At 43.7% G+C, this 71,205-nt stretch overlaps 2 protein-coding genes across 5 annotated transcripts; both read right to left on the bottom strand.

Moving 5' to 3' along the window:
* Positions 1-36,666: 36,666 nt before the first annotated feature.
* Positions 36,667-46,454, bottom strand: NOLC1 (nucleolar and coiled-body phosphoprotein 1). 2 transcript variants are annotated; one of them, XM_049645597.1, is made up of 13 exons: positions 46,254-46,454; positions 43,796-43,851; positions 43,544-43,683; positions 43,314-43,441; positions 42,496-42,661; positions 40,873-40,997; positions 40,618-40,753; positions 40,165-40,293; positions 39,861-39,971; positions 39,137-39,775; positions 38,878-38,984; positions 38,610-38,702; positions 36,667-38,433 (listed from the first exon to the last, which is right to left on the bottom strand). In XM_049645597.1, the coding sequence occupies exons 1-13, from the start codon at positions 46,371-46,373 to the stop codon at positions 38,275-38,277; spliced, it is 2,109 nt and encodes a 702-aa protein (XP_049501554.1). In that variant the 5' UTR covers positions 46,374-46,454; the 3' UTR covers positions 36,667-38,274. The 2 variants fall into 2 exon arrangements, with proteins under 2 accessions (XP_049501554.1, XP_049501553.1); XM_049645596.1 differs by having other exon boundaries at positions 43,544-43,686; positions 46,254-46,453.
* Positions 46,455-47,868: 1,414 nt separating this feature from the next.
* Positions 47,869-62,621, bottom strand: PPRC1 (PPARG related coactivator 1). Of its 3 annotated transcripts, none has more exons than XM_049645589.1 (14): positions 62,408-62,621; positions 58,472-58,660; positions 57,781-57,927; positions 57,559-57,660; positions 54,543-57,444; positions 54,163-54,216; positions 53,271-53,328; positions 52,422-52,492; positions 50,747-51,470; positions 49,403-49,567; positions 49,221-49,287; positions 48,981-49,102; positions 48,580-48,731; positions 47,869-48,293 (listed from the first exon to the last, which is right to left on the bottom strand). In XM_049645589.1, the coding sequence occupies exons 1-14, from the start codon at positions 62,558-62,560 to the stop codon at positions 48,190-48,192; spliced, it is 5,010 nt and encodes a 1,669-aa protein (XP_049501546.1). In that variant the 5' UTR covers positions 62,561-62,621; the 3' UTR covers positions 47,869-48,189. The 3 variants fall into 3 exon arrangements, with proteins under 3 accessions (XP_049501546.1, XP_049501547.1, XP_049501548.1); XM_049645590.1 differs by having other exon boundaries at positions 57,568-57,660; positions 62,408-62,620; XM_049645591.1 differs by lacking the exons at positions 50,747-51,470; positions 52,422-52,492 and having other exon boundaries at positions 47,870-48,293; positions 62,408-62,620.
* Between the last annotated feature and the right edge of the window lie 8,584 nt (positions 62,622-71,205).

Here is a 71,205-nt window from a genome sequence, read left to right as displayed (position 1 = left end):
GATAAACTATACAGACAGTCTAGAAAAAGGTTCATGTGTCTATGGATATCTAGTTTACAATAAAAGTGGCATTTTAAAATCAGAATGGGTTTGGGGCACCTGGGTGGCTCAGTCAGTTAAGTGACTGACTTCGGCTCAGGTCATGATCTCACATCTTTTGGGTTCGAGCCCTGCATTGGGCTCTGTGCTGACAGCTCAGAGTCTGGAGCAGCCTTCAGATTCTGTCTCCCTCTCTCTGCCCCTTCCCCACTTGCACTCTCTCTCTCTCTCAAAAATAAATAGACTTTAAAAAAATGTTTTAAAGCAAAATGGGTTAATATATGATGATGGGACTTGACTTTTTATTTAAAAAGTTGAGTCCTAGGGGCGCCTGGGTGGCTCAGTCGGTTGAGCGTCCGACTTCAGCTCAGGTCACGATCTCACAGTTCGTGAGTTCGAGCCCCACGTCAGGCTCTGGGCTGATGGCTCAGAGCCTGGAGCCTGTTTCCGATTCTGTGTCTCCCTCTCTCTCTGCCCCTCCCCCATTCATGCTCTGTCTCTCTCTGTCTCAAAAATAAATAAACATTAAAAAAAATTTTTTTAATAAAAAAAAAAAGTTGAGTCCTATTCCATCCCATTTACAAGTGTGAATTCAGGAAATACTAGAAGTAAATATATTAGAAAAATTATATGTGATTTTATTTATTTTTTTGAAGTTTATTTATTTTCAGAGAGAGAGAGAGAGACAGAGCGGGAGAGAGAATCCCAAGCAGGCTCCACTCCGTCAGCACAGAGCCCAACTTGGGACTTGATCCCACCAACCATGAGATCATGACCTGAGCTGAAGCCAAGAGTGGGTCATTTAACTGACTGAGTCACCCAGGCACTCCTGAGTCATATGTGATTTTATAAATAAATCCAGGGGTGGGGGACACCTGGGTGGCTCAGTCGGTTAAGTGTCCAACTTCAGCTCAGGTCATGATCTCACAGTTCATGGGTTCGAGCCCCTTGATGGGCTCTGTGCTGACAGCTCAGAGCCTGGAGCCTGCTTCGGATTCTGTGTCTCTCCTTCTCTCTGCCCCTCCCCCAGTTGTGCTCTGTCTCTCTCTCTCAAAAATAAACATTTTCAAAAAATTGACTACTATATTAAAATCATAATCAGTTAATCCAATCAATCAATCTGGGGTAGGCATGACATTCCTAAGCAAGAAGTAAATCCAAAAGCAATAAAGAAAAGTATTGATGTATTTTGCTACATAAAAATTTTTTTAAATAATTTTTTTAAATTTTTTATTTTAGAAAGAGAGAGAGAGAGGGAGAGCAGGTACACTAGTGGGAGAGAGGGGCAGAGGGACAGAGAGAGAAAACCTTAAGAAGGCTCCACGCCCAGTGCAGAGCCAGATGTGAAGCTCGATCCCACCACTCTGGGACCTTTTACCTGAGCCGAAATTAAGAGTTGGACATTCAATTGACTGAGCCACCCAGGGTCCCCCCAAATTTAAAAATTCTTTAGAGTTAAAAATAACATAAGGGCAACAGGGTGGCTCAGTTGGTTGAGCCTCTGACTCTTGATTTCAGCTCAGGTCATGACCTCATGGTGGGTGGGATAGAGACCCACATCAGCATCTCAGCATCTGACCACATGGAGCCTGCTTGGGATTCTCTCTCCCTCTCTCTGCTCCTCCCCCACCTGCACCCTCTCTCTCACTCTCTCTCCCAAAATAAAAAAAAAAATAAACACACACAAGAATTTTTAAGTTTAAAAACAACATAAACAGTATATCTGTCCATGTGGGTACTCAGTAATTTGTCTTGCATAGTTTCCCATAGGATAGATTTTACTGATTGCATCCCCATAGTATCATTGAATATGATTTTCTTTTTTTTTTTTTTTTTTATTGACATTTTTTTTTTTTTTTTTTTGGGACAGAGAGAGACAGAGCATGAACGGGGGAGGGGCAGAGAGAGAGGGAGACACAGAATCGGAAACAGGCTCCAGGCTCCGAGCCATCAGCCCAGAGCCTGATGCGGGGCTCGAACTCACGGACCGCAAGATCGTGACCTGGCTGAAGTCGGACGCTTAACCGACTGCGCCACCCAGGCGCCCCTGAATATGATTTTCTTTACCTTGTATTTGCTTTATTATTTTTTAGAAGTTTATTTATTTATTTTTGAGAGAGGGAGCAAGCACAAGTAGGGGAGGGGCAGAGAGAGAGGGAGACACAGAATATGAAGCAGGCTCCAGGCTCCGAGCTGTCAGCACAGAGCCCGACGCCAGGCTCAAACCCATAAACTGTGGGATCATGACCTGAACTGAAGTTGGATGCTCAACTGACTGAGCCACCCAGGCGCCCCTATCTTGCATTTGCTTTACATTGATAGTTACATCTAAAGCCTTGACCAGATTCAGATTTGATTTTTTTTTAAAGCCAGACTACTTTACCAATGATGTTGCATACTTCTATCACAAGGAACATTATCTTCTTGTCTCTTTTTTTTTTAAGTTTATATATTTATTTTGAGAGAGAGAGAATGAGTAGGGGTGGGGTAGAGAGAGAGAGGGGGACAGAGGATCCGAAGTGGGCTCTGTGCTGAGAGCACGATGTGGGGCTCTAACTCACAAACTGTGAGACCATGACCTGAGCTGAAGTCAGCCGCTCGACCGACTGAGCCACCAGATGCCTCTTGTCTCTCCCCCCCTCCCTCTGTTTTTGCAGTGTTTTCAGTTCTTTTTTTTTTTTAAGTTTTTTTTATTAAAAAACATTTTTTTAGGGATGCCCAGGTGACTCAGTCAGTTAAGCGTCCAAATTTGGCTCAGGTCATGATCTCGCAGTTTGTGAGTTTGAGCCCCACATGGGGCTCTGTGCTGACAGCTCAGAACCTGGAGACAACTTCAGATTCTGTGTCTCCCTCTCTCTCTGCCCCTCCCCTGCTCACGCTCTCTTTCTCTCTCAAAAATAAATAAACATTGTATGGAAACCAATTTGACAATAAATTTCATATATTGGAAAAAATGAATGAATGAATGAATGAATGAATGAATAAATAAATAAATAAATAAACATTAAAAAATATTTATTTTGGGGGCGCCTGGGTGGCTCAGTCGGTTAAGCAGCCGTCTTCGGCTCAGGTCATGATCTCTCAGTCCGTGGGTTCGAGCCCCGCGTCGGGCTCTGTGCTGACGGCTCAGACCCTGGAGCCTGTTTCGGATTCTGTGTCTCCCTCTCTCTGACCCTCCCCTGTTCATGCTCTGTCTCTCCCTGTCTCAAAAATAAATAAAACGTTAAAAAATTTTTATTTATTTATTTTAATTTTTTTAACGTTTATTTATTTCTGAGACAGAGAGAGAGACACAGCATGAACGGGGGAGGGGCAGAGAGAGAGAGGGAGACACAGAATCGGAAGCAAGCTCCAGGCTCTGAGCCATCAGCCCAGAGCCCGACGCGGGGCTCGAACTCGCGGGGCTCGAACTCGCCGGGCTCGAACTCGCCGGGCTCGAACTCGCGGGGCTCGAACTCGCCGGGCTCGAACTCGCCGGGCTCGAACTCGCCGGGCTCGAACTCGCGGACCGCGAGATCGTGACCTGAGCCGAAGTCAGACGCTTAACCGACTGAGCCACCCAGGCACCCCCCCAAAAAATTTATTTTTGATGGGGCACCTGGGTGGCTCAGTCGGTTAAGCGTCTGACTTCGGCTCAGGTCATGATCTCACAGTTTGTGAGTTCGAGCCCCATATCAGGCTCTGTGCTGACAGCTCAGAGCCTGGAGTCTGCTTCAGATTCTGTGTCTCCCTTTCTCTCTAACCCTCCCCCGCTGGCGTTCTCTCTCTCTCCCCAAAATAAATAAACATGAAAAAAAATTTTTTTAAGTATTATTTTTGAGAAAGGGAGAAAGAGAGTGAGTGGGGGAGGGGCAGAAAGAGAAGGAGACACAGAATCAAGAGCAGGCTCCAGGCTGACAGCACAGAGCCCACACAGGGCTTGAACCCACAAACTCTGAGATCATGACCTGAGCCTAAGTCAGACACTTAACCAACTGAGCCACCCAGGTGCCCCTGCAATGTTATCAGTTCTTGATGGTCTTTTCCTAGATCCATTAATTCATTAGGGGTTACCAGCTGGTGATGTTTAATTTCTACTGTTTTACTTTCTAGAAATTATTTCTACTCTGTTTATTACTTCTATTAGGAGAAACTTCCTTTTATCACCTATTCAGTTCACTGAGATTTTCAATTTATATAGGAAAAGCATAGCAAATGTTTTTTTTCTTTTACCAGTTTTCAAAATAATGAGCTGATTTCCTACCAGCCTTCAAAGGTCACCAATAAAATGGGTTTTTTAGTATCATTATGAATAATGTATCTAATCCTATTTGATATTTCAATTCATTTGAGCTATTACTCTTTTTTTTTTTTTCAACGTTTTTTATTTTATTTTTGGGACAGAGAGAGACAGAGCATGAACTGGGGAGGGGCAGAGAGAGAGGGAGACACAGAATCGGAAACAGGCTCCAGGCTCTGAGCCATCAGCCCAGAGCCTGATGCGGGGCTCGAACTCACGGACCGCGAGATCGTGACCTGGCTGAAGTCGGACGCTTAACCGACTGCGCCACCCAGGCGCCCCGAGCTATTACTCTTAATGACGTTCAAATGGCACAACTTTTGGCCAGTGTGAGTTTATGTTGGCTTCTGAGTCCTATTGACACACAGTTGTCTTTGTTGACTTCTTTGCTCCCTGATATGACAAGATATTTTAAGCTCATCTTCTACAATTCCTGCCCAAAACTGGAATCAGCCGTCACCGAAGAGTCCAGTATATTTTTAACAAGAAATAATAATTAAAAACAATAATCTGGGTGCTTGTTGGTCCTGGATTTTTTCATGGGACTTAGGTCTTTTCAGGTGACAGAGCTAGAAAATATAATTTAAAAAAAAAAAAGATAAGAGATGCCTGCGTGGGTCATTGGTTAAGCGTCTGACTCTTGATCTCTTGACATCATCAATCTTACATAACTATCTCCTTATTTTTATTTTAGAGAGAGAGAGAGAGAGAGAGAGAGAGACAGCATGGACTTGGGATAGAGGCAGAGGGAGAGAGAATCTCCCCTTTTTTCAGTAAAAGTTTTGAAAAAAGAAAACTTGGTATTTTTACTTAATGCTTCATGAGACAGAGTTTTTAATTTTTTTATTTTTATTTATTTATTTCCACATTTATTTATAATTTAACTCCAAGTTAGTTAACATACAGTGTAATAATGTTTTCAGGACTGGAACTTAGTGATTAATCACTTACATATAACACCCGGTGCTCATCCCAGCAAGTGTCCTCGTTAATGCCCATCACCTATTTAGCCCATCCCCCCACCAAACACCCCTCCAGCAACACTCACTTTGTTCTCTGTATTTAAGAGCCTCTTATGGTTTATCTTCCTCTTTGTTTTTATATTATTTTTGCTCCCCTTCCCTTATGTTCATCTGTTTTGGATCTTAAAAAAATTTTTTAACATTTATTTATTTTTGAGAGACAGAGAGAGACAGAGCATAAGCAGGGGAGGGGCAGAGAAAGAAGGAGACAGAATCTGAAGCAGGCTCCAGGCTCTGAGTAAACTGTCAGCACAGAGCCCAATGGGGGGCTCGAACCCCGAACCGTGAGATCATGACCTGAGCCGAAGTCAGATGTTCAACCGACTGAGCCACCCAGGTGCCCTGTTTTGTATCTTAAAATCCACATGAGTGAAGTCATATGACATTTGTCTTTCTCTAACTGATTTATTTTACTAAGCATAATACACTCTAGTTCCATCCATGTTGTTGCAAATGGCAAGATTTCATTCTTTTTGAGCACTGAGTAACATTCCAGTGTGTGTGTGTGTGTGTGTGTGTGTGTGTGTGTGTACACACATCTTCTTATCCATTCATCAGTCAGTGGACATTTGGGCTCTTTCCATAATTTGGCTATTGTCAATAGTGCTGCTATAAACATTGGGGTGCATGTGCCCCTTTGAGTCAGCAATCCTGTATCCTTTGATCCAAAGTAGTGAAATTGCTGAATTGTAGGGTAATTCTGTTTTTTTTTTTAATTTTTAAATATTTACTCATTTTTGAGAGACAGACTGTGAGTGGGGGAAGGGCAGAGAGAGAGGGAGACACAGAATCTGAAGCAGGCTCCAGGCTCTGAGCTGTCAGCACAGAACCTGATTCAGGGCTTGAACCCATGAACCATGAGATCATGACCTGAGCTGAAGTCAGATGCTTAACTGACTGAGCCACCCAGGCGCCCCTCTATTTTTAATTTTTTGAGGAACGTTGGACTCTGATATGTGCTACAATATGAATAAACCTTGAAGACAGTGTTCTAAGTGAAATAAGCCAGTCACAAAAAGACAAATATTGTATGATTCCACCTATATGAGGTACCTAGAGTAGTGAAAATAATAGAGACAGAAGCTAGAATGGAGGTTGCCAGAGACTAGGGGTGAGGGTAGGGATGAGAAGTTACTGTTTAATGGGTATACAGTTTCAGTTTTATGAGATAAAGAGTTCTGGAGAACTCTTTATGAATGGAATTATGAATGGTAGTGATGGTTGCACAATATGAATGTCCTTAATACCGCTGAACTGTACACTTAAAAATGGTTAAGATGGGGGCGCCTGGGTGGCTCGGTGGGTTAAGCGGCCAACTTCGGCTCAGGTCATGATCTCGCGGTCTGTGAGTTCGAGCCCCGCGTCGGGCTCTGTGCTGACAGCTCAGAGCCTGGAGCCTGTTTCAGATTCTGTGTCTCCCTCTCCCTGATCCTCCCCCGTTCATGCTCTGTCTCTCTGTGTCTCAAAAATAAATAAATGTTAAAAAAAAAATTAAAAATGGTTAAGGTGGTAAATCTCATCGTGTGTACTTTACAAGAAAAATTGGAAAAAAATATAGAGCAATACATAGAATAGTTATTAACATTTTATTAACATTTTGAAACACAAACACATTAGATCTTTTATAATAGGAAAAAATGAAAATTATTAATGAAAAAAATGGAGAAATTAAGGCATTCCCAGATAAACAAAAGCTGAAGTCCTACAAGTAGAACTTCTTGTCTACAAGTAGACAAAGAAATACCTTATAAGAAATTTCAAACTGAAGGCCACCTGGGTGGCTCATTCGGTTAAGTGACCGGCTCTTGATTTTGGCTCAGGTCATGATCTCGTGGTTTGTGAGTTCAAGCCCCACATTGGCCTCTGTGCTGACAGTGCAGAGCCTGCTTGGAATTCTCTCTCCCCCACCCCTCTCTGCCCCTCCTGTGTGTGCCCCCTCTCTCTCTCAAAATAAGTAAAACAAACTTAAAAAAAAAAAAAAAAAGAAAGAAGGGGCGCCTGGGTGGCTCAGTCGGTTAAGCGTTCGACTTCAGCCAGGTCACGATCTCGCGGTCCGTGAGTTCGAGCCCCGCGTCAGGCTCTGGGCTGATGGCTCAGATCCTGGAGCCTGCTTCCGGTTCTGTGTCTCCTTCTCTCTCTGCCCCTCCCCCCTTCATGCTCTGTCTCTCTCTGTCTCAAAATAAATAAATGTTAAAAAAAAAAAAAAATTAAAAAAAAAAAAAAGAAATTTCAGACTGAAATAAAAGTACACTAGAAATACAGAGAAATAAAGAACAATAGTAATTCTAACTACATATAGGTAAATATAAAATTCAGTATTGTCTTTTTGATTTGTAACTTTTTTTTCCTAGACAATTTAAAAGACAAATGCATAAGACAATAATTATAAATCTATGTTAATGGGCACACAATGCATACCAATGTCAGCACAAAGCCTGCTTTGGATCCTCTCTCTCCCCCTCCCTCTGACCATCCCCCTCTCGCTCTCTCTCTCTCTCTCTCTCTCTCAAAAAATAAATAAAAACAGTAAAATAACAATACTAATAAAGGCTTTAAAAAAAGAAAAACATTATGCTAAGTTAAAGAAGTCAAAAACAAAAGACTACATTAAATTTATATAAAATTCTATTTATTTGAGTCCTTTCTCTTTTTTCTTGATAAGTCTGGCTAGACGTTTATCAATTTTATTTTATTTTTTTTTTCCAGAGAATCAGCTCCTGGCTTTACTGACCTGTTCTATTATGTTTTTAGCTTCTGTATCATTTCTTTCTGCTCTAATTTTATATGAAATTCTAAAACACACACACACACACAAAATCAGTGGAGAAAGTAGGTCAGTGGTTGCACAGAGCTAATGTTAGGTAAGGGGATTGATTACAGTGGGGTAAAGGTAACTTTTCACGGTGATGGAGCTATTTTATATCTTAGTTGTGGTGATAGTTAAATGACTATATACAATTGCCAAAACTTATTAAATTGCACAGTTAAAATGGATGAATCTTATTTTACAAAAATTATGCCAAATTTACAAATAAATGTGGGGAGAATCTAAAGACAAACCAAAAACCAGAAAAAAAAAAAACAAAACACACACACACACACACACACACACACACACAAAAAAAAAAAAGGTAAGAGGCAACTTAGTAAGAACTGAATAGCTCTCCAAGATCCAATCCTAGTATTTGGTATGCTAGTATTTGTACAAGGGGGGAATGTCTGTCTGTGTCTGTAATTGCATTGAATACCTCTTGAAGTCTAAGGAAAGAATTATCAAGAGGGCTGTCTATGGGACAGTGAACTGAGTGGTTAGCAGAAGTGGTGGGCCTTTTTACTTTTTTGGAATTTTTCCTGGGTGTATATATTACCTGGTGGAGAAATAAATAGCTAAAATAGAGGCACCTGAATGGCTTACTAGGTAGAGCCTGTGACTCTTGATCTCAGAGTCATGAGCCCTGTGTTGAGCATAGAGCTTACTTAAAAAACAAACAAACAGGGGCACTTGGGCGGCTCAGTCAGTTAAGCGGCCGACTTCCAATCAGGTCATGATCTCACGGTTTGTGGGTTCGAGCCCCCTCTTGGGCTCTGTGCTGACAGCTCAGAGCCTGGAGCCTGCTTGGGATTCTGTGTCTCCCTCTCTCTCTGACCCTCCCCCACTCACACTCTGTCTCTGTCTCTCAAAAAATAATAAATAAACGTTAAAAAAATTAAACAAACAAAAACAGGTATAAAAATAAACTGAATTTAGACTCAGAATTTTTTAGAGAGAAATATGACTATTTTTTTTAATGTTTATTTTAAGAGAGACAGAGCTAGAAAGCGGGAAACACAGAATCTGAAGCAGGCTCTAGGCTCTAAGCTGTCAGCACAGAGTCTGACTCATGAGCTGTGAGATCATGACCTGAGCTGAAGTCGGATGCTCATCCGACTGAGCCACCTAGGTGCCCCAAAATATGACTATGTTTTAAAAACATAATTTATTGTCAAGTTAGCTCACATACAGTGTATACAGTGTGCTCTTGGTTTTTGGAGTAGATTCCTGTGATTCATCACTTACATACAACACCCGGTGCTCATCCCAACAAGTGCGCTCCCCAAAGCCCATCACCCATTTCCCCTCCCCTGCCATCAACCCTCATTTGAAGTGGGTCATACCAGTTATATGAGCATATTGATATTTTTAAAATACAATTGTAACAACAACAACAACTAACATTTACTGAGTCTTGCTTTGTGCCAGGCATTGGCTGAGAATTTAATGACAACTTGGAGCGCTTGGGTGGCTCCGTTGGTTAAGTGTCTGACTTCGGCTCAGGTCACGATCTCGAGGTTTGTGAGTTCAAGCCCAGTGTTGAGCTCTGTGCTGACTGCTCAGAGCCTGGAGCCTGCTTTGGATTCTGTGTCTCCCTCTCCCTCTGCCCCTTCCCCCGCTCATGCCCAGTCTCTCTCTCTCTTAAAAATACATAAACATTAAAAAAAATTTTTTAAAAGAACTCAATGACAACTTGAGGCATACAGAGCTAAGTAATGTGTCTGAGATAATACAGCCAATAAGAAGCTTTGAATGTCTGAAGGATACCTGGATCCTTACACCATGGAAGAGAATAAGATGGAGTAAGTACGTGCTTCTTGTGGGAGCAAAGCAGGTGTGACAAGAAAGAAAGTTTACTATACTGGTCCACAAAGGGCCTTGGTCTGAAAGGCTGAGCGGAAACAACTAGCATCCCTCAGAGGATGGGTCCAGTGGCTCAAGATCTAAGGGTCATGTTGTGGAAGTTACATCTCAATCATAATTCTCCATGTTGAATCAAAGATAAATAAGCCAGGCAGGCAGGACATTAAGGGTTTTCAGTACGAGCCAGGAAAATCTGAAGTGTGGGGGCAACACCTTGATCTCATATGCTTGGCCACCTACCAGGGATGTAGATCTAATGTGTGCCTTTCAGCATCTGGAAGATCCAGGATGGATGAGAGGCATTCAGGGAAAAGAGGAAAAGTGGGGAAATAGTTGGGGGGTATAAGTAGTGTAGGTTCTGTGACAGAGAAATCTCCCCCATGTCGTCCTATACGTGGCTTCAGAGACAAGATGGACACAAGAGGACAACTACTGAAAGTAACAGGGTGTTGCTTGATTAACCCTGAGGTCTGGCTATCTCCAGATTGTTTGATTGGGAGCTTAAGCCATTGCAAGCCAGGGTCTGCCTCCTGACACTTCACCTAATCGATTGGACCTTTTCCTGGGATCATTTCCAAACCTGTATTTCCACTGCTTCTTTGAGACCTCACTTTTTTGATTCCTCTGTGGAAATCAACCAACACCCTCCAATTTCTCCCCTGCATATCTGAGAGCCTGGAAAAATGTCAGTTCTGTCCCCAAGACAGGGATATAGTACATTAGTACTATCTGGATTAGTGCATTGAGTAGCTACTTCCAAACACCTTAGAACTTGAGTCGATAGCTGGACTATCAGTTGGTATGAGCCTGAGTCTTGGGTGTTTTTTTCTAAACTGTGTCATCCTGCCTCCCCCAACTTATTAGAACTTTTCTGAGAGCCAGCACCATGTCTGTCCCACCATCCAAACTATCAAAACCTCAAGGTTCTACCTCCAAATACATTCATTTCTCTGTCTACTATATCCAACCTGATCTAAGGCAGGAAACTGATAACACACTCAAATCGGGCAATTCTAGGAAAGTTTAATAAAGGAACTATTAAACTAATAAACTGGTGTCCAGAAATACAAGTGGTAGCCACTTTTTCCCTAAAAGAAATGGGAGAAGAAAGCCATTGAGGGCTGACAGGAGCTGTGACCTGTCATCAATGGCTACTGGTGCCCACAGCAACATGCAGATGAGAATGCTCCCACCCTCTGATCTCTCGACAAGTTCAACCAGAAGCCAGAGAGCCTAGTAACCAGTTAATCAGTCAACATAGGTCCACTTCCTGGATTACAGAGTAGGATAGAGAAGAATAGAGTGAATCTGGAAGGGTAAACAGAACATCCCTTTTAACCTGGACTCCTGCAGTAATCCTAACCTGTAGCCTGATTTCTTCACAGGTGTCAAAGCAGTCTTTTTTTTTTTTTTTTTTTAACGTGATGAAATATATGTAAGATTAAAACTGCCATTTTAACTTTTAAAGTTTAGTTCAGTGGCATTAGTTACATTAACAATGTTCTGTAACCATCACCATTATCTATTTCCAAAACTTTTTTATAACCGCAAACAGAAACTACACCCATTAAGCAATAATTTCCCATTCCTCTCACCCCTAAGCCCCTCATAACTTCTAATGTAATTTCCATCTCTGGGAATTCACCAATGTCAGATATTTCATGTAAGTGGAATCATACAATATTTATCCTTTTATGTCTGGCTTCTTTCAATTAGCATAATGTTTATAGGTTTATCCATAGTATATCATGCATCAGAGCTTTTCTTTTCTATGGTTGATTAATATTATATTCCATTGCATGCATATACCACATTTTGTTTCTCCATTCATCTGTTGATGGGCACTTTAGCTGTTTCAACCTTTTGACTATTGTGGATAATGCTACAATGAACATTAGCATACATGTATTTGCTTAAGTCCCTATTTCCAATTATTCTGGGTATATATGTAAGAGTGAAATTTCTGAGTCATATAGTAATTCTATGTTTAACTTTTTGAGGAACCCCAATGCAGACTTAAAAATATAGATTGATACCATTTCCCTCCTTAAAACCCTGTAATGCTTCTCAGTTTAAACTTATTATAAAGTGACAATAGGGGTACCTGTATGGCTCAGTCGGTTGAGCGTCCAACTTTGGCTCAGGTCATGATTTCCTGGTTTGTGGGTTCGAGCCCCAACCAAGTTCACTGCATCAGCACAGAGCCTGCTTCAAATCCTCTGACTCTCCCTTTCTCTGCCCCTCCCCTGCTCATGCTCTTTATCTCTCCCTCTCTCAAATATAAATAAACATTAAAAACATTATTAAAAAAATAAAGTTACAATAATCAAGGCAGTGTGGTACTGGCCTAAGGACAGACATAGCATAAATTGAGAGCCAGACATAAACCCATACATTTATGGGCAAGAGGAGGCATACTTCTGTCTGCCAGCTCTTTTCACTGACCTTTACTCCCCTAAGATTACCATTGATGAGGCCAGAGATGTCCTCTTCTGAATCTGAGAGTGTGGAAGAGGGCACAGCAGCTGGCAGGGAGAAGAGAGAGGAGCTACTGATAAATAAAACCTGAACAATTTTGCTTAAAAAAAATAGAAAAATATGAATCAATAAAAACAGATCCAAAAGTAATAATGGTGACGGAACCAAAAAAGGACATAAAAGCAGTGATTATAAAAATGCTAAGTTCAAAAAGGTAGGGGAAAACATGGCCACAATGATTTTAAAAAAGAAAGATATATCTGAAAGGGAAAATACACTGGATGGAATAAATGCAGATGCTGAAGAAAAGATTAGTAATCTGAAGAAACATAATAGAAATTAACCAAGATAAAGTACAAAGACAAAAAAGAATGAAAAAGTGAACAGAGCACCACTTATGTATGGAATATTACACAGACTGGTATAGGTATAGTATCCCATAAGGATCCCATAAGGAAAGAAGATGGGCGAGGAGAAGTTTAGAAAAAATATTTGAAGACAAAATGGCCAGAGAATCCAAATTTGCTGAAAGTTACAAACCTACAGATTCAAGAAACTCAATGAATCCTAAGTTTAATAAACCTAAGGAAAACCACACCAAGTCACTTTGTAATGAAAATGCTAAAACCAGTGATAAAGAGAAAATATTAAAAGCAGCCCGAGAAAAAAGACATATTACTTACAGAAAAAAAAAAAAAAACAGAATAACAATAAACTTCTTATCAGAAACTATGAAAACCAAAAGACAGAAGAAAAATATCTTTAGAGTACTGAAAGACAAAAATCTGTTACCTAAAATCTTCACCCAGCAAAATTATTATTTGAAGGTGAAGGCACAATTCCTTAAAGTGTTAAATATAGAATAACCATATGACTCAGCAATTCCCTCTTTGGTATAAACTCCAAAGAACTGAAAACAGATTCAAATAGGTACTTCTAGGCAAATAGCCTTTTGGCAATAGCCAAAAGGCCAAAACAACCCAAATATCCATCAACAGATGAATAGTAAACAAAATGTGCCATAAACATATAATGAGATATTATTCAGCCATACAAAGGAATAAATTTCTTTCTCTTTTTTTTTTTTTTTGTAGTTTTAAAATTTTTTTTTCTTTTTTAAGGAATGAGGTTCTGATACCTGCTACAACAGGGATGAACCTCGTAAACATTATGCTAAGTGGAAGAAGCCAGACACAAAAGGATAAATATTGTATGATTCCACTTAGATGAAATACCTAAAATTGGCAAATTCATTGAGACACAAAGTTGATTAGAGGTTACTAAGGACCAAGAGCAGAGGGTAATGGAGAGTTATTACTTAATAGGTAGAATTTCTGTTTGGGGTCATGAACAAGCTTTGGAGATAGTGGTGATGGTTGTAAAACCACTGTGAATATGATTCATGCCACTGAATTGTACACTTAAAACTGTTAAAATGGAATACTTTGTGTTATGTATATTTTACCACAGTAACAAAATGAAGGCAAAAGGAACTTTTTTTTTTTTTTAATTTTTTTTTCAACGTTTTTTATTTATTTTTGAGACAGAGAGAGACACAGCATGAACGGGGGAGGGGCAGAGAGAGAGGGAGACACAGAGTCGGAAACAGGCTCCAGGCTCCGAGCCATCAGCCCAGAGCCTGATGCGGGGCTCGAACTCACGGACCGCGAGATCGTGACCTGGCTGAAGCCGGACGCTTAGCCGACTGCGCCACCCAGGCGCCCCCAAAAGGAACTATTTTTTTAGATAAACAAAAGATGAGAAAAGTCATCACTCAATCTTGATGAAAGAGAAAATTCATGCTCTACAAGAAATGTTAAAGGAAGTTCTCCAGGGAGAAGGAAACGATACCATGTGGAAATTTGGACCTACACAACAGAATGTAGAGTGCCAGAAGTAGTAGATATACTGGTAAATGTAAAAGACATTGCTTTAATCTTTAATCTTTTCAAAAGACAATTGGCTCTAGAAAGCAAAACTGACAACAATGGGGTTTAGAGCATACAAAAGCAAAATGATGACCACAATAGGACAAAGGATGAGAGGGAAAAAATGAATATACATGTCTGTACTGTTCTTCTACTACATATGTAGTGATGTCTATTAGTTGAAGGTAGAAGATAATTAAAATGCATTTTATAGATTCCAGAGCAATAACTAAAGAAATAACGGTATAACTAATACACCAATAATGGAGACAAAATGGAATTATGAAAAATAGTCAATCCAAAGGAAAGCAGGGAGACAAGAACAAAGCAACAGAGGATATGGGACAATATGAATTTTTTTTTTTTTTTTTTCTGAAGAGAAAGAGAGAGAGTGCAAAAAGGGAGGGGGCAGAGGTCGGGGAGAGAGAGAGAGAGAGAGAGAAGGAGGGAAGGAGGGAGGGAGGGAGGGAATCTTAAGCAGGCCCCACGCTCAGCACGGATCACAATTTGGGGCTTGATCCCATGACCCTGGGATCATGACCTGAGCCGAAATCAAGAGTTCAACGCTCAACCTACTGAGCCACCTAGGCACTCCGTTTGGCTTTTTAGTTGTGCTTTCTTTTATTATACTTCTAGTGATTACTGCAGAGATTATAATATGCACCACTCACTACACAAGCTTATCTCTATTTCCCCTACTTTGCTATTCAATCCTAGCAGTTTGATGTATATCCTGCTACATCTTTTCTCCTTACTGTATTCATTTTAACAGCTGGGTCATATTCCATTGTATGTATAATATATTATCTTAAGATTGTATTTTTAAGTAATCTCTGCACTCAACAAGAGGTTTGAACTTGCAACTCTGAAATCAAGAGTCACATGTTCAGGGTGCCTGGGAGGCTCAGTCAGTTAAGCATCTGACTCTTGATTTTTGGATCAGGTCATGATCTCACAGTTCATGAATTCGAGCCCCACATCAGTCTCTGTGCTGGCAGGGCAGAGCCTGCTTGGGATTCTTTCTCTCTCTCCCTCTCTGTCTCTCCCTCCCCTGCTTGCGCTCTCTTTCTCTCTCTCAAAATAAATAAATAAACATCTAGAAAATTTTTAAAGAAAAAAAAAAGTCACATGTTCTACCGAATGAGCCAGCCAGGAGCCCCTGTAATATTGCTGAAATAAACCACAATTCAAAAATTTTTGAAACATGACTTTTGGCATTTACTAAGACATCTGCATACAGAAAGAAGTGAGAGGAGCTTCTACCAGTTAGAATCCGGGTGGTATTTCACCTCAGTTCTTAACACATTGGTTTTATGGGTTCTCTTATACAGGAGTCAACTCAAGACCTGCTGCCTTCCCAATTTTTGCAGAAACCATTTTGGAATCTACAGGCAAAGAATGCCCTTGTCCACACAAGTAAACAAATTTCAAAATATTGAAAAGGTTGTATCTACTTTGAAAATGGCAGGGGGTACTAATACTAATTAAGATAAAATATATGTTTGAAAAATGCTCCAAATACACATTTTGAAAACAAGTGGAGTCACAGTAAGCAAGGCAAAGTATACATCTGAAAGGAGATTCAAATATTTATTTGAAAACAAAGGGAGTAGTAGTCGTACTGTACTCAGAGTGTTTAACCTTTTGGATATGTGACTTAGAGTTCCTTTGATTAAGGAACTGGTAGATTTCCCTCACCAGAGACTGATATAGCCATAGGTTCCCCACCATCCACTTATGAGTCACATTTAGAACAACACCCAAATCTCCAAGCTTTGATTCCATGATCTCCCTCTATTGTTATTTCTCTAAGGGTCCTTACAGGTGGGGGTGGAGATATTTATTATTGAGACCATCAGAACAGCTGCCAACAGCTCTGCAAGCCATCAGCTTTCATTTCTACTGCTATTGAGGTCTGCTGGCGATTGCTCTGCTGGCTGCTGTCACCCTGTTGCCCACATTGCTGCCAATTAATCATGATGGAGCTTAGGCTGCTGCTGACCTTTTCTTTTCTTCAGTGTCATGGCTGCCTGCCTGGCCACTACCTCAGCAGCTGCCGTTGCAGCCAACCATTAGTGCTCAAAGTTCTCTGGACAAAGGGATCATTCCTCTTTCACAACCAGAGGGGATTCTCACAGCAGAGATGTCGAGCTCCTAAGACTCAGGTCATTCCTTGACACTATAGATCCCTCCTTCACTGAACAGACTTTCTGAGAGACTATCAGAAAGTGGTCAGGATTCCTGACCATCAGAGACCCAAAAAGTTTAGAAACACCACTAAAGAGACATATCATCAAGGACATCTTGAATCATAAAATAAAAATACTATTATCCAGGGGCACCTGGGTGGCTCAGTCAATTGCATGTCCAACTCCTTTTTTTTTTTTTTTAGCTTATTTATTTTAGAGAGACACAGAAATCAGGGGAGGGGCAGAGAGAGAAGGAACCCCAAACAGGCTCCACACTGCCAACACGGAATCTGACACAAGGCTCAAACTCACGAATCATGGGATCAAGCCCCATGTCAGGCTTCACACTGAGCATGGAACCTGCTCAATTCTCTCTCTCCTTTTGCCCCTCTCCCCCACCTGAGCGCTCTCTCTCTCTCTCTCTCTCAAAAAAAAAAAAAAAAACAAAAAAAACAAAACTATTATCTATGTTTCCAGACTTTGTGGATATTCTGTATACAGACTAGAACAACTGCTCTCAACAAAATCCAGGTATGCTGTTTGGTCCAGCCCACTCCAGCAGATTCTAGCTAATGGTCTATCTTTCAAGGTTTCCAATGATTCTGACATTTTCAGAAACCCTTAGGCCATATGGTAGCACACATTTTTAATTCTATTTTTTTTTATTGTTTATTTATTTTTGAGACAGAGAGAGAGAGCATGAACGGGGGAGGGTCAGAGAGAGGGAGACACAATCTGAAACAGGCTCCAGGCTCTGAACTGTCAGCACAGAGCCCGACGCAGGGCTCGAACTCATGGACTGCGAGATCATGACCCGAGCTGAAGTCGGCCGCTCAACCTACTGAGCCACCCAGGCGTCCCACACATTTTGAATTCTAAATATGGGCCAAGTTCCAGTTTTTGCCTCACATGGACTCCTAGGCCTCCTCCATACCTGTTTCAGTATCTGTCAATACATGACCCTTTAAAGTGCTATAGTATTGGGGTGCCTGGGTGGCTCAGTCGGTTAAGCGTCCAACTTCGGCTCAGGTCATGATCTTACAGTTGCTGAGTTCAGCCCCGCACAGGACTCTGCGCTGACAGCTAGGAACCTGGAGCCTGCTTCGGATTCTGTGTCTGCTTCTCTCTCTAACCCTCTCCCACTCATGCTCTGTCTCTCTCTCTCAAAACTAAATAATAAACATTAAAAATTTTTTACAAATTAAAAAATTAAAAAAATGAAGCGCTATAGTATTGTTGAGAGCTGGTCTGCAGTAAGCACACTCTAGGGGGCAGTGTTGTATCGCTTCACTCCAGCCTCATAGTGTCTCCTCTTTAACCCAGCCAAAATATTATTGTATTATTATTATACACATAAGTAAACTAATACTAATTAACAATAAAGATTGTTTTAAAGATTGGCTTGAAAACCCTTCAGAAGCATTAAACACTGGAAATATTACAATGTTCCTTCCTATCCCTGTATAAAAAATAAAAATAAAAATAATATCAATGCTAAATTAAGTGTAAGAAATTCCAGCAAAGTTGATTTTTCTCGACGATTTGCTCAATGCCATTTTAGAATACCAACTCTCAAGGGGCGCCTGGGTGGCGCAGTCGGTTAAGCGTCCGACTTCAGCCAGGTCACGATCTCGCGGTCCGTGAGTTCGAGCCCCGCGTCAGGCTCTGGGCTGATGGCTCGGAGCCTGGAGCCTGTTTCCGATTCTGTGTCTCCCTCTCTCTCTGCCCCTCCCCCGTTCATGCTCTGTCTCTCTCTGTCCCAAAAATAAATAAAAAACGTTGAAAAAAAAATTTTTTTTAAAAAAAAAAAGAATACCAACTCTCAAGGGGTGTCCAACTGGCTCAGTCAGCAGAGCATGCGACTCTCGATCTCAGGGTTGTGGGTTCAAGCCCCATATTGGGTGTAGAGATTATTTAAAATAAAATCTTTTAAAAATGGAATTTCAAGAAAGATTTTTTTTTAATTTTTCTACTCTTACTCTGTTGGTATGCTAAGTAAGTACTTAGTGTCCCCTCTGTAAGTGTTGACTCTTGTAAATGTATAATTTTCCACTTGTGTAATTCTCTAGAATACCTCTCCCTAAAAATAGAATTATTCAAAGGGCATAACATTTAAAATTTCAAAAAATATTGCCAAATTGTCCTCCTTGAGAAGTGCACCAATTTGGGGGCGCCTGGGTGGCTCAGTCAGTTAAGTGTCCGACTTTGGCTCAGGTCATAATCTCACGGTTTGTGGGTTTGAGCCCCACATCAGGCTCTATGCTGACAGCTCAGAGCTTGGAGCCTGCTTCAGATTCTGTGTCTCCCTCTCTCTCTGCCCCTCCCCTGCTTGCGCTCTCTCTCAAAACTAAATATTTAAAAAAAAAAAGTGCACCAATTTGTACATTTACCAACGATACGTAAAAATGCCTATTTCCTCACTCCCTTACTGGATTTCATTAATCTTCTATGTCTTTGCCAAATATTAGATAAACATGACCTCTGTCATATGTGTCAATTTATATTATTTAAGTATTAGTGTAGTTGACCTTCTTTCTATATTGTCTACTTTAATCTCATTTTCTGCAATCTATTCATGTCTTTCACCCAATTTTTTATAGGGTTGTTTTATTTTCTTTTTAAGATGTCTTTGTGTAATAGGGAAATTGCTCTTAGTCATATTTTGCACATATTCTTCTCATATGTCTTCTTCTCTCTTTTGAGTTTTTTCCCCCTAGAAAGATGTGCTACATTTTTCTGTAGTAAAATCTTTTTCCTTCTCATGGCTTATGGGTTTGCTTAGAAAGGTTTTTTGCCATTCTAATATTATGAAAAGTATTTCATGTTTTATATCTAAACCGTAGCTCCATCTGAGGTGGTTTTGAGGGGTGTTTTGGGAGGTAATCCTTTTTTTTTTTCTTTTTTGGGTGAAAAAAAGTGAGGTGGTCCTTCGTACTTCACTGGTAGTTCTGTAAGATGGTGCAGCCACTTTGAAAAACAGTCTGGCAGTTCCTCAGTATGTTAAACAGAGAGTTACGATATGACCCAGCAATCTCACTCCTAAATATATTACCATGAGAAACGAAAACTTAACAATCTGATATGATCCAGCTACAGCACATCACTGCATAAATTATGAGGAATTACAAGAAAAAGAAAATATTCATTATCTTAACTGTGGTAATGGTTTCACAGGTGTAAACATTTGTCAAACCTCATAAATTACACCTAAAATACATGCAGTTCAAGGTGCCTGGGTGGTTCAGTCAGTTGGGCACCCAACTTCGGCTCAGGTCATGATCTCATGGTTCATGAGTTTGAGCCCCACATCAGGCTCCATGCTGACAGCCAGGAGCCTGGAGCTTGCTTCTGACTCTTTTTCTCCCTCTCCTTCTCTGCCCCTCCCCCACTTGTGCTCTGTCTCTGTCTCTCAAAAACAAATAAGCATTAAAAAAAAATTTTAAATATGTGCAGTTCATTTTATGTCAATTATACCTTAATAAAACTGTGGGGAAAAGATAACTAAAGCAAAGTGATAAGAATGTATTTTTGGTTTTATAATGTGTTGAAGTAAAATGTATGACAACAATAACAAAGAATGGAGTGTGAAAAATGGAAGGCTTTTATGTTACACATAAAGTGTTATATTGTTTAAAGGTAGACAGTGATCAGTTAAAGATGCATACTATATTGCTAGAACGCACATAAAAGTACAATGCAGAGCTATAACAAATAAGCCAATAGTGGAAGATAAAATGGAATAACAAAAAGAAGAAAAACAGATGCAGAAAACAGAAAATACAGTCAAATAATAGATTTTAACCTAATAATTCCATTAAATATAAATGGTCTAAACACTTCAGTTAAAAAGCAGATATTATCAGACTAGATTTTAAAAAACAAGGCTATGCTGCTTTTGAGAAATCTACTTTAAATATAAAGACAGAAGTGAAAAGTAAAAGGATGGAAAGAGGTAATACTATTCAAATGCTAGTAAGAAAAAAGTTAGAATGGCTATACTGATATCAGAAAAAGCAGACTTCAGAACAAGCAATATTATCAAAGATAATGAGGCCTATTTCACACACCATCTTAAATGTGTAGGTACCCAAGAAGTGAGCTTCAAAATACATGAAGAAAAAGCTATGAGAATAGAAAGAAAAAAAAAAAATAGACAAACCCATCATCATAGTTGTTTTTTTTAAGTTTATTTATTTATTTTGAGAGAGACAGAGTACAAGCAGGGGAAGGGCAGAGAGAGAAGGACAGAGGATCTGAAGCAGGCTCTGTGCTAACAGCAGAGATCCCGATGTGGGGCTCAAATCATGAACTGCGAGATCATGACCTGTGCCAAAGTCAGATGATTAACTGATTGAGCCACCCAGGTGCCCCTCAATAGTTCTTTCAATATGCCTCTCTTGGTAATTTAACAAGTAGACAGTAAATCAGCAAAGATGTAGAAGACTTAAACAATCCTATCAACCAACTTCCCTAGTTGACATTTATAGAACATTCCACTAACAACAGCAAAATACACATTCTTTTCAAATGCACAGGCAACAGTCACCAAGACAGACCATATGCTGGGCCATAACACAATCTCTATAAATATAGAAGGACTGAAAAATCAAAATCAGGTAAACTATACACCTAAACAAGGAAAACAAATAATAAAGCTCTTAGAAGATAATATGGAATATCTTTATTACCTCAGAATAAAGAAATTTTCTTGAACAAAAAGCACTAATTTTAAAAGAAAATATTAATAAATATATCAGAAGTCCAACAAGAACTGATGACACACTCATATTAAAATGGTCTGAAGGGCACCTGGGTGGCTCAGTTGGTTGAGCGACCAACTCTTGATTTTGACTGGGGTCATGATCTCACAATTCATGAGACAAAGCCATGTGTTGGGCTCTGTACTGGCATCGTGGAGCCTGCTTGGGATTCTCTCTCCCCTAGTTCTCTGCTCTCCCCCCACCTCAAAATAAATAAACACTTAAAAATAAAAAATAAAATAAAATAAAATAAAATAAAATAAAATAAAATAAAAATAAAATGGTCTCAGAAAAGGTCCTTTATATTTAAAAAGATTACTTAAAGTAGTGTGGGTATAGGAGAATTTAAGACAGTGCTTTGATTGGGAGCTATAGGCAGAAGGATGTTACCACACTTGGGCAAAAGCAGTGAGCGTAAGGAGCAGATTCATGTTCCCTGAGGAAAAAGTATGCAGAAGAGACTGCCTGAAGGAAAGCAGTGATTTTTCATTTAGGACAAAGGAAGTTGGGAGTAGGAGAAATAAATACCTATTCCCATTTTCCACCTTCTTAGGATATCCTGCTGGAACACTCCATTGGACCAAACTGAAACAGAAGCCAAAGGGCACAGAGCCCAATGATGTCGTTCCTAAAGGTCAACCTCCCCAGGCAGAGAGCCAGTGGAGAAAGGTGGAAAGTGTATATGGAGGGGCAAATGGAAGATTTTGACTAGTAAGAAAAAAAAGTAAGCTTTCTGTTAGACAAAAAATACAATAAAGAAAGTACAGCAAGACACAGAATTGGACAGGATAGTTACACAGTATAAAAACAACAAAGGAATTGTATCCAAAATACATAAAGAACCTCTACAAATCAGTAAGAGACAGACAATGCAATTTTTAAAAATGGGCAAAAGACTTAAGCAGACACCTTCAGAAGAGGAAATCCAAACACTCAGGTGAATTTGAAAAGGTGTTCAACTTCATTAGTGGTCAGGAAAATCCAAATTAAAATTACAGTAAGATAACATTCTATCCAGAAGCTGGGGCTGGGGCTTGATTTAATAACTTACCTAGAGGGGAGAATGTGGAACAAGAACACTCCTGAGCTGCTGGCAGTAGTGTAAATTAGTAAATATCTTTGGAAAACTGGCATTATCTAGAAGATTGAAGATGCACTTTACGACCAGCACTTTCCCTTCTGGTTTTAAACTCAAGAGAACTCTCACACATGTACACCAGTAGACATTTATTAGACTGTTCAGAGCAGCACTGCATTGGATTGACAGGCAGCCTGAATGCCTGTCAATAAGTGAATAAACAAGTGAATTAATAAAGAAATGTAAGTATCCAGGGGACTATTATATACACATCAGTGAAATAAGCAAGTCACAGGAGAAGAGAGTATGGTACATTTACATAAAAGTTTTAAGTGTGTAAAAAAGACTATATATTCTTTAGAGATTGATGTATATCAATATATACCTCTGTGTCAGGCGTTAACCTTTTATTTGTTGGATTATGGGACAGTCTGGGAGAGGCGGTGTGTGTGTGTGTCCCTAGATAAGGATATATCGAGAGCTCTAAAGAGGTAGTGAGTTGCCCAAAGTTACCTGTGAGTCCAAGACAGGGAGGAGCTAGAATCTAGGACTCCACGGTCCTGCTCCAATGCCCTTCTTACCACATTGCTGTCTCAAAACTATTCATTGATGAGCTTCAATTTTGTATCCTCAGCCCTGACCCCTCCACCAAGCTCTAGTAGCATAAATTTTCACTGACTTCTCAACGTTTTCACTTAGATGTGTCAAAAAAAAAAAAACCACTTCAAATTAACGTATCCTCAAATAAACTTTTCCATTTTTTCCTATCCCAATGAATAGTGCCACCATTCATCCAGTTCTTGGGAAAAAAATGTCTAAAGAGTCACTCTTAATACCTTGCTCTTCCTCACTGCTCCCCTACCCCCACCCCACCAAGTTTTAATTTTTTTTTCTTTTTATTATTTATTTTTTAAATCATTCTCAAATTCACCTACCTCTATCCATATTCTTTCTACCACTTCAATTCAGGGGACCAAAATGATCTCTCACCTGGCCTACTATAGTAGCCTAACTGATCTCAAAATATCCACTCCAGACCCCTTCAGTCTATTCTCACAGCAGGCACATAAAGCTTTGCAGCATGCAAATCTGATCATGTCACCAGCCTATAACAACATTCAGTGATACAGACAGGATATTTAATATCAACTGATTACTATACTGATAAGTCTTTTAGATCCAGTAACAGAAATGCTTTTTTTGTTTGCTTTAAGGCTTTAAGCTTTGAGATACATATGTAAATTATTAATGGATGCAATTAAGGTCTTTTTTTTTTTACTTCAAAACAATCTAATGGGAAGTGGTAAGGAAAGGTATGGGTTTGGGTATTGGAGACTCAAAAAGACAGACCATGGATTGATAAGAGCTGAATGGGAAGATGGAGGTTTATTATACTATTCTCTCCACTTTGGTATTTAAAATTTTCCCTAATAAAAAGTTTTTATTTTTTTTATTTTTATTTTCTGTAATATTTACTTATTTTTGAGAAAGAGAGAGTGTGCGCATGGGGGTGGGAGAGAAGCAGAGAGAGGAAGACAGAGAGGATCTGCAGTGGGCTCCACACTGACAGCAGAGAGCTGTGGGGCTTGAACTCATGAATGGTGAGATCGTGACCTGAGCTGAAGTCGAATGCTTAACCAACTGAGCCACCCAGGCTCCCCTCCCTAGTAAAAAAAAAAATTTAACACATACATATATACAACTGCTCCATAACTGAATATGTCCCCCTAAAATTCATATGTTGAAGTCCAATAGTATGAGGAGGCAGGGCCTTTGGGAAGTATGAGGAGGCAGGGTCTTTAGATGAGGTCGTTGAGAGTGGAGCCTCCACGATGGGATCAGTGTTCTTATAAAAAGACCAGAGAGCTTGTTCTCTCCCTCCCCACCATGAGAGGACACAGCAAAAAGCCATCTGCAAGTCAGGGAGAGAGTTCTCACGAGGAATCAAATACATCTTGATTTTGGCCTTCCCAGCCCAGAGAACTGTGAGAGATAAGTTTGCTGCTTAAGCCACCCAGTCTATGGTATTTTGTTACAGCAGCCAAGCTAAGACACATACTCTTCAATAGCTTCCTATTGTCTTCAGAATACAGACCAAAACCTTAAGTATGCCTTACAAAGGCTCTGCATGCTCTGATCCCCATGTACTTCTCTAGTCTCATCATCCACTGCTCTCCTCCTCATTCTGCATAGACCTTCTTTCAGATTGGGGTCTCCATCATGCTCCCTCTCACCAAAAGGCCTTTACATATGCTATTCCCTTTAACTGGAAAGAATATCCAGCCTTACTCATGCTACGCTTCCACCTTCACCTAATTAACTCTCACCATCAAACCTCGACTGAAACATCACTTCCTCAGTAAAGATTTCTATTACTGTGTTGATACAGTTTATACCTCCTTATGTCAATCTAATTAATTGTTCTCCCTTTTACTCTCAAAAGCATCCCAGTTTAAATGATAAATTACACGGTCACCCTACCTGTGAGGAAGTCCCACCACCGCATGGGTCAGCTGCCCGCTGCATGGTCTCATAGCTCTTTGCCCATTGCCTTCATTAGGTTTGTATTTATACATTTACTTGTGATGATTACTATCTTTGCCCCTCATTAGCCTGGGTAACCTTTGGTCACTGGGACTATGTCTTGTTTTTTTGTTCATTCGTGATCGTGTCCTCATCATCTCTCACACAGAATAACATATTATGTGCTTGGCACGTAGTAAGCACTCATAATTGCTGAATGGATGAATTTCTATATCTGCAAGGTTAATTTATTGAAATATTCTGTACTCTACCCACCTTTCAACCCACTCACAAGGTGAAAGCCTGGCATTTGTTCTCCTCAATTCTGAGCTCCATAAGAGGATTATGCTAGGAGAGAAGAAGGGACAGGGGAGACAGAGGAAGAGTGCCAGGGCATCTGAGTGCTCAGGCCTAGGAAGGACATAGGTCTGCAGTTTCCATAAGCAGTGGGGACCTGTAGCTAGCATCCCTTTTGAAAACCTGAGGGGAAGGCTGAGGGCTTCACAGTGAACATCAGGGTTCCTTTATAAGCCATGTTGCCTGCTGCTAGCTTTAAGGTTAACAGGTAATCTCTCATAGATAATCAGAATGGACTAGAGACCAGAGGGCCTCCCCTCCCCACTCTCCAGAACCAAAGGTCTTTAAATGAGGGCCTGTCTTATTAATTTCTGTATCCAAAGGTTGACAGCAGGTCCTGAGTCTGTTGAATAGAACTGGAATAAGGATACCAAGCTTCAGCTAGTCTAGTCCAGCAGCCAACAGTAGGCAAGAGCCCCATCTACTGGCTTCTTTAGTAGCTGCAGTTTAAGCAGACTCTGCAGGGAGCAAGGGATGAGAGCTCAGGGATCTGTCGGAACTTGGCTTTCCTGGCAGTTGGGCTAGTGCCAGGAGCACTGCACTGAACTGTACCCATTCCCTAACATACACGGGTGGACCAAATAAAGTACTAACTCCTGATCTGGGTACAAAAAACCATTGCTGTTGAACCCTCCATCAGACTTAGCATTATCTACCCCCTACCTCCCACATACCCTACACTTGCTCCATCCTTAAGTCCCTCTTCTCCCACCAGAAAAATTTCTTCTTAGGACGCCTGGGTGGCTCAGTCAGTTAAGCGTCCAACTCTTGATTTCAGTTCAGGTCATGATCTTGAGGTTCGTGGGATCAAGCCCCACATCGGGCTCCGTGCAGACAGTGCAGTCTGCTTGGGGCTCTCTCTCTGTCTCTCTCTCTCAACCTCTCCCTTGCTCACACTCTTTCTCTTTCAAAAATAAACCAGAAAAAAAATTTCTTCTTTCTTACATGGTATGTGCCTTCCTTGCATCTGGCAAACTGCTACTCTCCTCAGAATCCTGGGCCAACGCCAGCAAAATCTTTCCTTGCTTGTCCCCTTTGGGGTGCTACTCTGGCCCTTGGTGACAGGACTCAGCATGGTGTGCAGAACTGTTCCTATATCCAACTTCCCCCATTAGACACTGAGCTATAAAAGAGTTCTATGGCTAGTAAAACATAGATACTCAAACAATGCTGAATACAGGTAGATATTCAGAAACACAGAGATCTGGATTCTTAATGTGCCACAAGTTGCAGTTTTATCAACCCTAAGCAAATCACCTGATACTCAGCTGTTTCCTAGTGGTTCTCAACTAGGGGAAATTTTGTTTCCCAGGGGACATCTGGCAATATCAGGACCATTTCTGGTTGTCCAAAGTGGGAGATGCTACTGACATTTAGTGGGTAGAAGCCACGGATGTTGCTACACATACTACAAAGCACAGGATATTCCTTCACAACAAAGAATTATCTGGTCCAAAATGGTAAAGGTGCTGAAGCTGAAAAACCTCGCTCTAACAAGGTTGGGTTGCAGTAAGGATATAACCTGTAAAGCACAAACCTACAAGTTGTTGGAAAGTCTCCTACCTTTTGGCTATATGAAGTAAGTACACTGTAGAGGGGTGTAAACCATCACGTGTGTGATTCACTGAATTTATGGATTTCAGCAACAGCGACAGAACACATTAGCATTGGGTGGGAATTCTAGATCCCTCACAAAACTAAGGTTTCTAAGAAATAGGACCAATTCTGCATATCAATATTTGGCATCATGAATGAAGATACTAAACAGACAAACATCAAAGAACAACAAAAAAACATTGCCTGGATATAACCAATAACCTAAGAAATGATCCAAGACTTTGTTCGAATGGTATGTTGCACATCACAAAGACACCAAGGAATATCATTCCCCAAATACCCTTTTATTGTGCAAGTGGCACAGAATCCTTACAATGTGCCAGGGACTGTGCTAGGGTGCTTTAGTTAAATCCTCAGTCCTTACAACAGTCCTCTGGGGTCATCAGATGTTATAGATGAGATGAGAAAACACTCTCATTTTAAGTATGAGAAAGTAGGGGCGGCTGGGTGGCTCAGTCAGTTGAGCGTCCGACTTCGGCCCAGGTCACGATCTCACAGTTTGTGGGTTCAAGCCCCATGTCGGGCTCTGTGCTGACAGCTTAGAGCCTGGAGCCTGCTTCAGATTCTGTGTCTCCCTCTCTCTCTGCCCCTCCCCAGCTCATGCTCGCACTCTGTCTCTGTCAAAAATAAATAAACTTAAAAAAAAAAAATTAAATATGAGAAAGTAGACTCAGAGAGGTTAAGCAGTCTTTCTTGTAAATGCTGTGTTAGACAATTTGCTAAACTGCCTCATTTGTGTAACACGTTAGCTGTACACACATACACACACACATCAGGTTGAGATTTGCACGGCCCTAAGGGGAAAGGAGGTCTACTAAGTTAAAAGAGCAAACAAGGCTAGGAAGGGTTTTATTTACAAAACGCAAAATAAATAAACCACAAATTTAAACAGTAAACAATAAGCTGGGGCACATGGCTGGCTCAGTCAGAAGAGCATACAACTCCTGATCTCAGGGTCATGAGTTCAAGCCCCATGCTAGTATAGAAAATACTTAAACCAATAAAAACTTAAAAAAAACCCAATATACTTATAAATTATTCATCTATTTTAAGGAGAAAAATTAATGGATACATATATTGTATTATATATTAAGACGAAAATACTTGAAAAAAATGTTTAATCTGTGATTAAGGGCCACTATCTTTAATATATCAAGGGCACTTACAAATCATTAAGAAAAAGATAAATAATCCAATTAAAACAGGAAATAGGGTTGGTCACACTTCATAGAAAAAAAATACAAATGACTAAATGTTTAAGACAAATGCAAAGTAAGTAATGGAACAAATAAATAAAATGTGGCATATACATATAATGAAATATCATGCAGCTTTGAAAAAAATCCTGTCATATGCTACAACATGGATAAATCTTGAGCACATTATACTAAGTGAAATAAGCCACTCACAAAAAGAAAAATACTGAGGCACCTGGGTGGCTCAGTAGGTTGAATATCTAACTTCAGCTCAGGTCATGATCTCATGGTTCGTGAGTTCGAGCTCCAGGTCGGGCTCTGTGCTGACAGCTTAGAGCCTGGAACCTGCTTTAGATTCTGTGTTTTTGTCTCTCTCTGCCCGTCCCCCGCTCATGATCTGTTTCTCTCTCTCTCAAAGGTAAACACTTTTAAAAATTTTTTTAAAAAAAGAAAAAGAATACTGTATGATCCCACCCCTATGAATTATCTAAAGTAGTCAAAATCATAGAAGGTAGAAAGATGGTTACCAAAGGTTGCAAGAAATTAGTGTTTAATGGCTATAATTTCAGTTTTGCAAGATGAGTAAGTTCTAGACATCTGTTGCACAACAATATCAATATACTGAACACTACTAACTATTCACTTAAAAATGGTTAAGAGTGGGGGCACCTGGGTGGCTCAGTCAATGCGCATCCAACTTCAGCTCAGGTCACAGTCTCACAGCTTATGAGTTCGAGCCCCATGTTGGGCTCTGTGCTGATAGCTCAGAGCCTGGAGCCTGCTTCAGATTCTGTGTCTCCCTCTCCCTCTGCCCTTTCCCCACTTGTGCATTCTCTCTCCCTCCCTCTCTCTCAAGAATGAATAAACACTTAAAAAAGGTTAAGACTGGAGGCTAGCATTACCCTGATATCAAAACCAGACAAACACTACCAAAAAAAGGAAATTACAGGCTAATACCCCTGATGAACATAGATGTAAAAATCTTCAACAACATATCAGCAAACTGAATTCAGGAATACATTAAAAGGATCATATACCACAATCAATTGGGATTATTCCAGGATTGCAAAAATCATTCCATATCTGCAAAGCAATGAACATGATACAAATTAACAAAATGAAGAATAAAAATCATACGATCATCTCCACAGATTCACAAAAATCATTTGAAAAAATTCAACATTGATTTATGATAAAAATTCTCCCCAAAGTGGGTAAAGTGGGAATATACCTAAAATAATAAAGGTCATATACGACAAATCAACAGCTAACATCATACTCAACGGTGAAAGGCTGAAAGTTTTTTCTCTAAGATCAGGAACTAGACAGTAATGTCCAGTCTTGCCACTTTTATTCAACATAGTACTGGAAGTCCAAGCTACAGCAGTCAGAAAAGAAAACGATATAAAAGGCAACTATCATTAAGAAAAAGTAAAACTGTCACTATTTGCAGATGATATGATATTATATATAGAAAATCCTGAAGCTGTCCAAGAAACTATTGGAACTAATAACTGAATTCAGTAAGTTGTAGAATACAAAATTAATACACAGAAATCTGTTGTATGTCTATACACTAATAACCAACACCCAGACAGAGAATAAGAAAACAATCCCATTTACTACCAAAAAGAATAAACTAGCCAGGAATAAATTTAATTGAGGAGGTGAAAGATACGTATTCTGAAAACTGTAAGACATTGATGAAAGAAACTGAAGACGACACAAATAAATGGAAAGATATACCATCTCATGGACTGGAAGGATACTTAAAATGTCCACACTACACAAAGCAATCTACAGATTCCAAAGCAATCCCAAAACACCAACAACGGGTTGTAGAGATTATTTCTTAAAAAGTCTTTTAAGGGGCGCCTGGGTGGCGCAGTCGGTTAAGCGTCCGACTTCAGCCAGGTCACGATCTCGCGGTCCGTGAGTTCGAGCCCCGCGTCAGGCTCTGGGCTGATGGCTCAGAGCCTGGAGCCTGTTTCCGATTCTGTGTCTCCCTCTCTCTCTGCCCCTCCCCAGTTCATGCTCTGTCTCTCTCTGTCCCAAAAATAAAATAAAAAACGTTGAAAAAAAAATTAAAAAAAAAAAAAAAAAAAAGAAAAGAAAAAAATAAAAAGATAAAAAAAAGTCTTTTAAAAAAACACATCGGCACTTGGGTGGATCAGTCAGTTAAGCGTCCTACTTCAGCTCAGGTCATGCTCTCATGGTTCATGAGTTCAAGCCTGACATTCGAGCTCCGAGCTGACAGTGTGGAGCTTGCATGGGATTCTCTCTCTCTCCCTCTCTCTCTGGCCCCTCACTCACTCGCACCCACCCTCTCAAAAAAGAAACACACACACACCCCCACCCCCACCCCAATATTTTTCACAGAAATAGAACAAATAATAAATAATCCTGGGGCGCCTGGGTGGCTCAGTCGGTTAAGCGTCTGACTTCATCATGATTCAGGTCATGCTCTCATGGTTCGTGAGTTCAAGTCCCATGTCAGGTTCTGTGCTGAGAGCTCAGAGCCTGGAGCCTACTTCAGATTCTGTGTCTCCCCTCTCTCGGCCCCTCCCTGCTCATGCTCTTTCTCTGTCTCTCAAAAATGAATAAACGTTAGAAAAAAAATTTTTTTTTACTTTTTTTTTATTTATTTTTTTTAACGTTTATTTATTTTTGAGACAGAGAGAGACAGAGCATGAACGGGGGAGGGTCAGAGAGAGGGAGACACAGAATCCGAAACAGGCTCCAGGCTCTGAGCTGTCAGCACAGAGCCCGACGCGGGGCTCGAACTCACGGACCGCGAGATCGTGACCTGAGCCGAAGTTGGCCGCTTAACCGACTGAGCTACCCAGACGCCCCAAAAAAAATTTTTTTTAAAGAACAATCCTAAAATTTGTATGAAACCACAAAAGACCCTGAGCAGCCAAAGCAATCTTGAAAAAGAAAAACAAAGTTTGGAAGTAACACACTCCCAGATTCCAAAGCTACAATAATCAAAATAGTACAGCGCTAGCACGAAAACAAATACATAGATCAATGGAAGAGAACAGAGATCCCAGAAATAAACCCACATTTCTATGGCCAATTAGCCTATGACAAAGGAGATGAGAATAGAAAATGAGGAAGAGACAGTCTCTTCAATAAATGGTGCTGGGAAAACTGAACAGCTACATGCAAAAGAATGAAACTGGGCTACTTTCTTATGCTATATACAAAAATAAACTCTTAGTGGATTAAAAACCTAAATGTAGGGGCACATGGGTGGCTCAGTCGGTTAAGCATCTGACTTCGGCTCAGGTCATAATCTCATGGTTCGTGGGTTTGAGCCCCACATTAGGCTCTGTGCTGACAGCTCAGAGCCTGGAGCCTGCTTCAGATTCTGTGTCTCCCTCTCTCTGACCCTCCCCTGCTTGTGCGCTCTCTCTCTCTCTCTCTCAAAAATAAACATAAAAAACATTAAAAAAAAAAAAAACCCCACAAAACTAAATGTAAAACCTGAGACTATATAACTCCTGAAAGAAAACACAGGCAATAAATTCTTGGACTTTGGTCTTAACAATATATATTTTTTAAATTTTTTTACATTTATTTATTTATTTTTGAGAGACAGAGCACAAGTGGGGGAGGAGCAGAGAGAGAGAGAGAGAGAGAGACAGACAGACAGACAGACAGACAGAATCCGAAGCAGGCTCCAGGCTCTGAGCTGTGAGCACAGAGCCCAACGCAGGGCTTGAACTCACAAACCGTGAGATCATGACCTGAGCCGAAGTTGGACGCTTAACCGATGGAGCCACCCAGGCGCCCCTGGTCTTAACAATATTTTTATGGGGGCTTGGTCTCCTCAGGCAAGGGTAACAAAAAGAAGGAAGGAAGGAAGGAAGGAAGGAAGGAAGGAAGGAAGGAAGGAAGGAAAGGGGAGGGAGGGAAGGAAGGGAGAAAGAAAGAAAAGAAAGAAAGAGGGAAAGAAAGAGAGAAGTGAGAGAGGGAGAAAGAAAGATTGAGAGAGGGAGAAAGGAAGGAAGGGAGAAAGAAAGAAAAAGAAAGAAAGAAAGAAAGAAAGAAAGAAAGAAAGAAAGAAAGAAAAGAAAAGAAAGAAGACTTAAAAAGCTTTTGCACAGCAAAGAAAACCATCAACAAAACAAAAAGGCAACCTACTGAATGGGAGAAGATATTTGCAAATGATAAACTCAATAAGGCGTTAATATCTAAAACATATAAAGAACTTATACAGCTCAACACCAAAAAAATCAAACAAATGGGCAGAGGACCTGAATAGATATTCTTTCAAAAAAGACATACAAAGGGCCAACAGACACATGAAGATGCTCAACATCACTTATCAGGGAAATGCAAATCAAAACCACAATGAGGTATCACTCCACACTTGTCCAAATGGCTAGTATCAAAAATAACAACTGTTGAGGCACCTGGGTGGCTCAGTCAGTTAAGTGTCTTTTGATTTAGGCTCAGATCATGATTTCATGGTTTGTGGGTTCCAGCCCCATGTTGGAGCAGTATGGAGCCTGCTTGAAATTGTCTCCCCCTCTCTCCCCTTCCCCTGTTCTGTCACTCTCTCTCAAAAATAAATAAACATTGGGGCGCCTGGGTGGCGCAGTCGGTTAAGCGTCCGACTTCAGCCAGGTCACGATCTCGCGGTCTGTGAGTTCGAGCCCCGCGTCAGGCTCTGGGCTGATGGCTCGGAGCCTGGAGCCTGTTTCCGATTCTGTGTCTCCCTCTCTCTCTGCCCCTCCCCAGTTCATGCTCTGTCTCTCTCTGTCCCAAAAATAAATAAAAAACGTTGAAAAAAATTTTTTTAAAAAAATAAAATAAAATAAATAAAAAAAATAAATAAATAAACATTAAAAAAAAAAAACAAAAACTGTTGGCGAGGATATGGAGAAGAGGGCACCCTCATGTACTGTTGATGGAAAGGTAATTAATTGGTGTAGCCACTATGGAAAACAGCATGGAGGTTCCTCAAAATATTCAAAACAGAAATTCCAGGGGCACCTGGCTGGCTGTCAGAAGAGCATGCGGCTCTTGATCTCAGGGTCAGGAGTTCCACATTGGGTGGAAAGAAAGATCACTCAGAAATAAAAAAAATTTTTAAGTGGCACCTGAGTGTCTCAGTCGGTTAAATACCCAACTCTTGATCTTGGCTCAGGTCACAATCTCACGGTTTGTGAGCTTGAGCCCTGCGTCAAGCTCTGAGCCAACAGCACGGAGCCTGCTTGGAATTTTCTCCCCTCTCTCTGCTCTTACCCCACTTGTGCATGCTCTCTCTCTCAAGGCAAATAGATAAACTTCAAAAAAAAAATTTTTTTTTTTCATAAATCTGGGGCACCTGGGTGGCTCAGTCAGTTAAGTGTCTGACTCTTGGTTTCAGCTCAGGTCATGATCTCACAGGTCTCATGGGTTCAAGCCCTGCATCGGGTTCTGTGCTAGCAGCACAGAGCCTGCTTGGGATTCTCTGTCTCCCTCTCTCTCTATCCCTTCCCCACTTGCTCTGTCTCTCTCAAAATAAAATAAACTTAAAAAAATAAAATCTAATATAGAAATTCCATTATGATCCAGCAATTCCACTTCTGGGATTTATGAAAAGAAAACAAGAACACTAATTCAAAAGGATACATGCACCCCATGTTCACTGCAAAAGTTACAATAGCCAAGATAGGAAACAACCTAAGTGTTCGCTGACTAATGGATAAAGATGTAGTGTGTGTGTATATACACCATATGTGTATATACACTCAATTGTAAGAAAAGAATATGATCTTGCTATTTGCAACAACATGGATTGACCTAGAGGATATTATGCTAAGTGAAATAAGTCACACAGAGAAAGACAAACACTGTATGATTTCACTCACATGTAGAATCTAAAAAACAAGCAACAAAACAGGAAGACTCAAAAATACAGGGAACACTGGTGGCTGCCAGAATGAAGAGGAGTGGGGAGATGGGTGAAATAGGAAGGGGATTAAGTGGCACAAGCTTCCAGTTACAAGAATGTGAAGTACAGCATAAGGAATATAGCCAATAATACTGTAATAAATGTATGGTGACAAATGGTAACTAGAGTTGTGATCATTTCATAATGTATATAAATATAATGCATATAAACATCGAATCTCTCTGTTGTACACCTGAAACTAATATTGTATGCTAACTATACTTCAATTAAAAAAAACAATTAAGGGGTGCCCAAATGGCTCAGTTGGTTAAGCGTCTGGCTCTTGATTTCAGCTTAAGTCACGGTCTCGCAGTTTGTGGCATTGAGCCCTGCGCCCAGCTCAGCTCTGGAGTGAGCAGCTTGCTTGGGATTCTCTCTTCTTCTGCCCCTCCTGTGTGCACATGCTCTCTCATAATAAATAAAAGCTTAAAATATACGTATGTGTGTATATATATATAAAATGTGTGTGTGTGTGTGTGTGTGTGTACATATATATATGTTATCCATGTAGAGCAGCAGGTGCCATGGCTGGCCACAAATGTGGCAAGAAATCCCTGAAGCAGCCCAAGAAGGTGCAGGAGATGGGAGGAAGATAAGGGTTGGAAGCAAAAACACAAAGAGAAGAAAACTTGAGCTAAAAGTGCAAGCTGTGGGGAAAGGCCTCCTGGCCATAGGTGGAATTAAGAAATGTGGCAAGAAGTAAGCTCTTCCTTGTGCCTGAGGCAATGGTGATCCTTAATTCCATTTCTGTCTTTCCTGTCATAGCATCTGTTGTTATCTATAGTTAGAATGAAGAGTTGTCTTAGATCCTGTTATACATTTAAGAATAAACTCTTGTAGGGGTGCCTGGGTGGCTCAGTCAATTGAGCCTTTGACTCTTGATTTCAACTCAGGTCATGATCCCAGGGTTGTGGGATCAAGCCCTGCATCCCTGTATCCAGCTCCACAATTAGCGTGGAGCTTAAGATTCTCTCTCCCACCCTCTCCCCTCTCCCTGGCTTGTGCACACTCTCTAAAATAGAATAAAATAGGGGCGCCTGGGTGGCTCAGTCGGTTAAATGTCCAAATTTGGCTCAGGTCATTATCTCATAGCTCGTGGGTTCAAGCCCCACATTGGGCTCTGTGCTGACAGCTGAAGAGCCTGGAGTATGCTTTGGGTTGTGTCTCCCTCTCTCTCTGCCCTCACTCTGCTCGGGCTCTTTCTCTTAAAAATAAAATAAACATTTAAAAAAAATTTCTTTTTAATAGAATAAAATAAACTCTTATAATATCCACTGTGTAGGGTCTCTGGCTGGCTCAGTCCATTGAGCATGTGGCTGTTGATCTTGGGGTCATGAATTCAAGTCCCACTTTGTGAGTAGAGTTTACTTAAAAAAAAAAAAAAAAAAGGCACCTGGTGGCTCAGATGGTTAAGCATCTGACATTGGCTCAGATCATGATCTCATGGTTCATGAGTTCAAGTCCCGCATTGGGTGAGCATGAACCCTCACTTCAGGTGAACACAGCCCTGCTTTGGGTAAACAAGAGCCCTACTTCAGTTGAGCCCAGCTTCTCTCTCCCTCAAACAAACAAATAAAAACTACTGCGGGTCTATCTGTAATAGCAAAATACTGAAAAAATCTAAACATCTACCAATAAGTTACCGGTTTGAATAGCATTCTATTTCCATACAATGGAGTACCATGCAGTCATTAAAAATGAGCTGTTATGAAATGAACTCTAAAGTTATGAAACACTGCATATAGCAACCTACCCCATTTGTGTAAGGGAAAAAATGAGTGGATGCACGTAACAGTACATTCAGAGAAACTATGGAGAAGACACAGAATCAAGTCCCAAGAACTAGGGCTAAGAGGGAAATTTAAACCTCACTTTATGCTATTAGATATAACAAGCGTATTTGAAAATGGATGCATGAGAGGAATGAAAAAATACCAATTCTTTTAAACAGCTTAGAGTAGTGGTTTTCAACCTCAGCCGCTCATTAGCATCACCTATGAGTTTTTAAAGAATATTCTAACACCCAGGCCCCACCAGAAAGCACCAGGATCTCACTCAGCTAGTCTGGGATAAGCCCTTGAGTATCACTGTTAAAAGTCCCCAGATGATTCCAATTTTCAGCCACTGTTATGAAATCACGGTTTTAGACCAGGAGTTAGCAAACTTTGTCCAGAGGACCAAATAGTAAGTATCATAGGTTTGTGGGCCATATAGAGTCAGCCTCATATTCTTTCAAGCACTTATAAAATGTAAAAATCATTCTTAGCACCTAAACATTACCAAAAAAGGCCATGGGCTGAACTCACCCATAGGCCATTTTGCCAACCCCCTATTAGACTATGCATAGCCTGGACTATTTTGCCTGGAAAAGGCACCATGACACAAGGTATGGACAAAAGTGAACAATAAAAGTCACTGCCAAGAAGGTTCTACAATGAAGTCACAGGTCTTCAATAAAAGTCACTGCCAAGAAGGTTCTACAATGAAGTCACAGGTCTTCATTCCAGCCCTCTAACTGGCCCCCAAATTCTGGTTTGAGTAGGTGGGAGGGCTCTGGACTCAATAAAAAACTCCCAAGACACATTATAAACCAGCCAGTTTATTATTTTGTAGTAAGATGTGTAACTTTTACCATGCAGACTGATGTACCTATGTCAGCATGAACAGTGTATGTTCTTCCTAGAGGCAGTTACAGGGAAAACCAAGTAATTATCAAGTTACTTGGCAAGTGTGGAATCCAAACAAGGGGAGGCTAAATTTAAAACCTACACCTCCCTCATCCATGAAGCTAGAGCACACTTTCCCACCAAAGGAACAGCTCAGACTCGTCTGCTGTTGTCTCTTTCCTCCCCATCCTGCTCTGGCTAATAAGCACGGTCATCTCCAACAGCTTTACGATAAGCTAGCTTGGCCTTGGGAGTCTTCTTTCTGCTCACTGGTTTTTATCATTCTCTCCACTGTTACTGACAGTTAAGGTTCTGAAAGGGGCACATCAATTGCTCCCATGTTCCAACTATAAGACACCATAATCTTGTTAGGATGCATACCAACCAACCCTACCCCATGTTAAGTCTTACCACCTAATATGCTTTATAAAGGTTCATCCTAGTTCCATTAGCACATACACAGGTTACCTATAAATTCACCTGACTAATGTAACCTAATGCCTACTGAAGACTGAGAATTTTAATTATAGCTTTTATTCTTTCGTTTCGATCAGATTTCCAACCATGTAGGAGTTAATGAAATCAATTTTGTGTCACCACTGTTACCAAGACAGAAATACCAAGTGATGTGTACTTTTCAGATTAAATTAATGTCATTTTGTTCTGTAAAATGTAAAAACCAAGACGCACTCCTCAACTTAGTACTATTAAGGGTCATCAAAAAAGGCCTTTGAACAATAGAAAAGTTTTATGTTTTCAAATTGAAAAACTAAACATGTATTGCAAACATTAGGTAATGTTAAAATTACAGAAAACAAAATATTCAGACTAACCCCACAGCATTCACACTACAACAGAACTGTGTCTGCCAACAAAAGTGAATTTTACCCCAAAAAGTAGTTAAGTCCATGCTCGCTGAAAACATCAGTCCTAGACCCCATGAATGGGGATGAACTACACACTGCATGCTTACCAAACATATACACATTAATCATTCTTAACTGCCTCTTCCCAGAGCACTGAGGGGTAGGACGGATGAAATGTGGACCCGTGTACTCACACAGGCAGAATTCTTCAATTATAAAAACTCGTACATGTGACCCTCACTATGTTTTAGGCAATAGCTAAGATTTTATCTGTGGGAACCCACCTCTGAAAATCACAACAAAAATCTATAGGAAATGATTTAATATAAAATATACAAATTTCTCAGTATGAGGACTTCCACAGAACAGGGAGAAGGGAATGACAACAAAAAAAAAATTTTTTTTTTTCTTAAAAAAAAAAAAAAACACTCCTCTTATGTTGTCCTTACTACTCAACACTCAAAAACAAATCTGTACAAAACTACGGACACAGAAAAGGACCAGAGAAGTTGTGACAATGCAAAGTCTTCGGACCTATTCTAAACTGCTGTCCTCACCAAGACCCTTCCTTAAGAGAGCTGATGGTTCCCAGGTCCACTGGGGAAAGCAAGTGGTCTCCAATCATCACCCTACTTCGCCACAAATGGCCCCAGGTCATTCGCTGTCAAACTTAATGGAATTGACCTGGACAGAGATGGAGCCTCCCCGGTAGCTGCCACGCTTCTTCTTGGTTTTTTCATGCCGAAACGATTTGCCTTTGGTGAACTTCAGAACCTGATTGGCTCGCTCCCCCCAGTCTCCAGCTGCACCCCGCTGGTAAGCAGAGAGAAGTGGTTAATACACAGAAGGACAATAACAAGGCCCTGTTACTTTCTTCTCTTTGCTCAAGGCAACTGAACCCAGAGAGCTTCCCACCAACCTAAACCAAAATGCTGTCCTCTCTTCCACCCATTCCCCTCAAGAATAGCCAACACCTGCACCCCCCTCACCTTGGCATCAAAGGAGTTGTCTGCCACTCGAGCATCTACCTCGATTTCCTCCTCCCTGATCCTTCGGAATGGTGATGATGCCCTTTTTTCTCCCTGGAGAAGAATGAAGTAAGAAACTAAACATGTTCTGTCATGTAACAGAAAAGCCCTCCTCAGCTACACATAGGAGCATTTAGGGCAGGCCAGGCAGAGAGTTGTCAAGATGATCCCAGATTTTTCTTTCTACTCTTTAAAAGCGGACTCCTGAGAAAGAAATAAGATAACTTACTTTCTTCCTTTTTGGAAACGTGTTGGGGGTCTGGGGCTTTATCTTCTTGGCTTGAGGAGTCTCTGCCTCCTTGGCAGCCTCATTCTGCTTCCGCTTCTTTCCTGAACCTACAAAACAGCCAGACTCAGGAGACCAGTTTCCTATTCCTCCTCCCAAGTTCCCATGCACTGAATGCATACAACTGGAAGCCTAATCGTAGGCCTCCTCTCCCTGTCCCATCCCCCAAAAATATATCCCACCCAATTCTTTGGATATGGACCTGGCTTACAAACTGCGGTTGTCTTTTTCTTTTCTTCTTCCTCATTGCTGTCCTTGTCTGCTTTTCCATTCTGGGTAGTCAGTGCAGAGGTCCCATTGGTCTTCAGCGCTTGTGGTCTTATACTGCCTTTGCCCTTAGGCTTCTCCTCCTCCTCCTCCTCCTCACTGGAATCATCAGAGGAAGAGCTGCTACTCTCAGCCTTTGCTTTCTTTGCGGTGGCTGGCTTGGTAAAGACTACCACTCCCGCTGTCTTCTGTGGCTTCTTTTTAACTGGGGATTTTGATATCTTCTCTTCCTTCTCTTCCTCACTGCTAGAGCTGTCTGAATCAGAGCTGCTGTCCCTACCACCCTGAGAGGACTGTTTGGCAGCCGGAGATGGAGCTGCTTTGGCCATTGCCTTTGACTTGGGGGTGGCCACAGTCTTCTTTGTCTTCTCCTCTTCACTAGAACTGCTCTCCTCCTCACTGGAGCTGCTATCAGCCTTTCTGGTCAGAGGCTTCTGGACACTGCCTGCAGCTTGCTTGGGAGCTGTGGCTGATTTAGCTGCAGGTTGCTTGGGAGTGGCAGCTGGCTTACTTGGGAGATTCTTGGTGGTAGCAGCTGACTTGGCAGGAGCTTCATTCTCAGAACTGTCAGAGTCTAGACAGAGAAGACAGAATAAACAAGTCAAATGGAAGGGAGCCCCTGGAGTCCCCACTGCCCTGATGGCCTCCATATGCTTCACCTGAGCTGTCTGAAGAGCTCTCTGATGCCTTCTTTGCTGGAGCTGGTTTAATGGTTGCTTTAGAGATGACTGTCTTAGCTGGGGGTCTCTTTTCTTCTTCAGAACTCGAATCTGGAGAGAACCTATGGCATTAGGCTGGGACCGGAGTCCCGACCCAATCAAAAGCAATAAAAAGAAGGATGCAAAGACCCACACAGCCCTGTTTGTCCTGCTTCAGCGAAAAGCAATAAGGGACAGAGGTATTTTTGTCTTCCATATTCCTCATGTAGCTTCCCAGACCCAGTCTCCACAGGTGGGGACTCACCAGACTCATCACTGCTGTCCTCACTGCTCTCTACAGGCTCTTTCTTCTCTGCAGCTTTCTTGGGAGCCTGGGTTCCCAGGGACTTCTTGGATAGGGCAGCAGAAGGTGGGGGGACTGAACTATAGGGACCTGTTTAAGAAAGACAGTGTCATGGTTTTAATGTACATATAATAATTCTTTGATTCTGCTCCCTTCTAGAAATGGAGCTTAATTCCTCTTCCTTTGAGTGTGGGCTAGAATTAGTGAGTCATTTCTAACCAAAAGAATATGGCAGAGATGATGGCATATCGTTTCTGCATCTGGGTTGTAAAAAGCAATGCAGATTTCTCTGGGAGAAGCGAGCTGTCATCATGTCAAGCGGTTCTAAGGAGAGGTCCATGTGGTGACTGCAGAGATCCTCCTGCAGTTGGATCTGGTCACAGTCATGCAGCTTGAATCCCCATGTCCAGTTACCTGGTTTTTTCTTTATGGGTTTTTTCTGCTCCTCCTCCTCTTCACTTGAGGAGTCCTCGCTACTGGAACTCTTTTGGGTAGGGGTGGCTGCTGCTTTCACTGGAGCCTTGGCCACAACTTGCTTTTTAGGTACAGTCTGCATTATACACAGAAAATCAGTTACCACAGGAAAATGCTGGTCCAACCAATCCTGCCAGGAAATGGAGAAACCCCCACCCCCGTGCCCAGTCCTCTGGTAGAAATTATGGCCCAAACCTTCTTAGGTATGGCTGTTGCCTCCTCCTCCTCTGAGTCATCACTACTGCTGCTGCTGCTGCTGCTGCTCTTACTGCTGGCTGCTTTGCCATTGGCTATTTTAGGTGCTACCCGAGCTGGTGTACCTAAGAAGGAAAAAAAAAGCGTTAAGAAGTATCAAGCCTGGGGGCGCCTGGGTGGCTCAGTCGGTTGGGTGTCAGACTTCAGCTCAGGTCATGATCTCACAGTCCGTGAGTTTGAGCCCCACGTCAGGCTTTGTGCTGACAGCTCAGAGCCTGGAACCTGCTTTGGATTCTGTGTCTCCCTCTCTCTCTGCCCCTTCCCTCCTCATGCTATCTCAAAAATAAATAAAACCGGGGCGCCTGGGTGCTCAGTCGGTTGAGCGTCTGACTTCGGCTCAGGTCACGATCTCGTGGTCCGCGGGTTCGAGCCCCGCGTCGGGCTCTGGGCTGATGGCTCAGAGCCTGGAGCCTGCTTCCGATTCTGTGTTTCCCTCTCTCTCTGCCCCTCCCCCGTTCATGCTGTGCCTCTCTCTGTCTGAAAAATAAATAAACGTTAAAAAAAAAAAAATTAAAAATAAAATAAAATAAATAAAACCATTAAAAAAAAAAAAAAAAAAAAAAAAGAAGTATCAAGCCTGTAAGGGACCATAGAAACCTGTAGCTCAGAACTTAGGAGTCTACCAGTCCTCTTGCCTTTAGAGCAGGCATGAGGGGGACTGCTGTGGCTAACTATCAAAGGATGACTTTCCTGACTAATTTCAAGAATAAAACTATCTTTAAGATAATGATATAATGTAAATAATTCAAATATGCTCTATGAGATCTTTCATTCCAACTTCCATTCAGAGAAGCTCCTATAAATCATAACCTGTCGCCATGAGAGAACTACAGAAGTTTAAACTCTCACATGCCCTATGGAGTGAATGCACAGGAGAAATAACGGTAGTGAAAAGGACAAAGGATAGAGATAGAAATGGTCATTACAGAATGGGATCTATGAGAATATAAATCGTCTATGAAATCAACAAGAATGGCAAATGGATACCATTCTTAAAAAGTTTTCCTTACTGTAAGCTATCTCTAATACCTAACTCCTAATTACATAATCTTCACTTATTAATAAAAAGCTTCTTAAAAAAAGACACTAATTTTATACCTAATTGTAAACTTTGTCAGAAATCTTGTTTTGTACTTGTTAAGCTGAACATAATTTTTGGATAATGTTTAAACATTACTTTTCATACTTGAAAGAAACATTTATTTAAAAAAAAAAAAGACACTAATCAATACCTCTAGTTCAACAACCACTACCATTTCACTCCTGTGCTGAATGAACAATTTTGAAAACATGTTTTTTTTTTTTTATGCTTATTTATTTTTGAGAATGACAGGGAGCGCAAGCAGGGAAGGGGAAGAGAGAGAGGAGGAACAGAAGATCTGAGGCTCATGCTGACAGCAGTGAGCCCAATGTGGGGCTCGAACTCATGAACCATGAGGTCATGACCTGAGCTGAAGTCAGACACTTAACCAACTGAGCCACTCGGGTGCCCCCTGAATAAGCAATTTTAATACCAGTCCCCACAGCAACCCCAGACTGGGCTTTTGGGAACAGTAATAGTACCTGATTTGGCTGAGGCTTTAGCTTGAGCCTTAGCTGCCACAGGTGTTGTCTTTGGCTTCTGGTTCTTTGGTGCCTCATCTTCTGAGCTTGAGTCTGAATCAGAATCAGAGCTCTTGGCCTTCTTAGGAGGAGCTTTGACTGTCTTGGGTTGGGGCTTAACTCCCTTCTGTGAGAAAACACACAATAAGGGGGAGAATCAGCAAACTTCTGGTACCCAAAGTACATCCTAAGGTAGACACCATCCTAGACTATTTTTTAGGGGCTAACTAACAGAACAATAAAAGCAAGGGGAAGTTAAACAAGAGAGCATCTGGGAGTGGCTGGCTGGTTTAGTTGGTAGAGCATGCAACTCTTGATCTCAGGATCATGGGTTCGAGCACCATGTGTGGTACAGAGTTTACTTAGAGAAAGACAGAAACAGAAAAAAAAGAAAGACAGAAAGCAAGCAAGCATCTGAAAAGAGCACCAAACTCTTCATAAGAAACAAAAATATCAGCTCTGTCCCTGCCATTCCCTGCTTAGAGCTCCCAACACCTACCTACAAAACAGACTCTTACTCTTGGGAGTCTTAGTATCCCAGAGAAACCTAGTATCACCTGGGAAACAAAACGGGTTCCTCTAGATTAAGAGTACAATTTCAACCTCGCATATCCTTTCCAAACTTCATACTTCTATCATCTCTCTCAAAGTCCTCAGATTTTCTTCTCCATGGTCATTTGTTATATACCACTGCCATCCCCTGGTTCCAAGCTATAAGCCAGGATTTCAGGTTTTTTCTAATTCCTTAAGCAACCTCTTTCCTCCCCCAAGTTGCAAACCTGAACAGGCTTTTTCTTCTTGTCCTCCTCCTCCTCATCACTGGATTCTTCACTGCTGCTGCTCTCTGTTGCTTTAGCTGAAGCCTTTCCACCATGCTGAGGCAGACTGGCCCGCTTGGCAGGTACAACTGAACAAAAGCACAGACCCCAGTGAAAATCAGCCATGGGTACTGGCAGGCTACAAATCCCTTTCTGGGAACCACTAACCCCAACTACCTGCCCACCCTTACCAGCTTTCTTAGCTGGAGGCCCTTGGGTTTCTTCCTCCTCACTGCTGTCCTCACTGCTGTCACTGGACGAAGTCTTCTTCTTAGCCTTCTTAGTCACTGGTCCGTTTACCTGTAACTTCCGCTTTGGGGCCTTGGTGGACCTGCTGAAGTAGATGAGGCTAACCTTTGAGGGCTCAGGACCTTCTCACACCAAGGAACACAGCCCAACCCCTTGGGGGGAAAAATAGCCACAGTGGTACAGGGAAGACTTACTTGAGCCAGAAGCTGTAGATGTCCAAGAGGGAAGAGGCGTTGGCGTCCTGTTGGGTCTAGAGAAGAAAAAAGAAAGCTCAATAAGAAAATTTTATCCTGGTTGTTCTAGGGGAAATTAGATCTTATTTTATTCTCTCATTAAAAGTAGCCAGTTTTATATCTGCTACATTTGCTGTAAATGTTACACCTTTGGAAGACTTCTCTGACTTGCTTAAATTAAGAGAACAATATCTTTATGTTTATGTACTCCCCCAATTTTTTACATCAAAAGCTTGGGTTACTCCTGTATATAGTTTTTGGCACCATCTATTCCCAGTCAGTCCTATTTATCACAGTTTTTAAGAAAATGTGCATTCCCTTTATTTTAGCAATGCATTGCCTAGAAATGTATCCTTACCCATGAAACAAGAACACAAACATTAATACGAGAGAGTGTTTACTGCAATGTGGTTTATAATACCAAATCACTGGAACGCAGCTTCCAAAACTGGTTAAAAAGCTAAGCTATATACTCAATACAAAACTCCATTCAGCTATTAATTACACTGATATAGATCATTAGTTGATGCAATAAAAATAAATAATGGCAGGACATTACAGTATCAATGAGTATAGGTTCAGAATGAGACGAGTACAGGTATGAAACTCACCTCTATCTGTTACTACTGTGTGACTCTGAGCAGATTATTTAATCTTTCTGAGACTGTTTTCTTCACTATAACGTGAAGATAATACTATACATCTTAAGTGGTTTAGAGAATTAGAGATAGCATACGTAAAGGACTTAGTATCTGGAAACACCACGTAGCACTTAGTAAGCCATCCAACAAGGATTAGTTTTTGTCACATAAAAGAATCCTGATTCTCAAAGGCCCAATTCCATCTAGCCCCTTGTGGAAACACTTTCTGCAGCCTCCCTAACAGTCAATTCAAAAACTGTTCCAATATGAGGGGTGCCTGGGTGGCTCAGTCGGTTAAGCATCGGACTTCGGCTCAGGTCATGATCTCACAGTCTGTGAGTCCAAGCCCTGCATCGGGCTCTGTGCTGACAGCTCAAAGCCTGGAGCCTGCTTCAGATTCTTTGTCTTCCTCTCTCTCTGCCCCTCCCCCACGCTCTCACACTCTCCCAAAAATAAACACTAAAAAAATAAAATAAAATAAATTTTTTAAAAGTTCCAATATGAAAGCAGTTGTAGGAGATCACATGGCAGGCTGTCCCAGCTTAAAGAAGTCATTTCTAAAGCTGATTTCGTTCTGTTCTTGTGCAGCCTGATTCTGCCACGAAGAAACCGATCTTCTTAGTCAAAGGCTAAGAACACTATCAAAGACTACAACACCCTACTCTCATGTTTGCTCTTCTTGAAAGGGAGATTCCAAACCTTTCACCTCCCTAGCCATCTTCTCTTTACATGTGTTTATTTATTTTTTTTTTTAACGTTTATTTATTTTTGAGACAGAGAGAGACAAAGCATGAACGGGGGAGGGTCAGAGAGAGGGAGATACAGAATCCGAAACAGGCTCCAGGCTCCGAGCTGTCAGCACAGAGCCCGACGCGGGGCTTGAACTCACGGACCGCGAGATCACGACCTGAGCCGAAGTCGGCCGCTTAACCGACTGAGCCACCCAGGCGCCCCATTCTCTTTACATGTGTTTAAAACATCCTTAATTAATATAACTATCATAACAGCTTTCCCTCATTGATGCTTCCTGAGCATCAGGCACCTAGATTGTCACTTCATATTTATCATGTTACTGAAATTCACAAAAATCCTATAAAGTGGATGATGACATTCCCCATAGGAATAGAAACAGAATCAGAGAGATTGGGCAAGCTGCTCAGGTTATACATCCTAAAAAGTGACAGAGCCTGGTCCCAAATCTAAATGTGCCTGATTCCACAAGTCGAAGATCCAAGACCACTGCCTGCTAGGGCTTTGATGCTCAGTTCTGCTTCAATATACCTTAAAGCAGAACCATGCCTCTACTCTCATTTTTTTCTTTACTAACGAAAAAACCCATTCTTCATTTATAAAGCAATTTTATCATTGAGTCCCGGATAAAGTCTACTGAGAGTTATGGTCAAGTCACGCTTTGCATCAGCCAGCGTAAAACCCAAAGGAGAAACCAAGAGCCCCCAATGCCTCCGGTAGGACACCACACTCCCTCCTCGCCGCACTCCGCCAGCCACGTGACCTGGGCCACGAGGATCCCACGCTGCTGTCGTTGCACCGCTCACCAGAAAAAAGCAACAAGACTCTGCGCTATCTACTGAGACCTCGTGGGAGACCAGGTGCGGAGACTCTAGGCTCTCGGCTCACCTCCAGGAGCTCAGCACAAAGGGTCCGCAGATACTGCACTGGCAGACCCCAGAGACCTCCGTACCCGGAAACCTGAACCTGTCAGGGCCCGAAGCCCTGTGGTCATCCCACCCCAGCCTTTGCCCCAAGCCCGCACTCACAGCGCCTGTTGCCTTGGCGAATTTATTGGCCACCTCCGACAGCTGGTTATCGCGCAAAAAGCCGAGCACGAGCGGATACAGGTCGCTGGGAACCACGCGGCGCAAGCCGGCGTCCGCCATCCTCCGGGTAATACGCGTCACTACCGTTGCTGACGCGCACAACTCAGGAACTTGGGAACCCGGCGGAACGACGGCGGATCCGCTGTGACGTCACCGCGCGGCGCGGGGGCACAGCGGAAGGGGCGGGCACTCCCCACAGGGCAGTTCCGCCTCCACTTTGGAGGCGGGATCGAGGCGAAATCTGTAAGGTCTTTCCGGTGCCACAAGTGTCGCCATCTTGGTAAGGGCGGAGCCCTTCGTCCACCACCTTGTGAAGGCGGAGCCCTGACGTCACGTGTCCCGCCCTCGGTAGTGGCGGGAAATCTCCAGCCTTCCCGCGCTCTGCTAGAGCCACTTTTTTTCAGAGCTGCGGTTTCCGGAGCCGCAGCTGGGATTCGCATTCCAGAGTGAGCCGGGAGGCTTGAGCGGTCCTTGGACTCTCTAGACTAGGGTCACAGGATCTCCCAATCACTACCGTTCGCACGGCCAGAGAATTCCCACCCTTCATCTTCCCTGTCTCCACTAAGCAGAAGAGGCCGTTAGATACCACCCCAGCCCCTGTACTCCCACCTCAAATACAGAGAGGATCCTTCATTTTATCCATGGTAATAGAGGGACGATTCCCCAAAAATGCCCCTACCTCATGATTTGCCCATGAGACAACGCCTTCCTCTCTTACATACTCATTCAGCATTAGGTCAGCTCCATGAAATGTAAAGCCATTGCACCAACCCTGAGCAATACAGCAGCAGCAATCTCTTCAAATCTATAATCCTGGAAATAATCCTCCTACCTCCCGAGTCACAGTTCACACCTGAACTCTCCCTGTGGGAGAACTAGAAAACCCTCCCAAGTGTCTGTCATGATATTCAAAAATCAATGCCCAGGCCTGCCAAGTTAATTCCAAGTTTTATCACATTAGCAGACATCAATCCCTTTACCCACTACCCTTTGACTACTTCCCATTAATAAACCTTCTGAAGGGTAAGGACCCACTTTCTCAGGGGACCCATGTCTCCTTTGCTTTTCTCAAAATAGGCACTCTGCTAATAGATATAACTCCTACAACTCCCTCTTTCCCAGATGTCTGTCCACATGCATGTGTTTTTCTGAGTACCTCTTGTGTACCAAGCATTGTGCTCAAGCTAAAATGGTACATGTACACAGAAGCTTCTGTTTAGAGATCCTTCATTTGGAACAACTGCAAACTTCCTCCAGGTTCTTGATGGTAAAATCCCTTCCTTGAGACTGCAGCATCAGCATCCCTTTGTTTGAAATGCAGAATCTCAGGCTCTACCCCAGAAGTCAGAATCTACATTCTGAAGAGATCCCTTTTAAAGTTTGAGAAACACTGCCCTAGAAGACTGATTTCACAGACAACACAACCTAAGGAGACAAGTATCAAGTCCAATAGGATTTTGCATCAAACCAAAGAGGGGTCCTAGGAACTAAATGGAGGTAAGCCTGTCCCTGATTGTATTCAGATTGGAAAAGTGAGTATGTCTGGCACTAGCACCATTGAAAGAAGACAACAGCACTTGGAAATTGTTTGTAGTTCGTGTTTATTGGTCTGTATAGTGCCTTAGAACTTCCAAACACAGGGGAACCCCTCAGCCCCATCTTAACATAGGAATGAGTTAACTTGTTTCAATGCCTGTTATAAAAAAACAAATAACCCTTCAAAAATCTGATTTAACACATTTTTTATTTCACTTTTTTCCATTTCTTTATAAAACAGTCATCTCACTAGCAGCTCTCTCCCCTAAATTGGGGGAGGGGAGGGTGGAGGAGGTTGGACACCTCCAAAGAAGGAGGGAAGGGGGAGAAGGGCCCAGGGTTACCTCCTGAGGTTCTTCTGGGCCTGTTTCAACAATGTGTCAAAGTCAAGAGAATCAAATTTGCTCTTTACAGGAGCAGGGTCAAAGTCTTCCCGGTTGGAGTCTATAAAAATAGAGACAGACATCAAGGTCTCTGACAATACTTCCCAATCACAGGGTCCTCAAATGGCCAGCCTCCTCCCACCCCAATAATGGATGGAATAACATCAATCACCCTGGTGTTAAGTAAATAAGACTAAAGAGCCCCCATTTCTCCTCTCATCCCACCCCCTTTGTGTTCTTTGTGTGTCACATAGTGACAAGTCTACCTAGCTCCACTCTCAAAAGGTTGGAAACCCTTCTGGGGACAATATGAAGTATACCAAAGCCTCGGGGTCTCCTCCACTCACCAAGATCAGAATAGCTTCTCTTGCAGAACTGCCTGCGGCCCCCAAAGCAGAGATCAAAGGGCTGCTCATCTGCCTGCCTTAGCTTGTGGCCACTCTCGATGGCTGCAAATGCCTCTTCAGCATAGCGGTAAGTGACGAAGCCGTAGTTGTCACTGGTGAGGAAGGTGAGGCAGAGGCTGGGATGGCTATTTTAGGCACTTGCCAAGGAGAAGAGATACTTCCCAGGGTAGAGAGAGACTCGGGTAGTTCTTCTTCCCCAAATGGCCAACCCTCTGACTAGGAGTGAAGGTGTCATCCTACATTGCCTAACACACCAGAGGAAGGAAGGGGGAAAGACAAAGCAGCACCAAGGTGGACAAATGGGGTGTAAAGGACATTCTGACCTAAAGGTCCAACCTTACCCTTGGACACGGAAGTGGATAGTGCACTCCTCAATCTCTCCAAAAACAGAGAACCTCTGTTTCAATTCTGACCGAGTCATGCGGCCAGGTATCTTCCCAATGAAGACCACTCTTCTCTCCTCCTATGTTGAGACAAGGAAAATTGACACACCATGAGCCAAGGCCACTGCTGCAGAAGGCTCTCCAAGCTCATGGCTCAGGGGCAAACCCCATCCTCCCAGGACCTATTCCTCTACTCACTATTGCACGCTCCTTCTGCAGCACTCTCTGCCTTTGGTAATGGTCATGTGAACGATAAGAGCTGTACCTGACACGAAAAGAAGGTGCCATCAGCCCCCCAGACATTAGACAACTCAAGTCTCAGAACTCTCAAATTTGGGATTTGCATCCCAGATACCCAGACTCCCTGATCACACACTCACCTCCGCCTCCTGTCACTTCTCCGGCGGGGGGATGGGGAGCGGGACCGGCTTCGGGAACTGGATGACGAAGATGAGGAAGATGAGGAAGATGAGGAAGATGAGGAAGATGAGGAGGAGGACGAGGAAGAGCATCTTCGGGAACGTCCAGAAGAACTGCAACTGGATCTAGAGAATAAAGAGGCATGCAGGAATGCTGGGAGTGGTGCAGATATATTCTGCTTACCTCACCTTGGCCCCAACCTTGCCTCCCTGTCCGGAAGCTCAGGACCAAAGGAAAAGCAGAGGAAAAGAGATCTAGAAGAACTCCACAGATGACCAAACTGAGCCCTCATGAATTTTAGGTGTATTTGGAATGTTTTAGAGTGTTCTCACATAGATCATAGTTATTTTCAACTATGCAATTAACAACAAAAACGTTTAACAAGTCAAAGAAAAATAAATGGAGACTTGGGAATAAAGGGCTGGGCCCTAGGTCTAGCTGGGGATGCCAGGCCTGGGTCTCTGGGTTCCTGCTCCCCTAACATGTCTCATAGCAGTACTGTGACCAGGATGTAAAAAGGAGGTGACTTGCTAGACATGGAGTAGAGGTCATTTCTTAAGAGGTCATTCTGGCTCAGGGGCACCTGGGTGGCTCAGACGGTTAAGCGTCCCACTTCAGCCAGGTCATGATCTCATGGTTAGTGAGGCTGAGCGCCACATTGGGCTCTGTGCTGACAGCTCAGAGCCTGGAACCTGCTTTGGATTCTGTGTCTCCCTCTCTCTGCCCCTCCCCCACTCGTGCTCTGTCTTGCTCTCAGAAAATGAATAAACATTAAAAAAAATTTTTTTTTAAAGAGATTATTCTGGTTTAAAAACAAAAAATTATTCATGGATTAAGTAGGAAAATCTTGGTCTTTAACTGAGAAAAAGGCATTGCCAGAAAACGTATGAGGCCACAGTGACAACCAAAGGAACTGCCCAGACTCTTTCCTGGACAGATGATTAGAAGAACTGCCATTAACAAGCTACTTATCCCACCTTCCAACATCCCACAAGAAAAGAGCAGAAGTGAGGACTGATAAAGTATGTAAAGGATCAAACACGGGCGAGACGCAAGCCTAATGGTCTCCCCAAGGCAGGGGTCAAGGAAGCAGCAGACCTCGGTGATCCCCAAACTCAAACAGGGTATAGAAGCTATCTTCTCACAGCTTGCCTCCTGGGGAAGAAGACAAAAGCCAAGGACAGAAGTAGAAGCCTTAATGCCTGAAAGCATCAAGCTCAATGTGCAAAAGCTTTCTAAGTAAACCAAAGGAGAGCCCATGGACTTCCTAAATGAAGAGGACCTAACAGGCCATCAGAGCTCACCTTCGCCACCTCTTGTGTGGGGGGGAGAGGGACCGGGACCGGGACCGGGATGAGGAAGACGACGATGAGGATGAGGAGGAAGATGCTTCGCTGGTCCGGTTGGACCCAGAGCTGATAGAACGGCTGCTGCGGCCACAGCAGCCCTGCCAACCCCGGCTTGGGGGGCTGGCCGACCTGCAGGCTTTTCGGTAACAGCGCACCGACCGCTGCTTGGATGAGGGCTCAGGGGGAGTCCTAGTGTTCATGTCATTCCGGCAAGGTGAGGCCTCAGGGGAGAGCAAGGCGGATGGGGCAAGGCAAGTTGCTGGGGCATCTGCCTGCTCACTGCTAGTCCTGTGATCAAGTGGCTCCTGGGAGGCAGCTGTGCGTGGGGGCAGGGGGGCGGCCAGGCCCAGGGACAAGACGGGTTTGATGGTGATGTCCTGATGGCGTTTGACGTTCCATCGGGAGCCCACCTCTGGAATGACTAAGGCAGGCGTCTTTTTGGGGGGAGTCCTGCTCCGGACACAATAGTCATGGTCCCCAGAGCCCACGTGGACTGGACTAGGGCCATGGACCCCTTCTTGGAGGCAGGCTGCAGCTGGATGTTTGGCCTCTGTAACTCCTTCAGGCTTCAGGGTTCCCTCCTGGGCGGTGGACTTAGGAGATTTGGCTTTGGCCAGCAGTGAAACAGCAGCCAGGGGCTTCCATAATTGGTGGGGAGGGGTGGCTGGTGGGGTGAGCCCTGTGAGGGGAGGGAGGATGGAGATAGCAGGATGAGATCCGATTCTACACTTCCAGGGGCTCCAGAGACCCCCACCTCATGTCACAAAGTACACCAAAGGTCAACAGCCCAACTTCTCCCACTATTGCAACTATTCCTTCCCCCAAGTTCCCCATCTTGGGGACCAAGCAATATAAACCCAGACAGCTAGCGTCCTCCTGAACCCCTCAGCCTCTCACTGCCCAAACCTAGTTAGTGACCAGCTCCTATATGGTCTACCTCTCCATTCTTAGACCCAGCCCTCCCCCTACACTGCCTGGGCTGTATCTGCCTGGACTCCTGTAATCACCTTCCAATGATCTCCTGCCTGGGGCTTCATGCCCATCCACCTGTTTTCTACATTCCTGCTACAGGGAACGGCCCCGTAACCAATTGCTTCTTCAATGCAAAGATAAAGTCCAAACAGCTTAACACGGCATTCAAAGTTCCCTTCATCTGACTTCCTACTTAACACTTCAGCTTTATCTCTTGATTTAGTTCTGCCCACCACCCTCATCAGCCACTACACTCCAGTCAAACCAAACAACTCATAATTCCCCAAAACGTAACAGGCTGGTTTCATTTCTTCAGTTCTCCAGCAGCTCCATCTCCCTAGAATGCCCCATCCCCTAAATCTAATTGGTATTAGTCATCTTCTCAAACCTCTGCCTCAGGGATAACACCAACTGTACATGACCCTCCCCTGACCGACCCATTTCAGATCCCACTATAAACCACAAAGGCTCCTTTAACATACGATCTCTGATACTCAACATGCTCGTTTATACATCTGCTCCCTGGACTGTGAGAATCTCAAGGATGAGGATCAGATCTCTGTATTCCCAACAACTACACACACCCAGTGCAGGGCAGACTCTACAAACATTCGCTGCATAAACTAATCAAAGGCAGAATTCCCCACCCTGAACCCACCTGCCACGTTGGCCAGTTCTGGGGCTTGTAACCGGTCTAGGGGCCTCTTCTCCTGGGGAGTGTCAACGTTGCTGGCGGGGGAAAAGGGAAAGCCTGGTTCATTGCCTCCTCAACATCTTGTATATGTTTTCCTCATAAAGCAACGGGAGAGGGGTGTGTGCAGAGAAGAATAGGATACACAAACTGCCCCTATCACTCTCCTCCAGCACAAATGCGATCTTACTGACTGAATGTAGTTTGGGTCTCAGCTCAGCTCTGTCCAATTCTAGGAGGCAGGCTGGCTATGACCTTAAATACCCCCCACCTCCTTTAAGCCAGGAGACTTGCCTGCCTAGCTCAAACCAACCCAAAATCAACATGGATGGGAATATGCTTGGCAGCACAGGATAGGGTACCATGAACATGAAAAATGAAAAAAGGCCTCTCAGTGCTGGAAGACTGAGGAACAAGGAGGTCCAGGGTACTTCGTCCAAGGAGTCAGGAGAGCCCTAGCCACCAACACCTTACCCCACTTGATCTTTTATCATCACCAGTGTTGAGCAAGCTTAACACTTGATAAAAGGAAGGAAAGAAATCCCCAAAGGCACAATTTGCCAGAAGACAAAAGGCAACTCCAGGACATTTGGAATCCCAGACTGGAATCAGCCAGAGGATGGTACACACCCTCCTACCTACCACCCAAGACAGTGCCCAGTAGTGATGAGCTGAGGAGGGGAGGGGGAAACAGGGAAAGACTCTAAAGCTGACTAAAAGCCCTGTAACAGAGGCATCCAGTTGACGGTCCTGAAGCACCGGCCGGCTGCTGACCAACAGCTGTAGGGTAACTCGCTCATATGTCTCCATACTCACCCTGAGTTTCCTACAGCCAAGCTGTCAGCAGGAGCCGGGGGAGGGCACTCCTTTTTGGCTGCAAAGAAACCAAATTAGTTAAAAGGCCAACCACATGTTCCAGATTGAGGAGGCACAGAAGGGCTGGCTTTGAGACCCAAAGAAGAAAAATCCACTTTGTGTACATATATCACTGGACTCTCCCCAGAGAGATCCATTCTCTTCTAGTAGGTACCCAGGTACTATTTTTAATCATGTTTCTGCTCAGAAATATCTGTTAACTTCCCAGTGAATCTGAGATAGAGTCCAAACTTCTAAGACTAGCATTCAAGGTTCTATATGACCTAACTTTCCAGTCTTGGTCTATTCTGGTTCTACACTTACACCATATTACATTTTTCCTTGTATTGTAGATAACTTGTTACTAACTCAGGGACATTTATGTAATTTTCCTCCCCTATTAGACCATAAGCTCCTTATGAACAGGACATAGTATCCTCCAGAGCACCTAGATCCTTGCTTTGTACCGAGTAAGCTCAGCTATCCACTGTCTTCCAAACATACAATCCTCCTTATACTTCTGCCTTTATTCACTACACATGCATCCTGTATTTCAGAGCCCAGCCTAACAGCCAGTTTTCTAGAAAAATGTCCCCAACCAACCCAACCCACTGGGACCTCCACATCCAACTACTCTTTATAATTCTTGCCATGCTTACTGCCACCTGTCCCTGGCTTAGACTGTATTGTCCATGAACCTTGTCTTCCCCTTGCAATCAGATTGAAACTACTTCTCTGGGACTGAGACCGCCCCTCCACCGTTCCCTTCCTTCCACCTAAACAACCACAGGGCTGGGCCCAAATAAAGCATCAATAAAAAGCGATTACAGCATAGCTACCTAGGTGCCCTCACCTTCAGATTTCTCAAACTGCTCCAGCAGACTGGACAGGTCCGATGCCTCAATTCCTGTGGAAGTACACAACACAGGATTGGAATCCAGCCCCTATCGACTGAGTGCCCAGGTCCTGGAATTCCCAAGTCATCTCCCAAATCAATTCCCTTGATGCTGTCCCTAACCACTGTACTAAGCAAACCAAGGCAGCAACACAAAGCAGAAGAAATCAAACAAACCCAGAGCTCGCTCTCTCAAGAACCCTCCAAAAAAACAAAGAACCCTCCAAACAAATCTGACAAAGACCAGTCCCTATGAGAGTGGTTTATCGTGTTCTATGGAGGACACTCCCCATCCAACCCCCATGCCTTTCACATCAACTAAACCATGTGGCACTTACCAATCTCACTGATGAAAGCCTGTACCACGTCCTCAGGGCCTTGAGTCCGTGGGGTAGGCAGGAAGGAGAGTTTCCTTAGACGGGCTGGGTGGACAGCAGGCACCTTAGTTACAGTGCTCTGCTTTGGTGTGGGTGTAGGAACAACCTTGGTAACAGGAGAGGGGGGCTTCTCCCTGGGCCTTGTCTCCTGGATCTCAGGCTTTAGCCTCTCTGATGCAGGCTCCTCAACATCCACACTCTCAGCAGACAAACACGGTGGAGCCTTAATCTGGCGGCTTTGCATTGGGGAGGACACCTTATGTTTCAGATGAGGAGACACAGGCACTGACTTGACTTCCACCTTGGTGGGCTCCACCTTGGTGGGCTCTATCTGCAAAGCTCCCTGGCCAGTTGACCCAAGACTGAGAGGAGGAGCCATTGGCACAGAAAGTACACTTTCAGGAGGGCCAGCTGGGATGCCACTGGGCTCCACCTTGGGTGGGGGAGCAGCTCTCCCAACAGATGCCAGAGGCGAAGGAGGTGGTGGCATAGAAGGCCAGAATGGAGGGTGTTGCAGCCCTGGGCCCCATCCCAAGGGCCCATAGGCACAGCTGGAGCTGTAAGGTGGGACTGGGGCTGGAGGGGGTACCCAAGGCACATTGCAAGTGGGGGGCACAGCATAGGTGCCAGGAGTACCAGATACTAGGGGCACTGTTGGTGGCGGGGGGAGGCATGGATAGCCAGAAGGGGACACAGGGGGATAACAAGGCCAGGGTGGCACAGGAGCATAATGAGTATAGGGATCAGGTGGCACCGGTCCCATAGACATTGGAAGACTGGGAGGCTGCAAGGGAGGTGGGGGCAGACTGGGGATCCCTTGCCCACCTGTAGGAAGGGGCATCATGGGAGTCATGCCTAGCCCACCTGGGGGAAAAGGCAAAGCAGTGGGCATTGTGGAGGGCATGGACTGCACAGTAGGAGGTGGAGGTCTTGCTGGTAGTGGTATCTCTTGGGATGGCACCTGTTCAGTGGGAGTTGAGGCCACAGGTTTGCTTGCAGGTGGCTCAGGACTAGGAGAAGCAGGGCTGGGACCCATAGGCACAAAGCAAGCCTCAGGAGGAACCTCAGGGCTTCTCTGCAGAGTTGTCTTCTTGGCTGGGGCTGGTGGGATGACAAGACAAGGGATGTCTGCCAGCCCTGTGGGGGTCTCTGGGAGACTAGGCCACTTCCCAGCTGGGGGCTGGGGACTCCTCTCTTCTGCATCTGCTTGGCGCTGCTGCCTTCGTCGCCGGTACTCTGATAGGCTAAGAGGCCGAGGTCTGGCTTCCTGGGTTGTGGCACTGGTACTACTTTCTACCTTCAAAGGACCCACAACCTCCCGGACTTCGGGGATGATGGCCTTTAGGGGGTCCAAGGACTCTGACTCCAGAAGTAACTGGGGAGCTGGACTCCCCTGGACTGAAGACACTGCACCACGTCTGGGATCAGATGGCCTAGATTTAACTAGCACAGGATCAACTGGAGCCAGGTCACTGGGAACAGAGTCAACTGGTGCTGAGTCGGCTGGGACAGGGTCACCTGGTGGCAAGTCATCTGAGATGGGAACAACCACTGTAGGGTCAATTTCTGCTGAGTCAGCCAGGACTGGGTCAGCTGGGAGAGGGTCAACCAGCTCTGAGTTGGCTGAAGCAAAGTCAACCAATGCAGGATCAACAGGTACAGGGTCAGCTTGAACAGGGTTAACTGCAGTGGGATCAGTTTCAACAGACTCAAGTGGCATGGGGTCGGATGGAGCAGAATCAACCAGTGAGAGATGAGTTGGAACAGGGTTAGCGTGGATGCTGTCTACCAGGTTGGAATAAAGGTCTAGAGGATCTTCTTTAGCAGCACTAGCTTGTCCAGCACTACTCTCCAAGTTCCCAGAGCTAGGTTTCTCCAAGGCAGCTGCCCAGGCCCGAGCCCAAGCCCGGGGCTTCCCTCTACTACGGGGAGGTGCGACCTCTCTTTTAAGTTCCTCCTGAGGCAAATTTCCTGCCTGTGAGGTTATCTCTGTAGCCACAGTAGATTGCCCACGAGAAGATGACCTCAGCCTCCTGGCATAGCCTTCTGTACAGGCTGCTGGCTGCTCTTTGCTCTTCTTCCTCCTGCCCTTTCGAGCTTTCTGGGAACTCAGCATTGTGTTGGCTGGTGGGTTCTGAGACTCCTTGGGCATCATTGGTTCCATGACCTCCTTGGGCTCTAACAAGCAGACTGACTCCAGCTTTTCCTCTGACAACCCCTCTTTCTGAGGGCAGAGGTTCTCCTTGGGCACAGCAGCCTCTGTCTCTGACTCTAGTGTAGGCATGAGTAGCTTCAAAGCTGGACTGGCCTCTAGTGAGTCATCCAGAAGCACAGGCTGGGGTCCAGTAGGAATCTTCCGTACCACAACTGGGATCTCCAGGTCATTGCCAGCTGTGGCTGCCTGGCCCACAATCTCTAGCACCACACAATCCTCAGGCAGTGTCAAATCATCCGGCTGCTCCTGAAGCTCATCCTCGAGTGATGTCAGGTGGGTGAGGTTGGGCAAGCAGTATGGATGCATGGCCCGCACCAACTCACTCAAGGAGGAGATGCTCTCATCGCCAGCTGCCTGCACTGCCATCTCTGCTGCTGCTGTTTTATCTTCCTCCTCCGGGCAGGCCAGGTGCATAGGGAAGTCTGGAATACTGCTCACGGAGTTGTCGAGCTCCCCAGCAAGCATCTGGCCACTAAAGCTGGCCACCTCCTCCTCTTCTTCCCCATCACTACGCTGCTGGGGAGGAGGGGATTGACCCCAGCGGGCTCTTGATCTTGAGGGTCTCCAGCTAGGAAGCTTAGGGAAGGAAGTCTCTAAGAAGGAGGGTGGGGAGAAGTCCCAAGGGGGATCTGAGAGGGACATCTCAACCTGCAGAAGAGAAAAGAAGCTACAGATATTTTCGCCAAGGATATACTTTTCCAGGCCTGTCCCCACATACTTCTCCCTCCTGGGAGTCTCCGAGGCTCCCTAGGTCAGGCTTACCCCACTCACTCTATTACTGCCTGTGCTGGGCCCCAGTGGGTCAACTGGGGTGATGAGGTCACGTTCTGGAGGTGTCCGGGAGAGGGTGAGCAGCTTGTGCAGCTGACAGGGAGAAAAAGACCTGAGATGAGTTTGTGCTTCACAACTATATAAGTAGGCCCACAGTCATGGTTCTAACATTTGCACCAACCACATACCCTCTTCCCCTGGTCCCACACTCACAGAGGAGCCCTCCCGAGGTGACACAAGCAGTTCTGAGTCAGGAATGCTGTCAAACGGAGACAGGTTCTCGGAATCTGCATTGTCCAAGATCTCTGTCAGAGCTGTGAGCAGTGACACTTCATTCTGGTCCTCCAGAGATAACCTGCTCTGCTCCAGAAAGACAAAAGGAAGGTCCTACCATTATTCCTAATGGTCTACTGGCCACTCAGAATGACTGCAAGCCAAGAGAATCAGCCTCTCAGGCTCAGTTCAGCTCAATTTGCTAGACTGCCAGGAAGCATGGGCTCTAATCTCATTCATTACCATCTCCCACCCCTCTAATGCCAACAGAGGCCTATCAGAATTGATACTTAGGCTTATGTTTCACATACTCCTTCCACCCCTAGATGTGGGATGCTCAGCAGACAACCCTCGGCTAGGCTGGAATTGAACTCAAAACACAGATGGGAACCCCCCTGGACATGTAAGTTGGGGGCCCATGCAGGACTACAGTCCAAGCCTGCCAGGGCATGTTCACATGGGATATAATCTGGCAGCTTGTAGCCCAATTCTCCTGGAGAAATGAGAAACACACTTCAAGGACTCAGTTTAGGTATCCAGGAGCCAAGATCCTGGGAAAGCAGAGCCACCGGGCCATAGCCTCCAATGCAAAGCTCCCACCTGAAGACCTCCAAACCCAGTCCCAGCTCACCTCCCCAAGGCTCCCAAAATCTTCAATGAGGGAGATGAGGGAGGCATCCATGTAGCTCTGCATGGTCCCCAGCAGTGTCTCATCCTGCAGTATCAGCTCCTCCATCTCCAGGTCCTTGTCCCTCAGACAGGGGCCAAGCCGAGACAGACTGACAAAACCAGAATCGTCCCCTTCCTCATGCAGCAGCACCTGAGGCAAACAGGACAGTCAGAAGGGTGTAAAGTCTGCAGAGCACGGGGCACCTAGGGCAGCTGAATGATATGCTCTGTAAACCAGGTGCCCAAGCTTCCACCAATGGCCCCAGACTCAGCAGGAGCCCCACCAAAGCCAAACCTCTGGACTTGCTGGGCAGAGAGAAGTACAACCTACGAAACAAAGCCCCAGTCAGGATGGCAGTGTTCATGGATCTTCTGGGCAAAAAAAAAAAAAAAAAAGTTTGGACTCCATCCAGAAACAGTTGGAGCCACAGAAGATCACTAAACCAGGGAGTAAAAACATCAGAAAGAACAAGATTTTTCAGAAGAGTCGAACAGTCTGAGGGGTACACCGAAAGAGTGGTGGTCAGCAAACAGGCAATTTCAGCTCCAACCACCTTCCCTCTCCCAAATCCTGCCTAGGCCTCTCTTCTCTGCTTAGCTTAGAAACCCTACCTTCTTCAAGATAACTCAGGCTTCCCCAATCCATGCTGATCTCTCCTCACACCCCTGAATTCATTCAGGTTTCTGTACCAGTGGCAATCACATCTTGTCCCCTCTCCACCCCATGATAGTCCTGGCATCATTACTACAACTAAATTCTAAGTTCCTTTGGGGCAAAATAACCCTTTGTACGATACTAGCCTATATCCTTCTTTGATCTTGGAAGGGTTTAAACTGTTCTTATACTTCCTAATTATTCGTGATGCCTAGCACCGTGTCTTATACACAGCTGTGATTCACACTTAATTCACACTTTTATTTTGAAGGCCCTACAGTGTGCCACTGAACCTCTCAATGGTAGTCCCAAAGGAAAAGTCTCCTCCCTACTCCTACCATGTGAGAGCAAAAGAAGAGAAAGCTTGATTCCTTGAGTCAGTACATGGAAAAGCCGCACCCCACTACTTGCCTGGGAACCAGCAACATCTTCAGCCTTGTCAGGCAGGGAGCCACCCGCCCAGGCCTGTCAAGAGTGTGGGTGTGGGCAGAGCCAGAAGTAGCTGGAATGGGACTGGCAAGGCCAGAGGCCAAAGCCAGGGGTATCTCCACTATAGGAAACAGATGATGGAAAGACTGAATAGAAACAAATACAAGCCTCCCTCCCCCATTCAGCAAAGGGAAACTCTGCACCTCTTTCAAGAGAAAGCAAAAAACAAAAACACAGGTGTGACTATACCCTCCAAACCCACCCCCCTAACCAAGCTGAGGAGTTCAAATGCCCAGAGAGGAAAGGCTAGATACACTTTAGGAGACCAAGTCCAGAGAGGAAGTGAAAGGTGGCAGGTTTTAGGCACTAACTCCTCCCAGACCTTCACAATCCTATAATTACAACCAGCAGCTGAATAGCACCTGGCTCAGCAAACACTCCTCCTGGGTGAGCAAGGAGACTGCATCTCAACTTGCCCTGCCACCTACCTGACCCAGCCACCAGGCCAAAATCTTTAAGACAATGCCCAGCTCTGGGAACCACTCACCACCTCCATCAGGCAGGTACTGGAGCCCTAGTCAGAGACACCCCTCTCTTCACCTGACAGCACCTATCCCTCAATCCTCACACAGCACAGCTCCCAGATACCAAGATCATCTAGCAGAGAAACCCATCTGGCTTTCTCACATCCAGTCTTGTCCCTACAGGGTTCAAAAACAACTACAAGTTATTAAGAATACACATCTGATCACTTTGAGACTCTTCCTAAACCCTTCCAATAGCAGCTTACTGCTCTTAGCATTAGGTTTAAACTCCTTAATATGTCTTACAGGGGTCCTGATCTTCCCTACTAGGCTCTTCTCCAGTATGTCCTCTCTTACTACTGTGCCTCTCTATGCATCAGCCATACAGGTTTCTGTTTCCTCAATAAGCCATATTGAAGCCTCCCACTTCAAGGCCTTTCCATACTATTTCCAATGATGAAAACTTCCCTCCCTCACCTCAACTTAATATCCCTTCCCAGACTTCACAATATAGATTACTACTGCTGGTTATATAATCCCAAATACGCTGCACTTTTCCTTTCGTGCCACTTATCATTTATTTATTGCCTGTCTATCACGATAAAACTGGACGATACTGGAGAACACGGACCATGTGCGGTTTTACCACAGCATCCCTTGTGTCTGAATACAGTATCTCAATAAATAGTTGGTTGACTGACTAGCTTTCACATGCCCATCTTTTGTGGGGAGGACGTAAGGGAAGAGATATACATAATCTCTCCATGAGACCATCTCCAACCACCAATAACCACCTAATTTGGATTACAGCTGGATCGTGGATCCTTCCTGCCTCTCCTCCAAAAGGTGGGCAGCTCCCAAACTACGTCCCCAGAATCTTGGGCCCGAACTGGTCTGCTGGAACTGACATTACCTGGTAGCCTGCGGCCCAATTCCCACCTAAAACCAAAACAAAAAAAACCCAAAAGCTTTCAAGGACTCAGCTTAACTGCTTAAGAGAGATAACCTTTCAGACTGAGTCCAGCCCACTGGCAACTTTTAAGAAGCCCTCTGCAGAGGAGTGTGATAACACTTTCTCAGTATGGAGAACTGAAGGCCAAGCCAATAGAATCTGACAGAAAGAAACCACCCTTGTCCAATAAATGTTCAACTAGTGGTGAATAGTTCTCAAATGGCCTCTTTTCCCCATCCCCAGCAAAATTCCAAAGAGCCTTAAATACAGACCACCTCAATTTTTTGTGTGTCAATAAAAGAAGCAGGCCTTAGCCGCCGCCTCAAAAGAGATGCTGGAGAAAAAAGTGGGGGAAGGAGAAAGGATTCTCTTTACCTTACTTAGGCTTATCCCATGTATATGTTGACACTCCCCATGCCCCTTGTATCAGGAATGAAGCAGGTCCGAAAGCAACCAAAACGCCAGTGTCCATGACTCACAACCCACCACAAGCCGGTCAGACAGAAGCCGCCACAAGCTTACTTCGCAGCCCTTCAACCTCAGCCGTTCTACACTGCCCAACACACTCTAACATCCACAGGGAACTGACTCCCCGCACATCTGGAGAGTCCTTCACCATCCCCTGTCGACAGGCGCCGTGGACCAATGCACGAGAAAAAAAACTACTCCAAGGCTCTGCGCAAAGTTTACTCTAGCAGCCCCTACCTTCCTTCCCAGCCAGGGCCCCCCCCCCCACCCCCACCAGCCCCGCCGGAGATGGCGGGACAGGCTGAGACACACCCAGTTCCCAGCAGTGCGGCTCCAACGCCGATACGAGATGCCGGGCAGCCTGGAGCGGGAGCCACGTGGACATCCCCTCCCCGCCCCCACGTGGACCCGAGGGCCACCCCCCCCACCAGAAGCCCAACCCACGTGGGTGCCAGGGCCGCCTAGAGGGGGAGGGGAAGCCGACAAGTTCTCCCGGGAAAATTCCCCCCCCCCCCCCATCCCACGTGGCTCCGAAAAGGCATTGCGGCGCGGTGCTAGGGGCACCCCCACTCGGCATCCTTAGAGGAAGGTCTTAGCCCACGATTCCAAGTCCGAATCCCTGACCCCCCACCACGGGCCGTTTCCAACACCCGACTATGCCCCTCCAGCATTCCGGAGGAATGGCCATGGGGACCCCGCCTCTGCCTGCATCCCTCCAGCAAACAGCCCAGGTCCATTTAGCCCAACCTGTCTTCCGCAGCCACCCGCATAGCCTCCCGAGCGCTTCCTCCCTTTCCTGTGGCGTCCACGTGTCATCGCCCGGCACACGCTGCTTTGCTGCCAGCCGCGGGCCGCCAGCCAGCCTCTCACCTGCTCCCCACCACTCACAGCGCCCACAGTCCCATACGGCGCTTGGCTTCGACTCCCCCAACTGCTGCCGCGCACTCCACCCCCGGGGTCGGGTCGGGGGCCCCCACTTGGTGACGGCGCGACTCCGTCTCTCCGTCCCCGGCGCGCCGCCATCTTGGCCCCTGAACACTCAGCGCAGCTCTGGTCGCCGGCACCGCCTCGCCCAGCAGACTGTGGGAAAGGAACTACAATTCCCGGAAGACACTGCAAGACTGCGGATCCCAAAAGGCCTTGCGGCAAGACCCACTCGCACCTGGGAAGAGGGCCCTGGCCTCGCAAGGGAGCCTGGGAGTAGTAGTTGCTTTAAGGGGAGCCCAGCGGCACGTGCTACAGACATACTGTCATGCTTAATTTTGTGTTCCGCGGGGGGGAACCTAGTTGGGGAGCGCGAGGTAATAAGAGGAGAGTTACCATTTGCGCATCTCTTTATTGTCCTAATTTGTCCAACTGTCGGAACGCCCTCTTTATCTGACGTTCTATAATGCGGTACTTTCCTTTCCCCTTAGACCAAGTGGGCCTGTGTTTTGAAACAGCACCCTCTAGTGGGCACCCGCACTCCCGGAACTAACCTTCACCTAATCTGCGCCACTCCTGCTAGTTTAATCTTTTTTTTTTTTTTTTTTTTAATTTCTGGTTTCATTAGGAAATGAAATAATTAACACACATCACTGTATAACTTTAAGGCATATAGCATGATTGTTTGATTTACAGGTACTGTGATTACCACCATACGTTCAGCTAACCCATCTCCGTATATAGATAAAATAAAAAAATTTTCCCCTTGTGATGAGATTTCCTTTTTAACAACTTTCCTATATACCATACAGCAGTGTTAGTTATGTAATGTTGCATATTACATACCTACTACTAGTAACTGGAAGTTTGTAGAGTTTAATCTTAAAACACCGCGTTCGAGGGATCTCCTTAGGGCTTCTCAGAAACCCACACTGGCACCTCATTGCCAAATGTATTTCCCGTTGCTGCACTTTATCTTGCTGTCCTCCAAAGACAACTGGTGTTCTCCTACCTTTGTTTTCCTGTTTGGAATATTTGAACTTGGAAATATCTTTCATGCCCTCTTTTATCTAGGAAAGCTTTTTTGATCATTGCAATCAACCATGGTCCCTCTGTATATTTTCTACAGTCCATCACTATCACTGCTATTGATTCGTCATTTCAAAGATTTTTCTTACTGTTTTCTTTAAAAAAAAAAAAAAAGTTTTCTACTCAAGTTTAAAAATAATTTCAAATAGTGCAAAACTATATATAAAATTATATTAAAAATTACACTTGGCAAATTCCAGTTCTGCTCCCCAGATTTGACCCTTGTTGCTTTTGGTGTGTATTCATCCACACTTTTTCTATGCATGTAAAAATATATATGGACACACACTGATCTTTTTTTGTTGTTGTTCAAAAATGTGACCCTTCTGGGGCACTAGGGTGGATCAGTCGGTTGTGTCGCACTTTGGCTCAGGTCATGATCTCAGGATTCCTGAGTTTGAGCCCCATGTCAGGCTCTGTGCTGACAGCTCAGAGCCTGGAGCCTGCTTCGGATTCTGTCTCCCTTTCTCTCTGCCCCTCTGCTGCTTGCACTCTTCTCTCTCTTTCTCTCTCTCAAAAATAAATAAACATTAAAAAAAAAAGTGACATTTCTGGGAGCACCTGGGTAGCTTAGTCATTAAACATCTGACTTCGACTCAGGTCATGATCTCACGGTTCCTGAGTTCAAGCCCCACATGGGCCTCCCTGGGGACAGTGCAGAGCCTGCTGGAGATTCCCTCTCTTTCCCTCTCCCTCCCTGCCCTGCCCCTGCTCATTCTCTCTCTCTCTCAAAAATAAATAAAAATAAACGTTAAAATCAGAATGCGAGCTGGTGCAGCCACTCTGGAAAACAGTATGGAGTTTCCTCAAAAAACTAAAAATAGAACTACCCTAGGACCCAGCAATTGCACTACTAGGCATTTATCCACAGGATACAGGTGTGCTGTTTCGAAGGGACACATGCACCCCCATGTTTACAGCAGCACTATCAACAATAGCCAAAGTATGGAAAGAGCCCAAATGTCCATCAATGGATACATGGATAAAGAAGATGTGGTATATATATGCAATGGAGTATTATTCGGCAATCAAAAAGAATGAAATCTTGCCATTTGCAACTACATGGATGGAACTGGAGGGTATTATACTAAGTGAAATTAGAGAAAGACAAAAATCATATTACTTCACTCATATGAGGGCTTTAAGAGACAAAACAGATGAACATAAGGGAAGGGAAACAAAAATAATACAAAAACAGGGAGGAGGACAAAACAGAAGAGACTCATAAATATGGGGAACAAACGGGGTTACTGGAGGGGTTGTGGGAGGGGGGATGGGCTAAATGGGTAAGGGGCATTAAGGAATCTACTCCTGAAATCATTGTTTCACTATATGCTAACTAATTTGGATGTAAATTTTTAAAAATAAAAAATAAAATTAAAAAAATAATAATAAACATTATTAAAAAAAAAAAATGTGACCATTCCAGGGGCACCTGGCTGGCTCAGTCAGTAGAGCATATGACCCTTGATCTCAGGGTTGAAAGTTTGAGCCCCACACTGGGTGTAGAGATTACTTAAAAATTAAAGAAAAAATCTTGGGGCACCTGGGTGGCCCAGTTGGTTAAGCCTCTAACTTTGACACAGGTCATGATCTCAGGGTTCGTGGGTTCAAGCTCTGTGTAAGGCTCTGTGCTGACGGCTCAAAGCCTGGAGCCTGCTTTAGATTCTGTGTCTCCCTCTCTCCCTCCCCCTCCCCTGTTCACACTCTCTCTCACTCTCTCTGTCTCTCAAAAGTAAATAAACATTAAAAACAATTTTTTAATTAAAGAATAAATCTTTACAAAAAATGTGACCATTCCATACATATGGTTCTACAACTTGCTTTTTTTCATATAACACTATAATAGTCTTTACTGAGATCTTACTTACTGATACTTTAGTAAGTATCCATTCTATTATATGACTATACTAATATTTAAGTTATTTCCAATTTTTTACTATTAAAAATTAATTTTTTTTAATTTAAATCTTAGTTAATGTACAGTGCAATATTGGTTTCAGGAGTAGAATTCAGTGATTCATCACTTATATACAACACCCAGAGCTCGTTACAAGTGCCCTCCTTTGTACCCATCAACCATGTAGCCCATCTCCCACCCACCTCCCTCCATCAACCCATAGTTTGTTCTCTATCATTAAGAGTCTTTTGTGGTTTAGGGCACTGGGGTGGTTCAGTTGGTTAAGCATCCAACTCTTGGTTTGGGCTCAGGTCATGATCTCACAGTTCATGGGATCGAGCCCTGAGATGGGCTCTGCACTGACAAGGGTGGAACCTGCTTGGGATTCTCTCTCTCTCTCTCTCTGTCTCTCTCTCTCTGCCTCTCCCCACTCTCACTCTCTCTTCCCCTCTCAAAATAAACAAACATTAAAAAAAATCATTAAAAAAAAGAGTCTCTTGTGGTTTATTTCCCTCTCTTCCCTCACTTCCCAATGTTCATTTGTTTCTTAAATGCCACATACGAGTGAAGTCATATGGTATTTGCCTCTCTCTGACTGACTTATTTCGCTTAGTATAATACATTCTAGCTTCATCCATGTCATTGCAAATGGCAACATTTAATTATTTTTAATGACTAATAATTATATATGTGTGTGTGTATATATGTGTGTGTGTGTGTGTGTGTGCGTGTGTGTGTGTGACATCTTCTTTATCCATTCATCAGTCAATGGACTTTTGGAAAACCTGAATTACAGTGAACAGGTGTACCTGGGTGGCTCAGTCAGTTAAGCATCCGACTTCAGCTCAGGTCATGATCTCAAAGTTCGTGAGTTCGAGCCCCGCATTGGGCTCTCCACTGTCAGTGTGGAGCCCACTTCAGATCCTCTGTCCCACTCTCTCTGCCTCTCCCCTGCTTACATGTGCTCTCTCTCTCTCTCTCTCACACACACAAAAATAAATAATAAAACATTTTTTAAAAAGTTATAGTGAACATTCTGGTACATGTGTACATGTATCTTTGCACTTTTTTACACTCTTCCTATGGGATAGTTTCCTTGAAATAAGATTGCTGAATTAAAGGAGGTATACATTTGCAATGTCAGTGGATAGTGCCAAACTGCCTTTTAGGAAGGCTGCATCAATATACATTCTTACACATACACACACACACACACACACACACACACACACAAAATTCATGAGAGGAGAGGCCTCTGTTATAGGCTTTATTTTTTTTTAAGTTTATTTATTTATTTTGAGAGAGACAGAGAGAGAGAGAGAGAGAGAGAGAGAGAGAGATTGAGCATGAGTGGGGAGGGGCAGAGAGAGAGAGGGGGAGAGAAAGAGAATCCTAAGCAGGTTCTGAGCTGTCAACACAGAGCCCATTGTGGGGCTTGAACTCATGAACCGTGAGATCATGGCCTGGGCCCAAACCAACAGTCGGACACTTAACCCACTGAGCCACCCGAGTGCCCTTCCCATATAGGCTTTAAAAGCCATAAATTCATGGGGTGCCTGATTTTGGCTCAGGTCATGATCTCATGGTTTGTGAGTTTGAGCCCTACATGGGCTGTCTGCTGTAGGCACAGAGCTTACTTTGGATCCTCTGTCCCTCTTTTGCTCTGCCCCTCCCCCACAATCTCTCCCTCTCTCTCCCTCTCCCTCTTCCCTCCCTCAAAAATAAACATTTTTTAAAAGCCATAAACTCAGAAACTGAATCTTTTCACATTTTTTTTCATAAAATAGTCAAATGAGGGCAAAAATAAATTTTATTTGCAATAAATCTGGGAATAACTTGCCTATAAGAAATTATTAACAACCAATACAGGATGGTACAATTCTTCCCCTATGGAAGAAACATATTCTAAGAGATGCCCTGCACATACTGGCCATTTGGGCTCTAATTATGGTCATTACTTCGGTGATTGGGCTTTGGGAAGAAGATTAATGTTAAAGCAGAAAGTTGTGCCATTTTTGCTTTTTTACCATCTAATGAAACAATCTATTCTCATAAGTATGATGTCTGCGTGGAATCTACTAAAAAAATAAGTATGTCTTTGGATCTCCAATGACACCTAGACAGGCGTGTCATGGTTGATTCCTTGGCAGGTACATTTCTAAGAGCCATAAAAAACCTCAGGGGGCACCTGGCTGGCTCAGTTGATAGGGCATACATAGGACCCTTGATCTTGGGGTTGTGTGCTCAACGAGCCCCATGCTGGAGGTATAGACAGTACTTCAAAAAATTTTGTTTATAAATTAAAAAAAAAAAAAAAAGGAAAACCTCAGAAACATGAGCCATCAAACTCTGGGCACCTCCAATCATGTATCCTTGCCTGACTCCATGCTCACTAAAGACTCACCTGGTTATAGTAACTGACTTGCCATATCATTTTCTATGTTGAGAAAGCGTGTTGATCAAGTGAGACAAAATGTCCAGTTTGCATGACGTATTTTTCAGTGAGAATTAACAAATCAGCACTCCGGTTTATTTATTATTGAGTGCCTACTATGTGCCAGGCACTGTTTTAGGCACTGGAGATACAGCAAGACAAAACAGACCAAATAAACAAAAACAAAAACCCTCCCTAGTGGTGCTCAAATTCTACTGGGGAGATAATCTGCAAGTAAATAAAGAATCAAAATAATGTCGGCCATAAATGCTATCAGAAAATAAACAAGTTGGAGAGTGTAAACGGTAGTTGGAAACAATTTCATATGGTGTGAACAGGTAAGGCCTCCGAGGAGACGTCTGAAGTAAGACCAGAAGCACAGGGAGGACCTAGCAATTCAAAGAGTATATGTTGGGGCAGCTGGGTGGCTCAGTTAAGTGTCTAACTCTTAATTTTGGCTCAGATCATGATCTCACAGTTCTTGAGATCTAGCCCCACAATGGGCTCTGCGTTGAGCAAGGAGCCTACATGGGATTCTCTCCCCCCCGCCCCCCGCTGCCCCTCCCCTGCTTGCACTCTCTCTGTCTCTCTCAAAATAAATACATAAACTTAGAAAAATAAATAAAAGCAAAGAGCAGCAAAAAGAACAGTCAGTGCATAGGTTCTGAAGTGGAAATCCATTTGTTGTGTTCAAAAGGAAGACTAGTTTAACTAAAGTATTCCAGAGAAGAATGAGAGTAGTACCTAGAAAGTGTTTCATGTGTATTTAATTTGTATGATTCAGTCTCCTAAAACTGATGTATCCTGATTCACTGCCTAAATTGGATCTCTAGGTCTGCAACATTGAAGACCAGACTTCGTATGATCAGAAACCCTCACATGGCTCCCAATAATCTCTACCTCTTATTATTCGCACTCTTATTAGCCCCACCCCCAAATCGTAGCAGGCAGGGTTTATCTATGTGACCAATAACACAAAGCAGACATGATGATATATCACCTCTGAGATTAGGTTACAAAAAGACTGAGGCTTTCAAGCCAGGGGCTCTTGTCTGTCTCCCTCTCTTTCTCCCATCTCTTACTCTAGTAAAACTAACGTGCCATGTTGTGCCTATGAAGAGCCCACATGGCAAAAAATTAAAGCTTCCGTCCAACAGCCGTCAAAGAACTGAGGCCTGCCAACAACCATCGCAGTGAACTTGGAAGCAGATTCTCCAGCCCCAGTCAAACCTTGCAGACCTGGACAACAGCTTAACTTATCTTGTGAGAACCCGTAAGTCGAAACACCAACTAAGCCACTTCTGTGTTCCTGACCCTCAGACACTGAGTGAAATAATAAAAGTCTATTGCCTTAAAATGTTAAACTTGAGGGTAACTTGTTACACAGCATTAGATAATTAATATACCTGGATTGCAGATATTCTGCTAGGGAGCCGCAACCCTTCAGGGACTATCTCTTTTAGCACTTAATTTTTAGTCCCCCAAACCCAGTTTTGAGGAATGGTTTACACTCTTTAGCTTGCTGTCACATATCACCTATCATCGAATCCTTGCAATATCCCCAGAAGAATTAGAAAAGCAAAGATTAGGGGCACTGAGGTGGCTCAGTTGGTTGAGCGTTGGACTTCAGCTCAGGTCATGACCTCACAGTTTGTGAGTTTGAGCCCCGCATCAGGCTCTGTGCTGACAGCTCAGAGCCTGGAGTCTGCATCAGATTCTGTGTGTGTGTGTCTCTCCCTGCCCCTTTCCTGCTTGTGCTCTGTCTGTCTCTCTCTCAAAAATAAATAAACATCGGGGCGCCTGGGTGGCTCAGTCAGTTAGGCGGCCGACTTCGGCTCAGGTCATGATCTCGAGGTCCGTGAGTTTGAGCCCTGCGTCGGGCTCTGTGCTGACAGCTCTGAGCCTGGAGCCTGTTTCGGATTCTGTGTCTCCCTCTCTCTCTGACCCTCCCCCATTCATGCTCTGTCACTCTCTGTCTCAAAAATAAATAAACGTTAATAAATAAATAAATAAATAAATAAACATTAAACAAAAAAATTTAAGAAAATCAAAGATTACTATCCCCCTTCTACTGAGGAAGAAATTGAGGCTAAGGAAGGGTTGATTCATTTTCACAGAGACACACAGTGAGCAAATTATTGTTTTCTTTGGCTCATTGGTCCCATCACTGTACTAAGCAGTTGCTTATGGAAAGAGAAATGAATGAATAAGTTTCATCCACTTGGTAGGAATGCTCTGAAGGCCAGGGGCGCTTTTAGGAAAAACAAAAAACAAAAAACAAACTATTCCCAAATACTGGCATGCATAAGAATCACCAGAGAAACTTCTTTAAAATACAGGCTCTCGTAGGGGCACCTGGGTGGTTAAGCACAGAGCCTGATGTAGGGCCCCAACTCAAGAACCTCAAGATCATGACCTGAGCCAAAATCGAGAGTTGGGTGCTTAACTGACTGAACCACCCAAGTGCCCTAAGATTTTACTTTTAAGTAGTCTCTACACCCAGATTGACCTTATAATCCCCAAATCAAGAGTTGTATTCTCTAATGACTGAGGCAGCTAGGCGCCCCTTCCTGAGAGTTTTTTGCACACTTTAAGAAACTCCTTTGGCAGAGAATGAAGTGGTGGTTGTACATGGTGATGGTGATAATGACGGTAAATGGAGAACAGGGAAAGGAGTCATGCGTCGGGGCAGGGGAAGATAAATCCTGTCAAAGTTCTTATAATCATTCAACAAAGTTATAGGACACATAGTAGGTTCTAGGTACTCTGTTAGATGCTAGGGCTATAGTCATCAATAAGATATATATCATCTACCATCTCAGTGGAAAAAGAAAATTCATCCTTGAAATAGAGTGATGCCAATAATATTTGTGGATGTTTCAGGGGTAAAGAAATGTGGGAGAAAATAGAGTAGGCTGAGGTCTGTTAGAAATAAGCCCGTCGACCCAATCAAAGAAGGGACACAGAGACTCAGAACACAGTGAAGGGGGGCTTTAATCAACATTCTTGCAAGAGCAGGTGTCTGATAGGCACACTCAGGGCAGTTACAGCAGACAATTTATCTCCTAGCATGCAGGTCCTTTCCCTGGTTCCTCATTGGCTGAGTACTACAGAGGTTACAGCCTTACCCAGATGTCACCTATGCCCATGTAAGGCAAAAAGTAGTCTGACTGGAACAAATGTGCATTCCCTGAGGTCACACAGAGACTTTCAGTCCCTCCTCCTTTTGGAGCATGCTCATTGCAAAGCCCATGAAAATAAGCCAGGGAAATGGAGAGGGGAAGAAAAACCAGGCAGTGAAATGTTTAAGGGTTTGGGACT

This window comes from Panthera uncia, chromosome D2 (genome assembly GCF_023721935.1).
Source record: "Panthera uncia isolate 11264 chromosome D2, Puncia_PCG_1.0, whole genome shotgun sequence".
Lineage (NCBI taxonomy): Eukaryota > Metazoa > Chordata > Mammalia > Carnivora > Felidae > Panthera > Panthera uncia.
The sequence above is the reverse complement of the archived record's forward strand: the minus strand, read 5'-3'. Positions and strand labels throughout refer to the sequence as shown.

Bases quoted from the DNA above. Each gene is read 5' to 3' on its own strand.
- NOLC1 (XM_049645596.1), bottom strand. From the start codon at position 46,373: ATGGCGGACGCCGGCTTGCGCCGCGTGGTTCCCAGCGACCTGTATCCG. The intron at 43,852-46,253 runs GTGAGTGCGGGC...TTTCTTCTCTAG, and splicing joins TCGCCAAGGCAACAGGCGCT to ACCCAACAGGACGCCAACGC. The intron at 42,662-43,313 runs GTTTGCAACTTG...GTTTTCTCACAG, and splicing joins AGAAGAAAAAGCCTGTTCAG to AAGGGAGTTAAGCCCCAACC.
- PPRC1 (XM_049645589.1), bottom strand. From the start codon at position 62,560: ATGGCGGCGCGCCGGGGACGGAGAGACGGAGTCGCGCCGTCACCAAGT. The intron at 57,928-58,471 runs GTGAGCTGGGAC...TTTCTGGAGCAG, and splicing joins ATTTTGGGAGCCTTGGGGAG to AGCAGGTTATCTCTGGAGGA. The intron at 53,329-54,162 runs GTGAGGGCACCT...GTTTCTTTGCAG, and splicing joins GCAGTTTGAGAAATCTGAAG to CCAAAAAGGAGTGCCCTCCC.